Raw genomic sequence first — 71,285 nt, 5'->3', positions numbered from 1 at the left:
ATATAAATGTAGTTAATTAACCATCTGTAAAACTGAGTTTCTCCACAATTAATCCTGCAAAAGCACCACTTTAAATCTTGTGTTTACCATAAATGTGCTCAGAAGTTTCTTGAAAATAAGTAATTAAGCATGAATAAGCATTAAAAATGACTAATCGACTAAAGAAATCTTAGTCGACTAATCGACTAAGAGGTGGCAGCCCTAGCACAGACTAGCACAGACAACCCAGCAGAAAACTGCTGGGTTGAAATAAATGTTCCATCTTGATATTGGGCAAAGTGCAAATTGGCTCTCTGATCAGAGCAGGAGAGGTAGGTACACAATAGTATATCTTGCAAATATAACTATGAAGAAAAACATCTGGAGGCTAACCAAAAGCCATTGTAAAGCTTGCGAAACACAGTTTGGTTTGTACAGCATCCAGAGAACTATTTCCCACAGTTTAAGAAACACCAGTACACTCAGGATTAGGAGTCCAGTTGCCATTATATGACGAGCATCTGTGTGTTTATCCACCTGCTACCCTACAACTCCACTCTCTAATCTTCTTGGTTTCTTCAAGCCACATCTGACTCATGTGTTCTTTGGCTTTTCAGTGGTCCGAACCACAGTGGGCAGCCTCCAGATGACTGACATAAACGCGCATACACGTACACAAACACACACACACTTGATTTCAAGCACAGAGTTAAGAATAGTCCTGTTAATATGGGCTACCTGCCAGAGGCATCTGTGGAGTGGTGAACCTCACTGTGTGTTTGTGTGCGTGTGTGTTAAGATACCTGGGAGAGTACAAGGAGGAGGTTAGTGTGAGAGATGCATTCCTAAACTCATTCCATTTTTTGTGTGTCTTTGTGTGATTGCATGTGTGTATGCAAAACAGCAATCGTCCACTGCAAATTTAAACTTGTATCCATATACAGCAACAAACTGTTCCCATGTCAACAGTCTGTCTGTAAGCATACCTTATACATTACACCAGATGTGGTCTGTTATTACAGGTGATATCTACATATCGTTACAGTATCATTTGTTCTGAATGACAACATGTTGCCATAATTTGAATTGGCAGATAATGGCCACATGTGCAAACAAAACTCAAACTCACCAGTCTCTCCACCTCCTGCTCACGGAGTCTTTCCTCTTTTTGGTGCTGGTGGTAGTCGGTCAATTCCTCCTTCCCACTCAGTGAGCTGATACTCCCCCTTCTTTCCCTGAAACCTCCAGGTGGGGTCACTCCTGCCTTTCCAAATGACTGCCTCCTCTCGCCCAGCCCCATCCCAGGTTCCAGCCCTGCCTTCCCAAATGAAGATCTCCTCTCTCCAAGTCCAAGTCCCAGGGCACCAGCGGCTACCCCTCGCCTCTCCCTCTCCCCCAAAGACAGGCCTTCTCCTGGGGAGACTCCACGGCTAGCCAGCCGTTGCAACTCTGGTGGGCTGGAGCTCGTGGAGCTGATGGAGCCCACAGAGCTAGTGGAGGTCAGGCTAAGTTTTTTGGCCACACGAGGAGAAGAGGAGCCCCCCGTCCTGGATGGGATGGTCACATCAGGTGGGGCGGCTGTGGAAGAGGTAGAGGGAGTAACTGAGGGCAAAATCTTAGGGGAGGAGAGGGAGATTGACACAACACTTTCTCCCTGTTTTTTGGTCTGCATTTGATTCCTGTTGGAGGAAAGCTGGCTGGAGTTACTAGAGTTATAGTTGAGGTCAGGGCTGGCATTCTGGCTGTTGTTGTAATGGTCTTTGCTAAATTTGTAACTGCCAGCAACATCAGATCGCCGTGGCGGCAGCGTTGACAAGGTCAGGACTCCGTTGTTGTTTTGATGGGGAGATTGGGAGGGGCAGAGGCGTGGCAGCGAGCGACTGTGCCCTCCTCCCATCATCCCACTTAGCGAGCCTGCTGAGTATTTCCTGGTTCTATTGCTGGGCGATGGCTCTTGGTTGCCATTGCTACGGCGGCCAAGACGGGGGCTTGATGGCATGCTGGCTGCACCTCCTGTTGATGGAGTGCGAGATGAGGAGGAGGGAGGAGGAAGAGAGAGGAGTAAGCTATTGCTACCATCAACAGAAACGGAAGAGCCTCCGCCATTCCATGTGGACAGTAAAGAAGCTGAGCCCAGGTTTTGTAGCCGCCGGCTATCGCCAATGCCGAACTTGTCTTTGTTGCGACTGACTGAAGAAGAAGGGTCGGATCGTCGTCCAGATTTCAAAGACAATGGCGCACGATCTGAGCCATAGAAACGCCTTGCCTGGTCCTGATAGGCTGATGAGGATGTAGCAGGACTTGTGATAGGTGTGGTGGGAGGAGACTGAGAGATAGAATGGAAAAAAATATTACAATTGGAAATACTACTACTAATATATATATATATACACACCAGTATAAAGCATATAAAATATGACAGAGGTTGATAAAGACATAGATATAGAGAAGAGAATGGTGAGACTTTAGAATATAAGCAGACCTCCAGTCTCCCTAAAGCTTTGGGACAGAGACAAGAGTAATGAATAAATCTTGTGTTGCCGGTTGAACACTGTAGTATATCCCATTCCCAGGATAATGAGTAAACCCTGGTAAGCCATGTTTACCCTATCAAGGCTAAACTTACAGATTCTATAGTCCCTGCTGGAGCAGGACGTAAAAAGCAGAATAATAAATCCTGACGTGGAGCTAAATGATGGCTGACCTGTGTCACGCTGAAGTAGGAGGAGTTTGCATTCCCGTTGGCTCTCAGGCTGTTCTCCAGGGCAATCTTCTTGCGCTGCAGGGTGTCCATCAAGTCCTGGAGCTCGGAGGCAGATCGCATGCCCCTAGAACTGCTGCTGCCGCCCACCACCGCATGGCTATAGTCACTGCTGAACTTTAGGTAGTCTGGAGGTGGGAGAGAGAGGAAATGGAAAATAAATTAAATGGATAATATGGGAAAGTGTAGACACACAAATATAGGTGAACATTCACGGGTAAGAAAAACAAGGAGATACAAATTGGGAAACACAGAGGCATAAGGAGGAAAATTGTGTGTAAAGAGAAAGAAAAACCAGAGAAAAGTAGTATGACTGCGATAAGTAATAGAGAGATTGATTACATTTCTTTATGTTCAGTTTGTGGAAAATTGAGAAAAAAGACCAGTAACAGGAAAAGAAGAAGGGAGAAGAATGATAAAGAGGGAGGGGCACAGAGTCATAAATGGTGGCAGAAGACAGAAAGAGAGAGGGGGGTTTGTATGTACCTGAAGCTGCAGCTATTCATAGACGGGGCCCATGTCAGAACAAACCCAACCCAAACAATCTGCAACTGGCAGTGAATCACCCAGAACAGGAGTCAACTTACACACTGCATTTTAACTCTAACACGACTTCAGTTCCTTGCTTTGAGTATGATTTTGGGAAATGAAAAAGACCACAAAATATCCTGGAATACCCTCAAGAGGGCCCCCCCGCCCTTCCTAAAGCCTTTTATTTAAAGCAGCCTCAGCAGTGAAGGGGTCTCCTCCCAAACCTCAACTGAATCAGTAAGATTTAGCAGGAAGGAAGTCCATACCAAGACAAAAACTATTTTTTACTTGGTAAAAATATTGCTGAGGTCGGCAGGAGTATTTTTGGTTAATAGCACTAGTTCTACTTTTCTGTGCAGAACTCCCAAAAAAAATCTCCCTAAATATTATTCTGTCATCAAAAATGCAGGTGAAAAACACTAGGAAGAGGGTAGGAGAAAGCAAGATCTGAGAAACCTGCCCAGTGTTAATTCATCTGTGGCTTTATGTGGAAAAGGAGCAATTATAATGTTCAAGCTTAGACCACCCAGCGTTTAACTGTCTCTCACACACACACACATACACACACACACACACACACACACACACACACACACACACCCTACAGCCTACAACTCTGGCTCCGCCTGAGAGAAACCCACACATGTACAATATGCCAAAAGCGTACATATAAGTTGAAAATTTAAACATGAGGGATAATATTCAACTGCTATTGCTTAGTTGAGTTAAACTGTTAGAGAAACATAATTCCTAAAAGTGCACATCATAGCTGAATATAAGCCTGGGTAAGAAAATGTCAAACCTTACATGGTCGAGAGAAACGGGGCAGAAAATGAAAGACATCATAAGATCTAGAAACACACACACACACACACACACACACACACACACACACACACACACACACACACACACACACACACACACACACACACACACACACACACACACACACACACACACACACACACACACAGTGTGTTTGTGTCCATACATGGGCAGATTTATACAGGAGGCCTGGCGTGCATCAACACTCTTCTATCGTGACTATTCTCTTCTATGCCCAGCTCGTTTTGCTTCACTTAGGTGCACGTGTCAGAGTGTGAGTTTTGGCAATCTTGAGAACTAAGGCTAAGATTTGGGCTGCCGAATTTGCTAAAAGTGTGTGTGTGTGTGTGTGTGTGTGTGTGTGTGTGACAGAGATGTAAGTCATTTCTACAAAAACATCAGAGAAGCAGTGGACAGAGGAGTGCATTCCTTTTGTCAAGAAGTTTAAAGAGCAAGGACCACTGATTACAGTGTGCACACACACAGACACACAGACACACAGACACACACAGACACACACAGACACACACACACACACACACACACACACACACACACACACACACACACACACACACACACACACACACACACACACACACACACACACACACACACACACACACACACACACACACACACACACACACACACACACCTTGCTCAAAGCCTGATCAATCACTAAGGAGACAGCAGAGTCCAGCTGTTTTAGCAGATGACAATAACATTCCAGTATGCTTTGAATTTAAGTTTAAGCATGTGTGTGACAGTGAGAGTGTATGTTTAGGAAAGACATATGAGAGGGCTGAAATAAATACCTGCCCCCACCCTACCCTTCAGTCTTTCAAACACGCATACTCAAAACTAACATCCCAATCTCACACTCCTGTCTACGTCGGGACTACCTGTGACTTTACCCTTAGACCCCGGTCAGGGCATGGGAGCAAAGATGTCCGTGGGGACAGATGTTACATGAAGAGAACAGGCTGATGAAGAACTACTGGGGGAGATTGAGAACAGGTAAAAAGCAGAAAAAAATAGATGGAAGAGATGACGAAAAAAGGAGGGAGGTGGAAGATGAATTGCTGATGTGGGGGAACAAAGACAGAGAGGAGGATCAAAGAAAAAAGAACAGGTATCAAGTGCAGGTGGTTGGTCAGGGAAGGGGTTTAGCCTCCCTCTGTGTGTGTGTGTGTGTGTGTGTGTGTATATACCTGTGTTATAGGCTAAAGCTGACACAGGGCTCTTTTGTGGAAGCATGCTCTTCATTCTGCTTGCCTCCTCAGGATGGTTGAACCGGAAGAAATAGGACTTACCCAGACACAAGGAATAACCTGAAGAGAAAAAACCCAGACACACAGGGTAAAATTAGAGCTACAACTCATATTTATTGAAACAGAGGTTGAGTACTCTACATTCAGTGAGAGTGTAGTATAAACAAAATAGTGCAGACTTACTCACGGATAAAAAAAGTAATTAAAAACATATCATTCTTAGAATGTTTTAGTATAGCACAAGCATCAGAAATGCAGAATCTTGCAGAGCACAAAAAGAAACTAGACCATGGTGACATATACATTATGTAAACATCATCATACACTACTGTATGCATGAAGAGGCAGTTGTAAGTACAGATTTAAATTGGTATGAGCCCGGAGTATTTATTCACAGCCAGAAACACACTTGCACCCACTTGTGCACAGCCAGCCATTCCAGACCACAGTGTTTGCTCTGGCCATCAATTAGCCTGAGAGGGCCAGGTATTAAACAAGATGTCAGGGTCACAACCTCTGTAATACACACAGACAGCCACAGCTGTCCAAATACCTCAGAAGGGAAGGGAGAGAGACAGCAGTGCTGACACACACACATAGGAGACCTGACACAGGAAAAGTGAAAAAAGAAAGACAGAAAAAAGAAAACAAATGAAAAGACTACACGGATGCAAAAAAAGGGCAGCAGAGAAAATCACAAGAGTGGGTAATAAACAAGAGTTCCCCTCTCATTTGTCTGTCTTCTCTCACTCTCACACACACAATCTCTTTGCTCCATTCATTCAACACCCCCCCTCCCTCCCCCCCATTCAGATAAGCATTACAGTAAATCCCCACAATGTTAGCATGTGTGTGTAAAGGGCTAAAAAAGCACCTCCTTAATAGCTCCATTACAGTTACATCAGATTCCTTGGACCTGAAGTCAGTGAGGCAAGAGGGGGGATAGCGAGAGGGCGAACGAAAAAAGACTGAATGGAAAAATGTCTAAATTGTTTTTCTTTCTTTTCCCTTCTCTCATTCTCATCTCTCTTTAGCTCTGTTCTTTCTCATTCTCAACGTAATGTCCAGTTTCACCAACATCTCCACTAAAGGTGTTCCAAATTTGAGATTATAGTTTAGCTTAAAGAGGTCATGTCTGTCTAGAGACACTGCCTTTAGAGTGCAGATTCTTTGCCTTCAAAGCTGTAATTTCTCAGCACAGGGGGGGACCTGAGTGCACTGTGGTGAGATGGAGCTAACACCACACACATAAAAACAGTGTAAGAAATGTTTAGTCTACACAGCTGGACTGTGAACTTCTCAAATACACACACACACACACACACACACACACACACACACACACACACACACACACACACACACACACACACACACACACACACACACACACACACACACACACACACACACACACACACACACACACACACACACACACACACAGTGTGTGAGCATGATCTAATAATGTGTTTCTCATTGCTAAACATGTAATGTGTGTGTAGGTCTTCAAAATGTTGTGAAAGCTCTGTGCATCTGTGTGTGTGTGTGTGGGAACATGTCTTGTAACAGTGTCTTCCTAATGACTCACATTAACTCTCGGTATTTAGCAGAACATCAAACACACACAGGCATGTACACACGCACAAACTTTGCCAGCAGTCAGCCCTTGTAAAAATCTAATTTCCGATACCCTCAATAGCCTCGCCATGTGCTACCTTTAAAGTGGAGGGTAAAGTGTGTCACCCTGATTTGTTCACAGCCTCTACCCCTCCTGTCTATCTAATTACCTCTCAGTACTTCTTAGCTAACACAAAACCACTAGCTAATCCGCTCCTCCTTCAGCATGAACAAATACTAGCAGTATGAGAAAAAGAAAATAGGATGGAGAAATACAAAGGATTTTAAAATATAAAACCTGATGATTCAACTTGTATACCTCCTCTCACTCTTTCAGATACACACCTGGATTATTAAAATACCTAACCTTTTCCTAACCCTTATTCCTACAATCTATCGGTGATAAAAGTATAAGGGAACACAGAGAGTCTGCCACATCCAATCAAAAATCTTAACTGCTTGCTCGCAAACTAAATTTAAGTCTGCTGTCCTAAATAACTCATGCCCACCCACCTCTAACTACACACGCAAATACATACCATCCACAATAAACATGTTTAATCTCATTCACATGTTTACTTATTTACCAGCAAATTGAGTTTTCCTCCCACGTCAAAGCATGCACCCCCCCCCAACACACACATATGGACAGTCCTAATTTCCAACAAAACTGGAAATTAGTCTGTATACATTTATAGGATAATTTAAAGTTTGTGATCTACAAAGTCAGACCTCAAAGTCTTTGAGGACACAGATGTAGGAGCTGTATCATGTCTGGAGCCAATTTTTTGTTTCCACGGAGATCTGAGTGAACCAAACTACACTCTCACCACAATGTTATGGAAGGGGAAACTCAAATCTGTTTCTCTATTTGGTTAACATTAGTTGAGGAATTGCCAAATTGATACCATTAAGTCAGAATGAAAAATAAACCAATGACAAAGATTCCATGTCGAACACGTGCTAATTGTTTAGGTTTGAAATGCAAAGTAATCACGCACAATTGTCTGTAACCTCTGAATACAGTCAAAAAAAAAAAAAAAAAAACATTTGATTTTTATCAAAATGCATATTATTTGAAAAACCGGTTGCCTTCAAAATGTTGTAATGATCCCTTACATCGACATGGTACTGGACTAAAGCTGAATTTACTCATTCATGAAACGATGCATAAAAACACAAGGTCCCAGTGGGAGTGTAAATTGGCCTCAAAACCACAAATGAATGCTCTATGGGGCACAAGGGTCCAGCGGTAACATCATAAAAAAAACAGACTGGTCTTTCTCAGGGGAGTCGGTGTAGATTAGTTCAGTCACACACACACACACACACACACACACACACACACACACACACACACACCTGAGGACAATCACAGGTATACACTACTACACTACTATAAACAACATCTAATCTATCAGAAAGGAAAACACAAACACCATGCAAACGGATAACAAATGCTTTATTTCTTTTTCATCTAGTTTAGAATGTAAGTAAAAAACTAATTGAAAAAGAAATTGCTTGAGGCAGGCAGAAGAAAGACTTGTGAACACCATTACATCCCGGACAATGAAGCAGGTTTTGTTTTCAGGTGTCAGGTATCCTGACCACTGAGCCTGTCCTCACAGCCATAGGCTAGTTGTCTTCACGTGCACTCACACCAGTCTGTGAACTTGCCAGCTTATTCGTGCACACCAATGTAATTTCCATCAAAAAAGGTGGAGACAATATGCTACACCCAACAGGTTGCAACGGAATGACTCCAAAAGTTGGCTGCAAATAAGACATCAATCAAGACTTTCACCACTTGGTGGCTTTGATTGCACTGAGTAGCAGCACTGATTTGTTGTAATGGAACGCCTCCAAAAGTTGGCTGCAGATCAGAAATTTGACTTCTACCACTCAGTAGCTTGGATCGCATTGAGAAGCCGCACTGATTCACACCTCCACTCCTTAAACAATAAGCCATGTGAAGCTGTACTTTACATTTATGCCATTTAACAAAAAAAAAGCTAAAAGGCTAGGTTAAAAAGGAGCATCAAGTTATGAATAAAAACAAATAGAAATCTGTTCAGTTTAGTGCATTAGCATGTCCATTGATCTATGGGGACAGATGGGATTTAATTAGTATTTGTGATGGCTTCCATTGCAGCTAATAGGAATGAATTTTGATTTTTAAAAGGAAAATCAACAATATCAGCCAATGAACAAATGCTCTTAATAATGGCTGGTAAGGGTGGCCAACTCTGCTCATCATTTAAGTGTCATAACATAAAGCTTCATAATCTAATGTACTGATTGAGGAGAATAACATTACCCAACCTTCTGAGCATGTGAGTCTGGTTTCAAAACAGTGTGTTCATAAGACACATAAGTAAGTGATACTTTTGTGAATGTGAATTAGCCATCCTTAGCATCAGTGAGAGAGAGATAGAGGGAGGGAGAGAGAGAGAGAGAGCTTATCAAACACAATCACCTCATAGATAGATAGATATTATCTCCAAAGAAACTACCGTTACACTAACTTACTGCTGTAACGTTAATGTATTTAGCGTCGTAAGTACAATACACTAATGATTTCATTCAGAAAATAATAGGGTAAGCTATAGGCACAAAATGAAGTAACTCAAAAAGTTAAAGTGCGCCAAAACAGTGATTGGGTAAATGTAACGTGACTTTGTTACTTTTGTTAGAATAATTAACGTAACGTTAGCATAATAAAAGTCCTTTACAAACCTTTTGAGTCCCATTCAGTGAGCACGTATCACGACAAGAACAACTACTTTTACCCTTTTAACGTCTAACAAATTATCATGACAAGACCTCAAAATAACTTCTTCTAGAAATGTAAAACAAAACTTATAAAATGTAAAGCAAAACACTCCTGCCCGGTCCCTGTGTTGTTGTTGTTTGCCTCCCTCCTCAGATACGAGCCGTCTCCTCACCGGTCTTGACTCCGTGTGGAAGAAAGTTTACTGGTTTACCATCCACGAGTCTGAGTCCAGGACTGTACCAACTTTTTGTGAAAAGGGGTAAAAGGCTCATGATTTACGAGAGCAAACGATTTAAAATACTGTCGAGGAATCCAAAATCACTATTCAAAGTGTTGGACGACAAAAGGACAATTAAAAGAAAAGAAAACACGAGTGTAAGTAATTAAAACTATATGTAAACTAACAGCGTAATACTTTATCACCCCTATCTGTATTTGGTAGGTTCAAAGGCTATCAGACAGAGAGGTATTTGGTGGACGCCCCCTCAGTTTTTCTTTGTCTACCTACCTATTTTCTTTCTCTTTTCTTTGAAATACCTTAGACCAGTGTAACCCCAAGTAACTGGGCTATAGAGACTGATTTAAAAACCTTGATAAACTGGTGACTGGCATCTATTATAATTACAAACTAATTAATTTAAGAAGTAATACATTTAACTTCTGAGACAAAGCAACAGTAGAAAAAGGGCAGATAATAGATTTAGGGGTAGGCCTATGCCAGACAGACTGACTGGCTACAGAAAAAAGAGATTGGGAGGAAGTAAAGCAAATAAGAAACACTTTTTTTACTTTGTTCCCCAGCCTGATTCAAAGGTCTCTCCAAGTGTTTCTTGTTTCTTTTTAGATGCTTTGTTAACTCACTTATCTGCAAGCATTTTCAACACAACTTGAACCCATTGACAACTACTCTGTCTTTTATTGGGCAGATTGTGTGTATGTGTGAGAGAGAGAGAGAGAGAGAGAGAGAGAGAGAGAGAGAGAGAGAGTGGTCATTAGAGCAGCTTTGTTTTGTTCAGCAGCTAGATTTGCATTTGCTTTAGACCTGTGTGAATGCTGGGAGCTTGAGTTTTATGCCCAAACTCCATTTAAATATAAACTGAAATACAGGAATAGATCACATTAATAGTTTTGTGCATTAGAAAGAAGAAAGCCTGCATTTATACTGCTTGTCACTGTTGTTATTGCCACATTGCCAATGATTTCCATTGTCATCATTGGAAAGTTGTTATTATGCTGTATGAACCTATTGCTTTTCAACAAGTGACTTCCAGCTGTTCCAGTGAGTTACACGAGTGAAGCTGATGTGATTCCAGGTCAATCTCCAAAGTCCCAAATACAGAACAGATCACTTCCTAAACATAGCTAATCATCTCCAGACTGCTCTAGTGTGCCTGTGTGTGTGTGTCTCTGTGTGTGGTTAGACTAACTCAACCCAGAGCATCTGAGGCCAGTGGATATTCCTGAACGATGTTCTCTCTCTCTCAATAATTTTCCAAACCATGCCCTTTTGACTTTTTTTTAACCCCTTTTATATATCTTTCAGTCTTCTTCTCCAACCCTGCAACTTCACAATGCCCTGGCCTAGTGTGTGTAGATACACCAAGATGATGTCAATATTTGAATCAGCCAGGCACAGCGGGAAGATAAATAGGCCTGTCAATATTTAACTTAAAATGACCAGGCCACACAGGACACAATGGAAAGGAGAAAAGGGTACACAGAAAGGATGGATTCATGGAGAGGGACAAGAAAGGGCAAAAACAGTGAAAAATGGAGAGCTCTGCAACTGAGTAAATCCAGAAAAAATGGGAATTTAGGAGAAGAGCGAGGGCAGACGAGAGATAAACAGATCAAGATACTTACAGACAAAAAACAGACATTTGGGCAGGGGTGGACAGAAAAATAAGAAGAGAAATGCTTTAGAATTTGGGAGGATTCTCTGTCTGTGCGTGTGTGTTTTGCAAGTTTTATGCAGTCTCCTATAACACAATTCTATGTGCAGTATATGCTCTGCAGTTGCTGGAAGCTGTGACTCACTGTAGCAACTAGCTGTTCCAAACCACAGTGAATTAAACCAAACCAGAGGTACACACACATGCACTACATCATTCAAAAAACTTACACAAATATCGTGGGAATGCTCACACACACATACACACACACACATACATAGGTCTATACATTTATGTGAAAAAAACACACACACAAACTATACACCATGTTGTTTCCATGCATAACATCAGCACAATGTTAACTGTGCCCATATGACTCATACACAAACCGAAAGGAATGCAAGTTAACCAAACCACAAACTAATCACTCTCTCTCTTTCACACACACACACACACACACACACACACACACACACACACACACACACACACACTCAACAATACCTATTTTATTGACCAGTAGGTGGCAATATATCAAAGCGTGTACACACTGTGCTGGTTTTGTGCAAGCAAGTCAAACCAATGGACAGTAGTAGGGTATTCTCTGAAAGTAAACTGAGCTATACCATGTGTGTATGAGTGTGTGAGTGTGTGTGTATCTTACCCTGTGTGAGTGGTGTGGGCACAGTGACCTGTACTCCATCCAGACTGCAGAGGTGACCACAGGGGTCCAGGGTCACCACCCCTCCTGTGTTACAGGTAATGATGAGAACATAGGAGTTCAGTAATAGATACCTTCAGTCCAAAGTAAAGCAACTGCAAATTGCTACATCATCATTTACTCAAAAGCACTTTCCCCATTGAAAGATGACTCCTAACTACACTACCAATTTTAATTATAACATACACACAAAGGCATGCTATTTATATCGTCACTACGAGGCTTTTGTCCACATGGTTAGCGTAGTAATTATACAGGATGTATCACAAAGGAACAAAAAAACATCAAGAGTGTAATCCATCACTCTGCTATTCCCTGTCTCTTCAAAGATAATTGTCTTTCATTCACACAATACATTGACAATGTTCTGAAAGATATTCAGCTTAAGAGTTCACTCAAAAAAGTATTGTTTTTTTTAAACAAATTAAAGATTGTGCCAGTGTTATTAGGTCATTGTAATGGATTAATTTGCAAGGTTTGGTTTATTACTCACTGAGATGGTATTACTGTAAGCAGATAATCTCTTTACAAGTTTGACAAAATATTTTTTAAATTTTGTAATCTCACTTTATTGGCAGATTTGTTTTCAGTAGGTGCACTATTAACAAAAGTAACATTTTAAGATTATAAACTACACTAAGCTAATTAAAAGCCTGGTTGGTTAAAGGAGGTGCCATTGGCCCTTGCACACTCAGCAATGTAAAGATGCAAATTCTAGTACATACTTCCAGTCATGAAAATATAAGAGAACTGTGTTAATTCAGAGGCCTGCCAATATTATGAAATCATTTCATAGAAAGTGAACTGACATCAACCTTCATTAATGATGACACAGTGCTCTGCCTCGATGCCAGAACCCTGGATAGTGATATCTTGAGGAATAGGAGCATCTTCTCGGCCTATGCGGGTCACCCCTGGAACATCAAGCAATATGCATAAATCAGGAAAATTAAAACTTTTTTTTTTAATTATAATTAGGCTTGATAGTGTCATTGTGTGGATCTGCTTGTCTCTGTGGAAACCATAGACAACATCTTTACAAGTAAAACAAATGCAAAAATGCATGTCTTTTTGAACCATATGGGTGGTCTGTGATACTGTATTATTAATTTAATTCTTCTTCACTGGACACATTTTGGAGAAAAATAGACCCACAGTTCTCCTAAAGTAGCTTGTTCACATTGTTGGCATTCCTCACTGAAATGGAAGGGCGTACACCAAGCTGGAAAATGTGTGGCAATGTGGTAGAGGTTATGCAAGAAACATAATGTAAAATGTTCCAATGCTGACTTTAGCATCACAATCAGCCTTTGGACTTATTTCTAAAAGGTTTACCTATCATTGTAATGCCATCCACTGTGTAATACTGTAAAACATTTTGTTCCAAAGTGGCACACTTAACGTTAAAGGAGAAACCAACCAGTGTATCTGCATTACCGTGGACCTATTTTATACAGTACACAGTATGTGGATGAATGGCTTACTACAGTTAATAATTTGTCATACTGACCGCAGCTTCATTTGAAAAGTGAATAAATCCATCCACTTTTTTCACTGCACTGTTCTCAAAGCTGAGAGGAGGCAAAACAAAAAAGTGTCTGTCTCTCTGCATTAGGAATATAATGAGAGCTTTGTGATCCGCACAAGACAAGTTAACTCTACAAGTGTATGTGAGAGGCACCAGTGTTATCTAAGGACAAATACTCACTACATTTTAATGCATATAATCTGATGTCACTCAGTTTGTATTAGTATTCCATCTACTGTCTGCAGGCTATGGAATTCTAATCAGTTGTACACGCGTCTCTCACTTTATCATGTAGATCTCCCTATCTTTGCCCCCATCTCTTTTTGCTATCATGTGTTAGGCCAACTAACTGGAATAGCAATTAAGCTATGGCTCCTGTGGCTTGCTGATCTGATGAATGTGTGTGTGTGTGTGTGTGTGTGTGTGTGTGTGTGTGTGTGTGTGTGTGTGTGTGTGTGTGTGTGTGTGTGTGTGTGTGTGTGTGTCTGTGTGTGTGTATGAAAGAGAGTGATTGAGGGAGAAGGAGTGCAAGACACCTGTGGACGGCTGTTGATATATAAACTATAAATTAGACCACCATTTTGTCACCATAACTATCCTGTGTATGTGCATCATGTGTGCCAATATTAGCAATATGCAATTTGTTGAATGAAAAATAGCTTGAACGTATTTGAATACAACAGTGTGGATTTCAGTCTCTCAGTTTAATTTAATGGGTGCTTTCTCTCTGCTGTAGTAGACACTGTCAAGACACCATGTTGTGTGAGTCATCTTTGTTTTATAGCTTCTGGGTTCAGTCTGTTAGTGCACTGTTTTCCTCCATTTTTGTATGGTTAAATGTGGGTTCAGTTTGCGCACTAGGTAATTTTCATCCCCAATGACAATGACAATAAATAACCAGGGATGTGGATGTAGTAATTTGTTTAAATATGTGTTTTCTTCAGTCCAAGGGAGCCATGTGGGAGGAAGTAGTGTTGGCTCCTTGTCTTGACTTTATTGCAAGCCAGCATAGAGTATCACTTTCCCCTACTGTAGCTCCCGCACACACACTTCTCCGGTAACCATGGACATTAAGCGATTAGTGGGCAAAAAGAGGGGAGAAGTGAAGCGGGAAAAGGCAGGGAAACAAAGGGAGAAGGGGAAGGGAGGGAACAGGAAAGGTGTGGACAGCTTGACATGACTTGTGACAAATTAAGTTAATTTAAAAACTCCATGATCCTGGGCATTGGGAAGAGAGGAGAAGATGTATGACCTGGTAATCCTAACTCATGTAATGTGTGCTTCTATGCTCAGTGTGTGTATGTGTGTGTGTGTGTGTGTGTGTGTGTGTGTGTGTGTGTGTGTGTGTGTGTGTGTGTGTGTGTGTGTGTGTGTGTGTGTGTGTGTCTTACCTTCTTTTAGTGGCAGCAAGGTGATTGCTACACTGAGCCTCCCGCTGCCCAGGCTCACCAGATGAGGCGTGGCTGTCTGGACCTTCAGCCCCTTCCCTGTGTCAATTAGGTCCAGAGGTGGAGACTACAAGCATCATTCAGAGTGGAAAGGTCATTTTGACAGTAAATATATGCATCATATTAGTATATAAGGGTTTTGAAATACTGTAATATTTCATAATTTGCTGATAAATGTGTGTGTGTGTGTGTGTGTGTGTGTGTGTGTGTGTGTGTGTGTGTGTGTGTGTGTGTGTGTGTGTGTGTGTGTGTGTATTCTCTCACTTTGGGTTCAACTGGTGACATCTGATCTGACTCAGGTTGGAACATCATCTCAGAGTCCTGCAGTATGGATGAGAGAGAAGTGAAAATCAGCTCAGACTATAAATATAATTATCATTTATCCATGATAGTATTTTGTGTTCTGTTTTGAATCATGTTTTTAGATCCATATATATATATATATATATATATATATATATATATATATATATATATATATATATATATATATATATATATATATATATATATATATATATATATATATATATATATATATATATATATATATATTTCAGTATCTTGTATTTCTTTATATGTACTCAGGTCTCCCTTAAAAATGACATGTTAATCTCAACGGGCGTACCTGAATACATACACACACATCCAGGTACACAAATATCCTGTACATGTAAGCAAACACAATATAGACATACACGAGTAGGGTCAAAAAAGTACACAAAAGTTGCACACATCTGCACCAATGATTATGCCCATACATAGCTAAAGTTGGCTGCTCCCACATGGGAGGAACTCTCTGTGTGAAAGTGTTCCAAGGGGAAAATACCACTAGAGAGAAAACACACACACACACACACACACACACACACACACACACACACACACACACACACACACACACACACACACACACACACACACACACACACACATACATAATCTGGTTTGCAGTGGTAAAAACTGGTAGAAATGTTCCATGAAAGCAGAGTTCCCAGTTTCCAGTTAAATGACCTGTATGCCCAAGGCTTTGGTCTAGAGCAAGATACTATCTTGACATCGTTCAGATGGCCTTAAATTGGTAAAAACATTCATGGTTTCCAAAGGGATGATTCCTAATATTTTGGTAACCCCTGACCTCTCCTGTGGTGCCAACATTTCAATTTGTTCACACAAAATGTGAAAATATAATGGAAAAATGTTGATGAAATGAGTTAATTCATGCTCCCCAGAATATGGGCCTTTTCCATTTTGGAGACTCCGTAGGCTTTCCTCTTGTGCCACCAGTCAAATGCCCACATATGTCATAATCTAAAAGGCAGATAGTGCTTATCACATTCATGTTCTCAAGGAAATAAGCGTGTTAAATTAAGCATTTTTATCAAGTGTTCACCTTAGGACAAACCTCAGAGCAGCAATAGCATCAGTATACTGTTTGTTTCGTTCAACACATTGTGGGGTGTAATACACATTTCAGACTCTAGGGGCCACTAGTGGGGCTTTAGTGTCATGATTATTCTTATATTGTATTAGTTGACAGTGGAGTGGAAAAAAACATTTTAAGGGTGGGAATAAGTAGGAAGCCATGAGAAAATTCTGAAATAGCAGGGCAGGATTAGACTGGCATATAAGGAAGAGAATGATAAACTATAAAGAGGAATGAAAACAGTGCGAGATAAAAGGAAACAAAATCCAAAAATGACTCAAAAATGTGTGTGTTTGAGTAAACACACTCAGATCCAGTGCCAACGACAACCCCTGAAGCACCCTACAATTCAATAAAGGAAAAACAGTCTCACTTCTATTTGCGTGTGATTACACACCCATTCAACGGCACACACACACCCAGATGGATGAGTGAAATGCTTCTCACCAAAGCAGAGATGATTACAGCATATGGGAAACCACCCCAACCACATCTCCTTTTCCAACTTCTGTCACCTCCTTTCCTCTCTTCCTCTTCTCTCTCCATGTTATTCTGTAATAATCCTGATTTAACATACATTATCCACCTCACACAGTTTTCACATTTAGTATCCAGGTTGTTGTCAATGCTTGCGCTCTTCTATTTCTTCAACTGTTTGTCCAACTCTCCAACCTTCTTCCCCCTCTTCTTCCTGTCTTTTTCTTTATTTCTCCTTATGTCCCATCGCACTGCCTTTTTTAATCTCACTCTCCTCTTTTTTCCTTCTTTCCTCCAATCACCAGCAGAGGAAGTACAAATCAAAGTCAGCTTCTTACCATTTCCTCTAATTCAGCCCCAACTTCCTTTCTGAGGTCACTTCCTTTGCTGCTTTGACACCCTCATTGCCTTTAAACCTACAGTCTATGCTTTAAACTCTCTCTCTCTCTCTCTCTCTCTCTCTCTCTCTCTCTCTCTCTCTCTCTCTCTCACACACACACACACACGCACGCACGCACATACGTACGCACGCTATTCTTTGCAAATCAGCCACCCTTGTAACCCCTATGCACACACAACAATCCACATATAAAGTCACGCATCAGTTCTTTTTGTTATCGCATGAAGATGTGAGGCCACACATTCCACTGATGTTTTTAAGTTTTATTACTATTGTAGACAAAACAAACCCACAGTGTATGATGGCAACATCAGCTGGATAAATGCATAGGTGCTACAGAGATGAAAGATGAAAAATGGAGATCAAAAGCTGATTCAAAGTTCAATGGGGACTGTTTTGAGAATAATGACAAGCCAAGTTTTTGCTCACACTTCCTGTTTGTCTTTTCCCACCTCTTTTACTCTTCCATTCTGCCAGAATATTCTTTGCCAGGTGAGCTTAACTGGGCAGGTTAGGACAAGTCTTTGGCCACGCTGTGCTCTAGTTTAAGCAGAGCGGCGAGGTGTGTCAACCCCCATTCTAGATTTTCAGATTTCAGCTCTGGCATTCTGAGGGTTCTTCAGTCTCCACAATCTCTAATCACCAGACCTGATGCTATCAGGGCCTCTGGATTTAGAGAGCTCAAGTATTGAGATTACTGCATGGTCTAGGTATTAGCAGGTTTATAGATAAACTTATAAACACACAAATATACTTGTAAAGACCTTTGCTGATATTTCCCTAGCCTTTAAAGCTGCTCTAATAAATATCTTATAATTGAAATGTGAAATGTGAAAGGGATCACGTGTTGCGACGATTCCTCTTTTATAGTTCTTTTTACTGAATTTTACAATGCACACAGACTCAAAACACACACAAAAACAAAACAACAGAAAACAACATTCCCACCTAACTCGATGAATTGAAATGACTCTAGTTAATAGAGGAACGTGCAACGTAGTATGCAAAAATATCAGTGTACACAATACAAAGACAGAATGCAAGACATTTAGTATTGCAAAGTGAAGTTGAGATACGAAAAGTCAGAAACAGGACTCCCAATGAATGCCAATCTTGCTCTGTTGCTGGATTTAGGCAATGGGTTTTATAAGGTAACTAGAAGGGCCTTCTGAGAGTGCAGACCTTGGCCAAATCATGCCATATTTTTAACATTATTAATCAGTATGAATAGTCCCAGTTGGGAACTTATTTATAAATGCAGCACAAATGCCCTATCTCGCAATGATAACAAAAGTGAAAAATGATTGTGTATCCGCTCTGTGATTCGGATCCAACCCAAAATTGAATGGGTTCTTCCTTGGCCTGTTAACTGTTAACATTAACTTGACAAGGTGTCACAATGCCATTACAGCTACAATGTAGATTGATGGCAGAATATTTTATAATCTATGTGAATAATTAGTATCAGGTTCAGGTAACAAGTAACATATGAGGCAGAGTGAGAGAAAGATAGTCCAGTAGACTAAACTTCGACATTTCATCACAAACTAACTCCTGATATGGAATGGAAGGTATTTTTTTTTCCATTTATGGGAAAATATATTAAATGCACAGCCCTGACCTTCTTTTAATACTAAATATAATCTGAAATATTTTGTACACCTGAACTAACACTTTCAATAATTAAAGACCAGCTAAAACAACTTCATACATTTTTAAAATCACACAGACACAAGTACAAGAAAGAGCATGTACACACAGCACACAGTCTCTCTTTGATCCCATCTGTAGAACAGCTGAGTCTCCCCAACAAACCTTTGCCCTTCATCACAGATAGAGATAGAAATATGGGGTGATGGAAAGAAAAGAGAGAGAGAGAGAGAGAGAGAGAGAGAGAGAAAGTGATGGAAGATAGAGAGAGGACTCATAAACCTAGGACAGACCAAGCATTCTCGGACTGTTTCATCTCATCCTTTTTACTTTCTTCATCCTCTGCTTTCATTCCTCTGTCCAGTCCCTCCTCTGTTTGAATTTCCTCTACATCTGTTTTGTCTTTCTCTCTGTTGCAATTACCCTCTGCATTTTTGTTCTTGTCAGCTTTTTGATGCATGCTGCATTCTCATAACCCCATCTCAGGACATCTCAGTATGTTGTTAATGCCAATGATTTGGAACAGATTTTAGTGCACTAGTTGGGATGGTTAAGTCACTTGTGTGTGTGTGTGTGTGTGTGTGAGTGTGTATGTCTGTGTGTGTGTCTGACAAGTAAACTCATGATCTTGGGTTAAAGGTCCCATGGCAGGACAATTTCACTTTATGAGGTTTTTTTAACATTAATATGAGTTCCCCCAGCCTGCCTATGGTCCCCCTGTGGCTAGAAATGGTGATAGGTGTAAACCGAGCCCTGGGTATCCTGCTCTGCCTTTGAGAAAATGAAAGCTCAGATGGGCCGATCTGGAATCTTCCCTTTATGTCGTCATAAGGGGAAAGGTTACTACCCCTTTCTCTGCTTTGCCCGCGTAGAGGCGCCCAGAGAGCGAAGCATGGCAGTTGGTAAAGGCCACACCCCCATCCTCCACCTTGCCCCCCCCCTCTCCTCCTCAATAGCATTTAAAGCTACAGACACAGAAATGGCACATCCTAAGGAAAGCTCATTGTGGGACTGGCTCTAGTGGCTGTAATTCTGCACCAAGGCTGAATTTTGGGAAAGAGACTTCAGATACAGTATTAGGGGACCACTAAGGCCTATATAAAAGCATCCAAAAAGCAGCATGTCATAGGACCTTTAAAATAAAGATAGATAATGTGGCATTTTCGGTCTGTAACTCACTGAATGTGCAGACAGAATTCTCTTATTTGCAATGCTTGAAATAGTGTTCAAGAAATTGCGGGTATCTTGGAGTTGTGAGCGGAGTTAAGCTATTACTGTAAGATTAGGCTACCAACATTTATAACAATATAAAACAGAAAGCACAGAAGGGTGCAACAGACAAATAATCATTATTATTCTTTTCTACTTTTAATGCAGATTTTCTATGTTAGCCATCTGCTTCTTCTGACCATGTGTCTACTTTATTGAAGTAGCATACATTGGCTTTAGGCTAGAGGGTGTTTCAAGGGAGGCAGCTCCTCAACATGATATATAGGCTGGGGGTAAAAACCTGACCAACCAATGGAGATGATGGTGGGAATAATGATACATCTTGCTACAGTCAAGGTGACTGTTAAGATGGCTGGAGACTTGCTACATAAATAAAAGTTACCTGGTGGAAACAAAATGACTCAATGGGTGTTAAAACAACCAATGATTTCCAAAATGCTGGTTTTGGAAATGTTTTCCATGTTTTGGGGTTTTGCAAACAAAAATTTGTGATGTAGAATGAAATATGTGATTGTAGAGTATACATTAAGTCAATGTATAGTGTCATATGGTGCGATTGTGCATGTCAGCTCCTTAATCAGTAACCCAATTTCCCAAATTGTTAAGAATAACACTTTCTTCTTTCTTCTAATTTGCTCTCAGTCCCATCTCTGTCTATTTACTTTTAAATATCACCTGTATAGTATTTGTTTAAAAATGCTGTCTTCCCACCTGATTTTCTTTCTCATGCCCTTAATGTGTTTTATCTGCTATTTAAGCTTTAACAGCTGTGTCTTTTTACTCCTGTTGCACTCCTCTCTCTGGCTCTATCTCTCTCTTTCTCCATCCCTCTGTCTCTCACTAACATACCCTCCCCTTACATTCCATCATTACCCTCTCCTCCTCCCACCTGACAAAGCCAGCATTGTATCACAGATGCTGTTTAATATGGAGTCCCTCTCTCTGTGTCCCTCTTAAAGAGCAACTCATAGGGCTAAACAGGGTTATCTTCCTCCCTTCTCTTCACTACACTCTATATTTTGTGTGCAATAATGTCTTCAAGGCAACTTTAAGTAGTTTAATACATGCCTTACACATGCATACACACCATAGACGACGACATCGCCACACACACACAACACACGTGCAGTATCGTTTTGGGCATACAATACTGCTCTTCTCTGTCACTGGTCCATACAATAAACTCTTAAATTTACTTCATTGTGTGTGGATGCATGTGTTTGTGTCTATGATTGTGTGTTTCCCTGCATGTGTGTGTGTGTGTTTGTGTGTTTGGTGAAAACTCTGCAAGCTGATTAACACAACTTGACCTTGAACTGCTGCTAAAACACAACAAACATCCACAAGCATTGTTCTCCAACTCAAACTCTCTCACACTCCAATAAGCTTTTTTTCCCCGTATCGTTTACCGAAATGTAAGATCCTCACAGGAAAGAAAGTCCATTGTTATTGCAGCTGACTTAAAATTGGAGGAAATCTAACTTGAATTTCTATTGAGGGTGTGTGTGTGTGTGTCTTTGCAAAGAAAAGCCCAGATTACCTTGACTGCCATATGGAGGGGATCAACTCATGTTTGGATTTCTGAGGGGGCGGATATGACAGAGAGACATGGAGGGACAGTGAGCTGGTAGAGGGACAATATAACCCACATTAGTAACATAGCACAAATGTTGAAATAAACTAACTGCTGGATAGAAAAGAAAAGAAAAGAATTCGGCAGAAAGATGGACCTGGAGATAATAAGAAAAACAAACTGAGCAAGCCGGAGAAACAAAAGAAAAGGAAATGGATAAAAGCAAACACTCAAGAATCCAAGATAAAGAAAAAAGATTAATGGACCAAAAAAAAAGTTTCCCCAAGTTGCACCACTGGCCTCCAAACAAAATGTGATCCTATACTGCACTTTTCACAATCCAAGCATAAAAACACATACACAGTACATACTTGTGGAGGAACTCTTAACAACACAGCGTAGAAATATAATTAGCTTCAGCACACAAAAGTATTGGTATGTTGAGTCCTTGTGACAGAACGGTTGTATCCTTCTGGTTTCCACATCATGACCAGAGCCAACTTGACAGGTATAATGGTTTTAACATTAGCTAATGACACCACATATGGATATTTGAACTTGTAGCAAGTTTGAATTAGTCTCTCTGATGTAATACTCTCTTCACTATTTTAAAGAACACACAGATGTGTTGCTATCTGGGTAACGTGCTGTGGTTAGACCCACCAAAGACAAATCCAAAGCCTAACAATTACACTAGGATCCAGAGCCATAATATGAAGCGTGCAACTTGTTTCCACATAACTGACAAGACCAACTCCGCATGACAAGTGTAACATTGTATACCACACTGGGAAATGGAAGGTATTAAGATGTCAGATCAATTTAGTTACGCAGGGCCCGGTTAATACCACCCCTTAACACACTCACATACCACAGACATGCCTCATCTTCCTCAATCTGACATTTGAAAGAGGTGGTAAGTCTTGGTCTGCGTCCTTAAATGTGTTGGTTAATTTCCAAGTTAGGTCACATGATTGGCTGCATTAGAGGGGAAGTGACATGCAGTCCTTCAATGAACTCATGGAAGCAAGAACAAGTCATCTGAGTTGTGGAAAGATTTAGGTGTACCAGCTTGTGCCATGATCGGAACCACTTATATCAAAGATATTCTCAAGGTTTGTTTGTGTCAAATGTGGGACTATGCTCCTATTCACACACTAACATACATGATCCTATATCTACCATTCATAATCAGCCAAAACACTGCTCTGATTTCTCTTCTTATAGACCTCATATCACTGCATTTTTATAGTGGCCAATGGTATGATAAATATATTTAAATAATAAAATAGCCAATGGGCTAATTACAAAAAATATAATATTCCAATTTGAACGTCTAGGTCATCAAGTATGTGCATATTTTTTTATGTTTATCTTCAGTGGAATCACATAACACGCCTATATTTCCATGTTAATCAGTAGCCCAGAAACAAACAAAACTTCCCCTGTATGTTGTTTGCTGAGAACAAAATCTGGAATTAAAGTCGGATTTAAGATTTACACAGCTCACTTCAGAAACAAACACTGTAACAACTCCCTGAGCTGTGGATTAAACACCAGGGGCCATGAAAGAGTTTACATCAGGCTAAACTTCCTAATTTAGAAACACACATTTGGATCATAAAAAAACCCAAGTCAATTCTGTAGTTTTCCCCCCCACATAAAAAAAACACGCTTACCATTATTGAAGCGGGACAGGCCACTTGTGTCATTGTGCAGAAAAGGACGCAATTACGCAACTGCTCCAAGATCCCGAAAATATTCTGTCACTGCTGCCTTTGCTGTGATCACAGTCTCTTTCTTGACAGCGAAAACATTCCCTGTGCAGCATGAGCAACCTGTGGATTGCCTAGGAGATACTTTAAATCATCTGTCACATTCACACACACCGGCACATACAAACGCACACACGCTCCAAACGTACACAAACGTAAAAAGCCGGCGGCCTTCAGCCAACTGCGACGTTTGGAGGAATGCAGCAACAGCTGGAAGTGGAGCTGGAGAGAGAACAAGGGGAGGGAGTCTCTCTCTCTCTCTCTCTCTCTCAAACACACTGACACACACAGAGCATAATGTGCAGGTGCTAACAGACCACCTACACTTGACCTCTCATTCTCACTGGCTCAAAGAGAGAAGCCTTTAGGCTGACCCAGAGAAGGAGAAAAGGGGAGGAGCATTCTTTCAGACCTACTTGGCAGCAATGATAAGAAACCACGATAAGAAGCATGTTTAGCTAATGATATTACAACAGGAATGCAGGCTAGTCTTCATTCACATGACACAATGCAGTAGAAATACTGCAGACTGGTGCTAAAATAAACTGGCACAAATCATATCATGCAGCAGGCACTTGGATCCAGTGACTAATGATGAAGGTTAAGAAACCTTCCCTTGTGAGAAAAAAAACCTATAACTCAAATGTACGAATGAGATGTATATTAACACAGTATGGGTTAATGGGAACATTAACAATCTACACATAAAACACAAAAATAACAAAAACAAAAATGCATGAATTATACTTGCTCTCCAATTACCAGTAAAAACATCCTTAGCCTTAACTAAGTATTGATGGTGGAGCTGATGTATTTTTTGCTACAGAATTATATTCCATAACATACCTCAGGGGCAGACCCAATGTGAACGCCCCCCTGATAAGGACACAAACAGTCAAGTTTATTGGCAGATTTAACAAAGTTGTGTAGGGAAAAAATTTCATTTGTACAATTATCTTCATTTTCACCAAAATATCTGTGTTTCCACAATGAAAACACATAATGTTGAAATGTGCATTATGCTTAAAAATCTGGTCTAAGAAACTCTTTGTGTAAGTTATGTGCACCATCTGAAAAATCTCAGCTACATGTACAGTCATGCATCGGTGTGACACAAGGAGTAGAAGCCAGCCATTCTGTATCAGAGGTAGGTAATGCTATTTGGCAGACGTTCATGCATTCTCCACAACTCATACCAGTGGTCACATAAAACAACAACACACATTATGCACAACTATAATACAACCTTGGTTGTGCAGAATTTACTTCAGGCTGTATGCACACAACACGGACCACAACTGGAGCATAATGCATGGTGTGTTCTTATGGCTGGAAAATGACAAATGTAGTCTTGGAAGTGGTCCTCTGGTCTGGTCAGGACTGAGGCCAAAGTAGGTGACACACACACACACACACACACACACACACACACACACACACACACACACACGCACACACACACACACACACACACACACACACACAGACATGCCTAGCCATGGCAGCAGGATTATCTTATCTCTCAGGCACCGCAAGGATGTCTTTGTGGATTAAACAGGAAGAGAGTTTGTGCACCCAGCCCTACTCCACTTTCTCCACTGCTATTCAGCTCTCCATGACTCTGTCAGTATGTGTAGAGATGTACTGGCCAATGGAGTCAATAAAGGTTTTGAACACACATAATCACATTAGGGCTGCCACCTCTTATTCGATTAGTCGACTAATCGGTCGTTTTGGTCTTAGTCAACTAAGATTTCTTTAGTCGATTAGTCATTTTTTATGCTTATTCATGCTTAATTACTCATTTCCAAGAAACTTATGAGCACATTTATGGTAAACACAAGATTTAAAGTGGTGCTTTTGCAGGATTAATTGTGGAGAAACTCAGTTTTACAGATGGTTAATTAACTACATTTATATTGTGCTTTTCTAGTCTTAACCACCTCTCAAAGCGCACAGCTCTGTCAATTAAATCAACTAATCGATTAGTCGACAAAATCGTATGTGTTAGTCGACTAAGAATTTCTTTAGTCGAGGACAGCCCTAAATCACATATCCCTAAAAGTGTAAATCTTCAACTTACATAAACCTCACAAACCCAACTGGCTGTACTCTGTTATCACGAGGATGAAGGAGGAAGAAAAATAATGGGGAGATCACATGCAATATAGGCCAGACCTGATAGTGAAATAGGTTTCTTGGAAAAAATGAATGCTGTCCATTATGATACATTAGTTTTTGTCACCAGAATGTGCTTCCATATGGCAAGATGTCATGTGAGCTTTTTGCTGATTTTAGGTCTTGAGTCAACATTAACAGATGCATCTTTCAAGGCCAAAAGCCCTAAAAATAAACAGCTAAATCTTATCAGGATAATGATCCCTGAAAATGGTTCCTATGAACATGCTTTTTTGTCAAGTGTTTCCAGAAGCTATAAAGCTATTATGCCTCCATGGTTGATTTGCTGGCATGAGAGCTGCAAAGCTTTCCCAATGACATCATGGGTATGAGAGGGCCGCCGCCGAACGTTTGACAGCATTCCCGAGAAAATTCCACAACTCCAATGTGTTCCCAGGAGGCTGAGCAGGAGCTCTGGAGCTTTTTGGAGAGGGAGACCCTCAGCGAGAGGCACAGTTTCATTTGGACAAATCCTGCATCTTACATTTTAACAGTTTTTAACAGCCATAACTTGTTTTTCCAGTCTACAGTACAAAACAAGCCTGTGAAACAGTATGTGAACCACTTAAAACCAACACTCTGACAGCTCATTCAATCTCAGGTAAATCCATCATTGATGTAGGGCTTTGAGGATTTGTGTGGGTAAAACTGTTGTGCTTTTAATAACAGATAATTGGATGACATTGACACTGTTTGTGGCTTAAGGGTAAACGAGGTGCATTTCTATCTGTTTGCGGTGGTCTGGTGCTGCGCCTCTACATGTTTTCTTTCTTAAATCACCCTACAGTCTGTCAGAGGTAGGATAGTCATAGGATACAGTGCCATCTGTTTTTACAGCTGTTTCAATACCGTAGTCATCACGGTCCAAAAGAGAACACTTACAAATCTGGGTGTTGCAAATATGGATGTTATTGACCCTGGTCACCGACATCACTTAACACCAGGCATATAGCATTGGTTAAATGAGCTAAACTCGGTTTACTCACCAGTGTATTTGAAGAGTAGTGTTTTTAGGCTGGCGTTTTAAAAATAGTGACAAATCTTTATTTAACACAAACGCAATATGCAACAAAAGCATGAGAGTGTCGATATTACCGCCATTGAAATGCCCCCCAGAAATATTCTTAAAGACTGGAGACTGACCATGTATTTGGGTGTGATGAAGCCAAGTTAAGACTGTTTGCTTTCACTTGTGGTGTGGATCTGGAGTAGGGGTGGGGGAAAAAATCGATACAGCATAGTATCGCGATATTTTCCGTGGCAATACTGTATCGATACACAGACGCCAAGTATCGATCTATTATTATACGTGTTGGTCAGTTTGTCTGCTTGACAATCCCAATTTAGCGGCAATACAATTAAAGTGGGATGAACAGAGAAATCTTTTTTAGATGTTGACAAAGTTTTCTTTTGGGGACATAATTTGAAATTGGGAAAAATTTGAAGTTGGAAAAAAAAGGTAATAAATTGCAATATATCGCAGAATATCGCAAAAATGTTTAAAATTGCAATAATATCGTATTGTGACATAAGTAATACCCCTAATCTGGAGGGCACTGAAGTGTTGAATTTAGGGAGAGAGAAATGACATGACAGGATTGTGGTGACCAACAGGACCAAAAATAGTTTTTGGAAGATGTGTGTCAATGTTTGCACCAAACGACTGTTTGCAGAACAACAGAATCTTGGTTGGCAAACACATGCACACGAGCACTAATGCACTATCACTTTGAACTTTATTAACACCTGGATGATCTTGAGTTGTCGTCCTCTACTCCTTTGAAACCTGGGAATCCAGTGGGATACAGAGGAGAAAGAGAGAGAGAGAGGGGGGGGGGGACCAAAGAGGACCAACAATCCAAACAACAAAGGAATGCTCTCCATCAGTTGGAGCTGCTGCTCTCCGCTCTCCCACTTGCCTGCTGTGGTATGTGTAATTGCTCCACAATTTAAGTGCCTGCAGCATGTGACCGTGTGTGTTGGTGTGTGTGAGCCCTGCGGCGCTTGCTGACCACACTCAACCATGTCAACAATGTGGCCTGGACAGGACAGACAATTTCACACAAGAGAGTCAGGCAGTGACAAAAAAGAAGGGGAGAGTTGATATGAAAAGAAAACATTTGACTTTCCTGTTAGATGCTGCTGCTGCTGCTCAAGGAAAAACAAAAAACAGCTGTTCAGATATCTCTCTCCGCGTTCTCCATTTTTCTATGATTCCAGCTGAACTTTTTCTTACTTTCTTCTCTGCTTTGTAAATCACGTTGCGTCTTCTTCTGCAGTCTCTCTCTCCTCCTCTCATTCCCTACTCTAACCACAGGAATGCAGGACGACTGTCACTGCAGTACTGCCCATGTCATGCATAGTAATCACTGGGCCCACAGAGCGCACACACGCGTGCACGCACACACACACAAATTTAATATACTACAATATGTTGGTCAGACATTTTTCCCCCTTGCTATTTCCATATGTAGCATACAAGGTCAGTTTTATGGAGTCCGATGCAGACCTAACATATGCTGTAAAAGCTCTTCTGTGCATTTACCTAGTGAAAAAAGAAAAAAAGAAGTGAAAAAAATACTGAGAAAAAATACTATAATCATAAACATTTGTAGCTTTGTATATGCATTGGTTGATGTATTTTATGAGCATTGTGGCACAAGTTTCACACATATATGGCTTTCCCTCTGCAATTCCCCCCTAAAGGTGCTAAACTTTACAGCCCAGCGATATGTACTTAGACAGAGTTAGCAAAGTGTCATGGCAGTTTTTAACATACAAACAAAAATACTCACTAAAATGCAGCCTGTATTTTCCCCAGTACGTCCATTATTGGAAAAAACACAAAGTGCATAGTTAAAAACCCAACTTTAGATCACTGGCCAAGTGAATTATTAATGCCATCGCAACAAATTCCACTGCCATCATGTCAAACATTTTCGTTGGCAATTATTTAACATAATGCTGTAAATTATTACAGTAAAAGTATCATTAAATATTTGTCGCGATTGCTTTTCATTCCAATACCTTATGTTCCGATGCAGACAATACCTTAAACACCTAAATACAGTATTTCAAAAAAGCAAAACAATTATGCAATATAGGATCTTGGCTTTCACCTTAATAAAAAAAAATTTGTGACGTGAACAGAAAAAAAAGGACAACTATAGTAATTCTGTTAACACCAAACACAAAGTGAATTTTTGGTGTGGCGTGATTACATAGCCTACAAACTGAGTGCAAAGATGCGATTAAATGCAAAGATGCGATTAAACGCAAAGATGCGATTAAATGCAAATTTGCGCTGGGTGATTCAGTGACGCAAATTACGGTTTATGCCCAATACGCGACCAAATCGTATAAACTTACATCTGCTCTGCCCCACCGGTTACTTGTGATGTTATGAACCAAGACATGACAGCGTTTGGTTTTCCGATGTATCCGGGACTTCAACAACAGGTGGGCTGCAAAGCAGCAATAGTGGTTATTTTGGCCATGGCTGATGTTGGAGAGAAATGGTTGACAGCAACATTGTTGGTATCTCTATATGGAGCTCTTCCTTCTCTTTGGCACGTTTTGCACGAATAATTGGAATACACACAAATAATCCCAAGGTCAAACTCGCGCCAGTAACGCAAGGCGTAAATTCGCTTTGCATTTGGTGTGAACACAGCATAATATTTGAGATGTTGAAACCATGTTGAAATCCTTGATTCATATAATCATTGTCCAGGTCACAGGTAGCTGTGAGTCTGTTTCTGCATGGTGACCTGTGCTGCATGGCCATAAGACACTACAATGTGGTATATTGCCAGCTTTTCCAGCAAAAGGGAATATAGCTATTTGAATCCAGAAATGAAGCCAAAGCGGTGGTATGACAAGTTTGGTCGACCTTTTGATGGTGGTAAAACTCCAGCTTCCTCCCCTCTTTTGGACGTGTGCATGATATTGGGGCTGAGAGAGCCAGCTGCAATAAAAACTGTGACATTCAAAATGGTTCAAAAGGTTGAAAGGTTTGATGTTATTCAAGCGCAATTAACTGGGCTCTTACAGTATCCCTTTACTGCTTTACTAGTCCTTAAGCAAGACAATGCAACAGTCAGCTAAAGAAATAGCTAATTTCTTGCTAATGATAAACCGTCCTTGTTGAAGTCACTAACGCAATAAAATACAATATTATTAAAACTAACTTCATAGGGACTCTGGCGTTATGTAAGAACTATTATCCAACAATGGTGGAAGAATCTGCCCTCCGACTTGCACCACACCGCGGGTCAGCACACATTTGGCCTGTTGTGCAAACGTGTGTCATCTTTGTTTGCGGTCCTGTTCAGACAACAGCAGGTTGTTGAGTTTGATGACAATGTTGGCAAAGTCAGTGAGCTCCACAAAGTCAGAAGTGATGATGTTGACCCCGTCCTTCCCCGGCCTCTGAGCCTCAACCCAGGACATGATGGTCGGCAGGTTTCTAGAGCCGCAAAAGAAGAACGTTTGTATTAGAAGGCAAACAACTGACCCCCTTTTCTGTCACTTGAATTTCAATTCAAACTGATTCCTTGACACAAGCCAAGTTTCTGTCTCTGTTAGGTTTGTAGTTATGGCTATAACCTTGCCAAACGCTAATCTGTGGTTCCTTGGCTGAATCTCTGTCTGTCCACCAAATTTCATGAAACGCTGTTGATAAGGTTTTAGGATACAGTGTCATGACGAGGGAGAAAAATGAACCTGATGGAAATGAAGACAAGGGAGTGATGTTTGTGTCTGTCTGCCAGTAAAAGCTCTGCATTCAAACACTTTCTGTTTTGGTTCTTGGCACACACACACACACACACACACACACACACACACACACACACGCCATGACTCTGTAGCTGTATGACTTCCAACACCCTGAAATTCTCCCGTGTTTGAGCCACCAGCAGAACAAAACCAGGAAGTCCAAATGTTTATCTAGCGGTGATAAACAATCCCATTTCCTCGGAAGTGCAAAATTAGGCCACCTCCTGTCTCGACAGAGAGTCCGTTCAGGAGTTTCATACCCCAGCATCAGAGGCTGTTTCTCTCACTTTTAAGGGTATGGTGGGTATGTACTCTCTAAGTCTGGATTTCCGCTGTCATTTCCACTTAAAGCTTAGGCTCAACGACCTGGATGACTAAAGTTTGAGCAAATAATTTAGTCCTTGCTTAGGAAATAAGATCTCTTATCTGAGAGATGACATGTGTTTGTGTTTGATCCCCTATAGTTTGGAAATGGATAAAGAGGATTATAGCTTATCCTTAGTGAAATAAATCAGTGAAGGGACAGAATATTCTAACAGAGAAGCCAAACTTAAAGATGCAGACTTTTTACAGAGGTAGTCAATTTGTTTTAAGTAGATGAAATGTCCACTCTGGTTTTGCTTCTACGCTATATCCTCCATTGTAGGGTGTGGTGAGTAATAGATAAACTCTCAGCCAGTCGCATCACTGGTCTTATAGTTCCGAAATATCGGTGCCAATCACAGTCAAGTATTACAAAAATAGCTCAGCTAATGGAAAGACGCTTCTTCAGGAAATCATATTGTTGTCTGGATGGTGCATCGCAGTACAATGTGAACACACAGCACCACAAATCTGCAGCCAAAGGCAGATGCTGTTGGTTTTTATTTCATTAATTTGTCCAATGAAAAATGAAATAAAAAATAAATAATAACAAATGTTGATGAAGCTGTTTTTTTATATGACCGTATCTATGTTGGTCTTAATTCTACTGTATCTCACCTCAAAAATAGGTTAACATCAAATTGTTAAATGTGACACAACAGTGTTTGAGCTGTGTAAAAGTAAAAGTGGAGGTAAAAAAGTAACAAAAGGAAGAAATGACATACAGTCATCTGTATCTATTTACATACTGACCCTTGTGTTGTCTCCTGTCGACCATGCAACTTGTTATCCTCCCGGATCAAAAATTAACACTTTTTTTGGCGCTTAAAAAAAAATGTTTTTGTGGCTTTTTTTCACCACTAACACCAAGTTATTACCACTAGTTTTAACACTCTTCTTTTTGTGGAAATAATGGCCAATACATTTTTATTTATATGAAATTATATCTAACTTTTGAGTTAAAGAGCTGAAATTATGAATCATTTTGACTGACAAACTGTTTTAAAACCATTTCAATTGTTTTTTTTCAAATGCTATAAAATTGAATAAAACACTCAACATTCATGAAAGTAGTGAACTGATCATTTATTTTACCTGCGAAGAGCGTTGTATGGAGCCATCCATGCCATTTTTGGGAAATTAGGTTGAAAGAAACCCAAATGTCTCATATAAAAAACTTTGAAAATGGGTCAAATTTGACCCGAGGACAACAGGAGGGTTAAGCATAATTCTGTTGTTACTTTAGTATTTAGTTTGCTCTGGTTGATACAGTATGTGCAAAGATGACAATCCTCTTTGTTGTAGATGTTTGTAGCATTTGCTGTACTGCCCTCTAGTGGCCACAGACTTAAGAACTAAAATGGAGTTGAGCATAAGAGAAGGGGACAAGGTTCAAAGATGCATGAGCACATACACGCTCAAACACTTGGGCTGGACACCTAACTCTTAGACACGTGTTTGAAAGCAAGTTACATGTACAAATGTATGTACTGAAACTACCAGTCAGGTTTGCATAATGCATATCCACACATCTACAATACTCCACCACACCTCCCTCAGTCACAACGTTCTAAAAACACCCGAACTTAGTCACTGACCTCTCCACCAGGTAGTTGCGCAGCCCCCAGATCAGGCCCTTGGCCACGGTGTTAACCCTGGGTGTGAGGATGGCCTGAGACACGTGGAAGGAGCCCTCCTTGGCTCTGTCCCTCAGTGTAGTTTCCAGGAACTAGACAGGAGAATGTCAAACAAACAAATCTAATCTAATTACCTTGATGTGAGAGATTTGGGGACGTAGCCAGTGTAATTGATGTCTAAACTATGGATTTCTTTAGAAAATTCTGTAATCTGTACGTCTTTTCCACTTAAAAATGTATGAATGGGGCCTTCATGCTGGTGAGTACTTATCAATGCTGTTTTCTGACCTGTGTGAGCTTTTTGGGTTCGGTGGTGTTTGCCCAGGGAGCAGGGATCTTGTTGCCAGGCCACATGGCAGGGATGTCCTGAGCTGATGGATGATGGTAGAACACAATCACCTGAGGAGAAAAGCAAATGAAAGACATTGAGTAGATGCGTTTAAAACACTGCACAGACGGGGTACAACAGAAACACTCAGATAGTCTCATGTTCAGTGGCGTGAGGTAGTAATGACGGGCCTCAGTGCACGCTAGTTACTGGCGCTTTTATGTTTGAAAGGCATGACTGCTCAGCTTGGCTTGCAGATGTGCTCAGCTTGGCAGTCTTGACCGATTTTGCGCCTAAACTAGCTACCATATATCGTCTTGTTACGTGATCAAAAAAAGACTTGACATTAGACAACATCAACATACACATTGCCCAAGCAATCATCATTGCATATCTGTATATGACAAACATACCAAAGAAAATATAAAATTATGAATTCAGTTGAATAGTGTTTTAGATTGCTACTGACTATTTTACCCAAAATAATGAAAACCATGACTCTCTCTACAGAGAGAGAAGGGGAATGACACGCAGCAAAAGGCCGCAGGTCGGAACCAAACCTGCGACCGCTGCCTCGAGGACTGAGCCTCTGTATATGGGCGCAGGCTCTACCAGGTTAGCCACCCAGGCACCGGGAATTTATTTTAACTTTCTTGCATCTACACATAATTTACAACAATATCCCACTAACGTAGGTGTGACAGTTGTGTTTAAAATCATAAAAACAGACATGACTCCAATCTTTACCAAAGGGATTTAACAGTGAAATAATGACAGCTGGTTAATGTGGCTCGGGAAAGGGAAGTTTGGGGTCCCCTGCTGGTGCTGCTGCCCCTGTGCCCCGACCCCGGATAAGCGGACGAAGACGGATGGATGGATGGATGGATGGATGGATAATGACAGAACTAGTCGGGTGTTGTGATAGCAATCCTTGTTTAAATAAACACATTTAGGCAACCCTTGTCTTTCGGTAGGTTAATTCAATCATCTGCAGATGGACTCCCAGCAACACATGTTCATCAAGTGCACGCATGCTCGAATGAGTGAGGATAGCTGTGAGAGCCTGTTGATTATCCAGCATTTGGGTCATGCATTATCATATCACAGATACACGTTGTCCATGCTCTAAATAGTACAGAGAACAGGGATGCTTTGTACGTTACACATATTCAGCGTCATGCATGAGTCACTTTGAGTCCAGAGGTTAGCATATGGTCAATACATCGATGTGTCTTGGACTTTTTCAAAGACACTTATAACAAGATAGGTAATTGTGCAAATCTCTGCTCCACTACCGCCTCTCTCTCTCTCTCTCTCTCTCTCTCTCTCTCTCTCTCTCTCTCTCTCTCTCCTTTGCCAACTAAGCCAGTCACAGATTAGGGTCATATGAGCAGGAGTTAAACGGATAGTTTCTGAATGAGACATGCACATTAAACCATTGCAGACATATAATGAATCGCACCTAAAACAGGAAGCCCACACAGATGCGTGTGTATGTGAAGCTGCTCATTTCCACATGTAGGTATGTGCAGATACTTAAAAAAAACAGGGTAAGGAAAGAGGAAAATCAAGACAGTGTGAGACAAGGACATTAAATTAATATAATAAAAGGAAAGCCCAAAAAAGACAAAGAGAAATGAAAAGAGAGTGTGAAGTACAATGAAAGAAGGAGGGCGGGTTGGATGAAACAAGTGTTGATGGCATGACGCTCACCACTAATTCCTGTCAAGGGGAGCCATAGGTGGCAGGGATTACCTGACCACAGGGGTTAAGTCCAATAAACACACACATCCAAAAACAACACACCCATGCCGCTTTGACTTGTTAATGTACACGAGCTTTAAATGATCCGAGATCCCTTTCATTGATGCATTCTGATCTCACCTGGTATTTCTTCTGCCAGAGGTAGTCCAGAGTGATGCCCTCCACTGCACAGTTGTTGCAAAGCTTGCTGCCAAACACTTCCTGGAGCATGCTGATGAGGTACACATGATGCTCTAGATCCATTGCATAGTAGTGGTTAAAGTCTAGAAACACTATCTACATCAAACAAACGTAAAAATCAATCAGTTAGTAGGCAAACTCTAGCCGTCTTTGGCAGTGACGGACTGGCCGTCTGGAATTTGGGCAAATGCCAGAAGGGCCTCTACTGATAATTTGTTTTTGGTTATTCTGATAAGTTATTTTATGCATGCACCCACAAATATTCAAGATTGTACAGCGGCCAGGTGTGTGGAAAGATTCAATCGGAAGGCAGAGTTACTAATTTTCAAGCTAGGTTATTGACAACAATGGTGCTGTTGTGTTGCAAATGCCAGGGCCGTTTTTTGATCCTAGTCCGTCACTGGTCTTTGGTCATGCGTATGTATCTGTGCAAAGTATTAAAAGTGCTTCTCACCTCTTTCCTGTGTCTGCTTAAGAAGGAGTTGATTTCTAACAAGCCATCGCTCACCTGAGGGGGAGAACAGAGTGAAAGGTTAGAGGTAATTTGCTGCAACCTTTAATCCCTGTTCAAGGCCATCGCCATCCCACTACTAATACCATCAGCTGGAAACTAGAACACATCACTAGCAGAAAACATTCACTATTTGTGCTGTTATAGAAGACAAAATAAAGGACAAATCACTGATCATTCCAGGATTGGAGACATCTGATCTAGAAAGAAAACATTGACGGATAATACTGGACTGTGACAGATTACTTAAAACATATTTAATCACAATACGAAGAAACAGGGAGGTAGGCGCAGTAGCCCTATGATGAAGCATTTAAATAAGTCAGTAAATATGTACTCCACTGCTCACCTTGTGGCCAAACAGGCCATGGATAAAGTAAATCTCATTTCCAGACTCGCCTGGTTTGGAGGAGACCCGGAGATCAAAGTAGCGTATTCCTGCATCCAGCTGCTCTTTAAATGTCAGATTCTAGGAATACAGACATTATATTACACAAAACATCTGTTACGCTGTAAAATGCCCAAAATCTGCCAAAGATAGATCATTTCATGTTATCGGCAAGCCGCTTGGCTCCACAGATGGTTAGGTTTGTAGGCTGAACTCAGTACCTGGGTCATGGACCACTTCACCATGACTTTCTTGGCTAAGACGCTGAACATGGTGGCGAGGTACTTCACATATGCCTTCTGGTCGGGTCCAACAGGAGCATGCACATCCACCCAGAAGGTAAAAGAATCATGAGATCCTGGAAGAGAGATGATAATGATGATGATGATGATGATGAGAAATGGAAATCGAAAAGCAAAAATGAACAAATCACATTCCTCTCAGACTTGTAGCTTTGTTGTTATCTTTGCAAAGTGTACAGTGGTATAAATACAGGTGTGATGGACAGATGAGTAGACGCAGAGGAGAAACCAAACATCTTTACGCACGACAGGCCCACCTGGCACGGCGAGGTGTTTGAGGGGCATGGCGCTGAGCTTGGAGGGGAGCGAACCCATCCAGTCGGCATTGACATTGCCGATCCCTTCAGGCCGGGTCTTCATGTCAGAAACAGCCTGTCAACCAACCCCCTCCTTCAGGAAACCGCTCTTCGGTGCAGATGCAATCCCGGTGACGGATTCCTGTGCGCGCCCAACAGGTAAAAACTACCATGGACCATCTTGCAATGCCACAGTTAATCTACATGCACACCACAGGTTCAAAACGCCCTCCGACTCGCACCAGGTCGAGTATGGCATGGCGTCCCGGTGCGTTGTTTTCCAACCGGCGAACCGGGCATCCGTTGACAAGACCCAGCGGGTGACTAACGACAGGGGTAATCCTCTTAGTGCGCAATTCCACTTGCTATCCCCTCTTCTCCTGCCTGCTTATTGGCTTTACCTGCTTCATGTGTGTGTAAAGACCACCCCCCTGGACACACGTAGCCTACAAGCGACAGATGAGAAAGGTATCTTATTGTAGGCTTAAGTGGTTTATAGTCAGCAACCTATGACGCGCAGGCTGCAGGGATGAATGCACATGAAGCAAATCATCTTTGACCGCCGAGGTGATGGGCATGACATCTTACTTTGTTTCTTCTACATCAGGGCTGACATAAAAACATGTGTGTGTGTGTGTGTGTGTGTGTGTGTGTGTGTGTGTGTGTGTGTGTGTGTGTGTGTGTGTGTGTGTGTGTGTGTGTGTGTTCAGGTGTTGATGCTTAGTATAGTCTATAGATATTTTATTCTATTCATGGGTTTATTAGGCTACTTTTAATAGTCCTGTTGGAAATGGTATAGGCCTATAGACTTGGTCTGATTATTAGGCTACTGATCTACATAAAAAAACATAGGCCAATTTAAATAGTCAATTGACATTTTTGAAGTTGTGTCTTCACAACTCTATATGGGCCGATATGAAGAAAAAAGAACAGCCCGACAGCTCCATCTATTGGTACAACACTTGCATTGCCACTATATGCAGAGCCAGAGAGGTGTAAACACTCATTGGGTAGTAAAGAGCTCACACTCAAACATTTGGGTTGCGAATGCACTGGAAAACTAGGGACACAGACATGTCTCAGTTTAAGCAGCTAGGATATGGTTTTGGAACAAATGTATCTTTGTCATTTGGGGGTATGAAGCTTGCTGCGTAAATATATGGGTTTATAATAAAAAACGTCTCACCTGTAGCACGGTTTTCGCTTTGAGTAGTTCAAATGTAACTCTGTTAGGGATTGGACGATGTTTTTTTTAAATAATTTAGGGACTGCGCAAAACTACTACATGGAATACTGACATTTTCAACTATTGAAGCATGGGTGTAGCCTATTAAAAGAAGCGTGAAGGCATGTTGATATCATGGATGATTACGAGGGGTTGGGTTGATATGTTGTCATTGTTGTTACATTTCCGCAGTCCCACAAATCAATGCGCCCGCACGCCCCACTCGTCACCTGGCAACGGGCAACAAGCTTTGCGTTTGTGTGTACGTTTCCATGGGGAGCAGTCACGCGCGCGCGCGCGCGCACACACACACACACACACACACACACACACACACACACACACACACACACACACACACACCCTATCGGAGCAGGGTATGGGCCATGGTCTAGGCTACTCCGTGGGTTTTATCTAAGGAAACGTCGTGCTATCAGCAGGCCCAGACAACGGTCAAGGAAAGGAGCTACGCCCCCTAAATGGTGAGTTTAAAACTATAAGAGAACGAATTTAAAAAAAAAAAAAAAAGCGAAACAGAGGAATAGGTCTGAACAAAGATGTTTGAAGAGCTGAACTGGCATCCTGACATCAACAAATGTTTCTCTAGTTTTGATCTTGTTTCTGAAAAGCTACACTGTCTATTTGACAGAGGTTTAGATAACGTTAGTTCATCCAAACTGTTAAATTTCTTAGAGTTAGGTTAAGGTTAATACGTTAACGTCTATAACTGCTGCGTGTTACGTTGAATGTAGTTAACGTTATGAAAAGATATTCACTAAGCGTTATACATTTATTTTACCCAGTAATTACATTTACAGGTTATGATGTAACATAGGCTACTCTGTTTCTTTTTCTACTAGTCAGGTTGGTGTCCACGATATAATTGACCTTGAATAGCTTCCCTAACGTCACGTGGCCTGGATAGGCTACATCCTAATTCCCTTTAATTCCCTCCACAACATATGTGCCATATGTGAGAGCTGAATGCAGGCCAGCAGTCCTCGACTTGACTCGTCCTAGTGCTTATCGTTTCAGGTTGAGTGGGACATCAAGCAGGGTTTTGTTTAGAGGAATCATTTCTACTTTGCAGTGGGAAAAGGGACAAATGGAGAAGTCAATATACAGCATGCAAAAATTATGACAAATCTTTAAACATTTACATGTTGTTAATTGCACCGAGGATTTATTTGTTTAACGATTACCAGGAGTCATAGTACTAAATCCAGTTAGGACATTCTCTTTGGATGGGAGTTCCCGGCCCCATTCAATGAAATAAACACTAATCTTATTTTGTTTAGCTGGCCTTGGCTTACCTGCAACTGTATTTCCTTTAACTTAAATACAGCAGGTCAGTGAGGAGACAGGTTCTAACACACTTTACTTTAAGTTTCCTGAAAAGAGCTGACAAATGGAATTCAAATCATTGTGTGTATGCACTGGTCTGCAACCAATATATCCATTAACCTTTGTTTAGCTAAAAAATACCGGGGTCTCCTTTACATTTCATTACCCGTATTATGTCAGGCTATGCATGTTGTTTTTCAGTCCAGTCTTACAGTTACACACACAGGTTGACTGCTGTTTAACCAGCACCACCTGTCGTGATTGCCTTGTTGTTCCAGAGAAACGTTATGTGAGTTGATGAAGAAAGGAACCGTTTTCTTGCAGCTCTTTGGTCAAAACTCCACTTTTATATACACCTAACTATATAACTTTAATAAAGAAAGAAAAAAAGAGGCTCTATGGATTAGTGCAGGATGTTAAGTTCAGGAATACATACATGGGTCTTCTATTTGAGAAACTAAACACCTACCAGACAACCCAGCATGGATCCTCAATGCTCAATGATGAACACAGCTTAAAAGGCTTCAAGGGAGGCTACTCAATTAACCTTATTGTCTCTAAGGTATTAGACAGTAGGCCAATGTGAGAATACACAGTATGGGCTTTTGATACAATTGCATTGAAACAAGGGACATGTTAATGGAATCATGGTGCAACCTAAAACAAAAAAGTGGACAGCTATGCATTTTCTAGATAAATAAAGTATATTAGTGTCACTAGAGTCTGACAACAACAACCAAGTCTGTTTTTCGGTCATCAAAGGATGAATATCCAACATAACAGTGTGATCACTGAGGCCTGTGGCGTCAATCCAATCCTCTTGCCAGGCAGGGGCTTGGGAAAGGTAGTGGATGCCGGTAAGCATGATAGTGATGTAACATCCTATTTACATCCCCGTTGGCCTAATCTGCCTAGGGCTGGCTTTGTCATCTCCCCTGGGTGGCCATGTTGGAGCCTCCTACTAGTGAGACACACACCTAATCCTCCTCACTGAAGGAAAAACAAGAATGTTCCTCGCTTTTCTTTGTCCTCAGATCTCATAAAATATTTCCAGGAGTGGGTGAAGCTTCTACCTGCGATTTTTATGTATGTGTAGTTGATTGGTGTGTATCTGCTGCAGCTGATTTTTATGTCTTTACTGTCACTGAAGGATCGCAAAGGCACGGTGTGGACTTTTGGCTGATCTACTGTATATCCCTGGGATCCAACCTTTCTAACAACGGATCAGTTACTGCAAGATGAGTTTGGAACTTCAAGAATCGGTGAGCATTGTGACATTTTGGCCAAGTGAAACTCCTTCCTCCTGGTAAAGGAACAATTGAACTCTTCTGGAGAAGAGACATTTGATCAATGCGTCTGCACTGTGTTTCCTCAACTTGTTTTTACGCAGCAGGAAAGTTAACAAGCTGATGAAACCGTCTTGAGAGATGATGAATCGCTACACCACCCTGAGGCAGCTGGGGGATGGCACCTACGGCAGCGTGCTGATGGGGAGAAGCAACGAGTCAGGAGAATTGGTGGCTATCAAGAGGTCAGGATGTTGAGCATTTATGAAATTGAAATATTGTCTCTCTTTGTTAGAGCATAACTATATATCAATATTGAGAGAGAGTTTGGTTGGTTATTTTGATACTGTGATATAGTTTAAATGTGTCTTCTTCTGCCTTTATTTATCCCGCGAGGGTAAATTCACAATTTTCACTCTGTTAGTTGCACACATTAAACACAGGCCTGAAATGTCAGAGTAAGGGGGCTGCTCCATTGAGGAGCGTCCCGAGCAGTTGGGGGTTCGGTGCCTTGCTCAAGGGCACCTTGGTAGTGCCCAGGAGGTAACCTGGCACCTCTCCAGCTACCAATCCACGCTCCATATTTTTGGTGCGGTCCGTACGGGGACTTGAACCGGCGCCCCTCCGGTTCCCAACCCAACTCCCCACGGACTGACCTACAACCACCCTCCCCTTTAGTTTTAAAGGCTTCTTTACACAATAGTGAAGTTATACAATTCAGTGAACATCATATCATAAGAAATTCTAAGTCAAGTTTAGGACTACTGGTTTCCTGCTATCACCAGGCCAAACAAACTAGCTGACATGCCTTTGTTTCAGCAGCATGGCAGCAGGATTCAATAATAGATGAGAAACCGCGGAGATGCGTCCACTGTTTGATCATTTGGTTACCATGCAAGACAATACATGTGGTGACGGTGAAAGGGAGTGAAAGTAGAGGGAGTGTGTCAGGTTGCTGATATTGTGGAAGTGACGATCGAAAACTGGCAGGTGCCCAAAGAGGAGAAGAAGATACGTACATAATTCGTAATGTTGATCAGAGAAGATAAGCTATCATAAAGGTGTCCCGTATACCTGCTGCTGTGTGGTTTTAATGTACGTAGCAACACGTACTGCGATAAAACCGACAACTTATTACATTAATAAATACATTCATTCAAGTCGAGAAAATAACACACTGTTAAAGCCGATACAGGTTAGAATATCAATTTAGTTTACAGTTTATGGCTTTTGCTAGTTTTGTTCTTGAAATGAAATGAGCTGTAATTAGAGACACTGTCAAAACGCTGAATTATTGATTGAGACAAACAAAGGGAATTTGTAAAGGTAGTGACTCTACTGTATGTTGGGCCTAATTTGTATGGCCTTCTTTAGTCCATGTATATCTGATCTGTACTCTAAACTAACTACGGGTTTTGCCTTTCTTTCCCAGGATGAAGAGGAAGTTTTATTCATGGGAAGAATGTATGAACCTAAGAGAGGTGAAGGTAAGAATGGTGATACTTTGGGCCAGTTATGAGCCAGCAGTACTTCCAGAGATGGAAATATATTTAATTTTTTCATGGGAAGATAATGCTAAGTGATTTTAACAATAATGCACAACACTCCTTGAATGGTGTTGCCAGTTCCAGTTGCCTGAAAGGCTTTCTTTGTGTACCTCTGCATCTATAAAAATGCAAATCAACTATGTAACTCATGTTTTAAAATGTCACACACTGGAACATTCTGCAGTCTCTTCATTGTGCACCTTACAATGTACCTTTTACCGACTGAAGGTTCAACTTCTAGTAGCTGCCTTACCTGACAGTATTCCTTCTCTCTGGCATTACCTGATTCACAATCGCAAACGATTAATGCCTTTGTAGAGCAAATCTGTGTGATTAAATAAGTGTCTTTATCCTTACCTTTTTTCCATGATTTGTCACACACCAGTCACTAAAGAAGCTCAACCATGCGAACGTGGTGAAACTGAAGGAGGTAATCAGAGAGAACGACCACCTCTACTTTGTCTTTGAGTATATGAAGGAGAACCTCTACCAGCTTATGAAGGACAGGTAAGATGAGAAATACCACACCTTACAATGCAAATGTATGTACGAGGTGTATAACACAGTGGTCTAGTTTGACATCATTGCCCTAACACAGAGTTTGCCAAATGCCAGCATCCCCCTCTGCATCACAAGCCTAACAGGGCCAATTTGCCAAGAAAAAGGTTTAGACGCTTATTAACATGGATGCGATGCAAGTTAAAGGATCTCATGGGATCCAATGGTTTCCAGTGGAACATTTTATATTTTTGTCAATACAACGTGCTCTCAAAGGTTCGCACTTAGTCGTGCATTAGGGCTCTGTAAAAGCTGTCACCAGACAAACACCTTCCCTAGGGAAAGCCCTGATGCTTTTGCTAGTTTAGAAACCCCAGGTGTACACTGGACGTACACACACCTGTACGCCTGTGAAAGGCAAAAAGCAGACAAGGAAGTCAAGGAAGCGCCTGATGTTTTTAGAGGTTAAATGCATATTTCCATGTGTGCTTTGTGTTTTAGCATATTTGACCTGTGTGTGTGTGTGTGTGTGTGTGTGTGTGTGTGTGTGTGTGTGTGTGTGTGTGTGTGTGTGTGTGTGTGTGTGTGTGTGTATACAAAGACACATTTTATAGAATGTTTTATGCTTACATCAGCAGGCTCATTCTATCAATTTTATGTTTACAGAAACAAATTGTTCCCTGAATCAGTGATAAGAAACATAAGCTTTCAGATTTTACAAGGCCTGTCATTTATTCACAAACATGGTAGGTGTACTGTGTTCACTTCATGCCTTGCAAGTGCATGAGAGTGGTTGCATACTGCAAGATTCATTGAACAGCTACACTGCGTCAAAATAATGAGAAAACTATAAAGCAATGAAATATGAAAAAAATGTCACAAGTCCTTAATTTGATTAATTTATCAGAATCTTGTAGTTTGTGAACCTTTCATAACTGCCTCATCTAACTTTGTCTTTAGTCTCATTAGGTCTGCATTTCTTTAATTAATGGATGTGTGCAAGTTTTACAAATCTTACAGAGACTCATTCATACAAAACATTCCCAGCCAGCCTGTATTCGCCTTACAGGACATGCTTCCACACATCCAGAATGCATGTGCTTTTCAGGATTTCTCTTTTAACTGCTTTTCTTTCATTTCTCTTTTACCCATTTTTTCCTTCCTGTTCTATCTCTTTGGTCTGCTGTTAGAGAGAACAAGATGTTCTCAGAGAATGAAATTAGGAACATCTTGTTTCAAGTGATATCTGGGTTGGCTTTTGTACATAAGCATGGTAAGAGGCTTTACTCTATCATCCTTTACCTGTTCAAAAGTAGCGTGACGTTTCAGTAGTTGGTTTGGGTGTATATTGTGCAATGTTTTGCATTTTAGTGTGACCCTCAGATAGAACACCACAAAGTGTGTACAGTGTATGTACAGTGTATGTAAAGTGCATGTGATATACTTGTTTCATTCTGTATGCCTACTAGTGTTTATGCTTGGATCCATTTAAGAGACCTTGGCCATGATATATATCTTATAATAGCATCAAACATTTCAGCTCCATTGGGTATACCGGTTTCATCAGCATCACTTTCATTTCACAAAGTCACCGTCTATGGTTTTGCCCCTGTCTCTTCATGCTTATAGAATTTAGATCATGTAACGTTACATCTGTATCTACAAATTGCCTTCATATGCAAATACTTTTTATTGGTAGAATATATTTTTAAAGGAAAAATAATGCCAACTGGAGTACTTTTTTCTCTCCAAAATATAACAAAGAATGTTAATACTATAATTGTCTTTCATGTGGCAACTAAAGTACTGTCCAAGCAAGATTAGGTCATTAAAACAGCTTGGTTACGGTTAGAGAAACCGTGTGGCCGTGGTTAAATAAAAAAAAAAAAAGTCCTTCAAACATAGGCCACCGCTGTCGAAGACAAATATACACCTATTCCTAGGCTCCTCAGTTTTCCCTTTCTTGTGCTATCTGAATTATGCAGTGAATGTAAAATACTAATATAAAATAGTTGCATATGATTGTAATAACGTCCTTTGGCCATTTAGACTTTGCTCTATACACAGTGGCTCAGCTTGACATTAACCTCTCTACAGGTTTCTTTCATCGAGACATGAAGCCAGAGAATCTGCTGTGCATGGGTCCAGAACTGGTCAAAATAGCAGATTTTGGACTGGCTAGAGAGATCCGCTCCAAACCTCCCTACACAGACTATGTATCAACCAGATGGTGAGAGTACTGTCTAGGCATCAATAGCCATCTAAAACACAGAGGAGAGCCTATGCATCAATTACAGTATGCTATACCGCTTCTGAGTTTAGCCCTGTAAAATTCACAGTGTGAGCATCATGCTCTGTTTTTATGTTAGACTACAAGATTACAAGACTACAAGATTACAGAGACTGCTAGTTAAATACCGGTATTACAACTGCCGACATGTGGCGTTAGTGCTCATTTTGTATCATACTTTTATTGAATGAAATATTAAGCTTCGCTCCTACGAAATAGGTGTTTTTTTTTTAAACATTACACACAAAGCTAACTGGCTATAGTTAACCTGTACGTATGCTAGCGGGATTAGCTAACGTTGCGTAGCCAGTCAGCAACTTCGGCAATCGGCTGTTCACTGACAGTAAAAACTGACAGTAAAAACACCTCTTCCTCATCCCAGTCAATCAATATTCTCTCTGTCCAGGTACCGCGCACCCGAGGTCCTGCTCAGGTCGTCTACTTACAGCTCTCCTATCGACCTGTGGGCTGTGGGCTGCATCATGGCTGAACTCTACACTCTCAGACCTCTTTTCCCTGGGAACAGTGAGGTGGATGAGATCTTTAAGATCTGCCAAGTCCTAGGCACCGTCAAAAAGGTGAGAAGAAACTGAATGCAGAGAGGTGGAAATGATTGACCTTTATTCAGGGTTTTAACTGTGTGAAATGAATTGATGTCCCCAATGATATGACTATGCGTTTTTAGATAAAATAAACATAAATAGTACGTAAGTAGGCCAGGGGCAAAGTGTTCCTCCCTCTGTGGTTCAAAGCAGCTTAAAGCCCATGTTGCAAGTTTAATTTTCCAACGAATTTGTGGTAATTGCTTGTTGGTAATAAACATTTAAACTGTTATTCATGTATTTGATGTTGTTAGGTATCACAAAACAGAATATAACACGAAAAAGTAGGTACTATTTTACAGCGGTTTGTCTTTCCCCCACAATGCATTGCATGGCGTCACATTGGGGAGACGACAGGCGAAAGCCCCGTCTCGGTTCACTGTCCCGGTCACGGTTTCTGCCACTGATCTGGCAAAATATGGCTTTTGGTCTTGACCGAGTCAATGTGTCTTTATTATGTGTATAATAATATTGGGGTGAAGTGAAAGGCAACTTGGACGGTGATGCTGTTCGGCTTTTCACAAGTTTAAACAGCTAGCTAACGCTAAGCCGACGTTTCCTAACGTTAGCGCAACAGCGTTAGCTTAGACTGCTAGTTAAATACCGGTATTACAACTGCCGACATGTGGCGTTAGTGCTCATTTTGTATCATACTTTTATTGAATGAAATATTAAGCTTCGCTCCTACAAAATGGGTGTTTTTTTTAAACCTTACACACAAAGCTAACTGGCTATAGTTAGCCTGTACGTGTGCTAGCGGGATTAGCTAACGTTGCGTAGCCAGTCAGCAACTTCGGCAATCGGCAGTAGTTTCGGCGAGCTAACCGCGACAGTATGTTGCCCACAATCAACCTCTGCTGCTAAAAGCAGTCAATCTGCAGTGATGTTTTGAAATGGAGACACATGGATGTGTTAGCTGTCGAGGTTAGCTCGCCGAAGCTGCTTGCTGGCTATCCAACGTTAGCTAATGTCCGCTAGCATACGTACAGGCTAACTATAGCCAGTTAGCTTTGTGTGTAGCTAACTAACGAACTAACAAAAAACATATCGTTATGGTACAAAAGGAGCACTAACGCCACAAATCTTATGTTGACAACGTGGACGCAGATGTAGGAAACTCAGAAGGCAGTTGTAATATTTACCTAGCCGGCTAGGCTAACGCTGTTGTGCTAACGTTAGCGAAACATCGGCGTAGCGTTAGCTAGCTGTCTAAACTTGTGAAAAGCTGAACAGCATCCCCGTCCAAGTTATAAATAAACACCAGTCAAATATGTTGTTACTGGAGCTAGTAGGCTAGCATCAAAACGTGAGATATCTAATCATGATATCAATCATATCTATGTGTTTACAACCATCGGGGGATTTCACAGGTGGGACTGGCAAGTTAGCACATAGCTAGCATGATGCCTTGTAATTTTTAGATCTAGATAAGTTTAGCTTTACTTATCTGAACTAAAGACATGATCACTGTCACTAGATATTAATAAAACATTGACTTTCACTTGTGCTGTTCGCTGACAGTAAAAACACCTCTTCCTCATCCCAGTCACTCACCATAGTTCTAGTACCAGGCTGATACACGTCTCCCCAACGTGACGTCATCACCGAGTTGCATACCAAAAACCTGACAAAAACTGGCCTTTAACACTATTTGGAGACATTTTTAACAATGATATACATATTCAGTGCTATATGTACCTATTAATCAACAGTGGTGGTTAACCTGCAACATGGGCTTTAAGTGTGCTCCATGCTGAACACTTCATTGCAAAGGCTTTCTCCAAATCCATTACTATTCCCTATGATTGCTAATCAATGTTTGAGCCCATTTTTGGTATGACCTGGCCAGGAACTTAGTCTTTTACCTCAACCACAAGGGCTGCCGTTTCTATATGTTTGTATAGACATGCAAATGATACATTTGACGTTTAAAATCAACTTTAGCAAAGTGGCGTGGATTGTAAAAAAGAACATTTCCAGTGGTGAGATATTTTAAATATAAACATTAGCAAAAGACAATCTCACAACTCAATCTGTAAACACTTGATAAATAAATATAATAATTAATAACCATCTGATTGTTTCTCTTCGTAGACGGATTGGTCAGAGGGCTACCAACTGGCTTCTGCTATGAACTTTCGCTTCCCCCAATGTGTGCCGACCCACCTGAAGACCCTCATCCCTAATGCCAGCAATGAGGCTATCGCCCTGATGAGGGACATGCTGCAGTGGGACCCCAAAAAAAGACCCACTGCTGTACAGGTAGGCAAACCCGAGCCTTAAGGTTGAGTCTAAAGGTCTGGATGTACAGTCAGAAGTCAAGGCTTTATTTGCCGCATCTGTTCAATGTAAATGGGAGTGTATTAAGTATGGATCTGCAAAAAAAAAAAAAAAAAAAAATATATATATATATATATATAAGTATATATATAAGTATAATCTGGACTCCAAGGACCTTTTGGGACATCATTTCTTATTAAACCTAAAAAACATACCTCCATACCCCAGAGAAGCAATTTCCATTACAGTGCAGCATTCACCACTGCATGCAGATTATCTGTTGTCCCAATACTGAGATTGTATTAGCATCCTAATCCCAGTAATTTTAAGTAGTGCTAAAGCCACTATTCATTCCCTCCACCTTTGCCAGTGTGCCCTGCATCAGATATACATATCATGTACATCACATGGTCATTACATAGTCAGACATAATTCCCAGCCCACTGAGACAGTTGGATTGCTCTGTGGGCCTCGAAGAGGAAACACCTTTTCAGAGGGAGTGACGGTGCTTTTCTATTCTGTGCTTACAAAGCTCCCAGGTGTAGGAGGCACATCTAGTTTTAGCCTATTCTAAGGAAATAATTCAAGTTCATTTTAAATTCATTTAATTAAATTTAAAAAATCATTTAAAAAAATGTAATTACATTTTTAAAAAAGAAATCCGAATGGGATATAGTATACACTGCATGTCCATCATTCTAACATGCTTCTGTGTCAAATGATTATACTTATTTGGTTTATTCTAAGTTCATGGGAAGTTACACAATGTTCTGATTGTGCTAGAAAACAATGCTTGCAGAATAACAAAGATCTCCCTGTCTAGGCCCTGCGTTACCCGTACTTCCAGGTAGGCCAGATCTTAGGGCCTCGTCCTCAGAGCCAGGAGGTCAAGAAGGTCCAGGCCAGGCCGCTGGCCCAGAACCAGGTCTCGGAGTCCAAGGCTGATCCCCAGCAGTCTTCCTCTGAGTCCAAAGCCTCCACATCCTCCTCCAGGAACCAACAGCAGCAACATCATCATCAGCCTCTTCAGCCGATCCCCCTTCCCCAAACTGAGAGTAAACCAGCCGGCCTCTGCCAGGCAGTGAGTGTCAAATCACAACCTTTATTGTATTTCATGCTATTCAATAGAATGAAAGAATGAAAGCACCTAAGATTATGCAGATGCAGAGACTATCTCAGGAAGTGTCGCAATACTAAAACATGAAGGGGAACTTCTGGCCCCTGACTTTGCATGTTAGACGCCTCTTACAAGGAGTAAGATGTGTAGCACAGTTAAAGCAGCTCCGAGCTGGAGCTAAGTTAGTTTGCCAGATTTGACCAATTTAAATGTGACAAGTTGCGTGGACGCCTGTTGTATTGTCTGCTTCTGCAGAAAGCAGCATCGCTGGGCAGCGAGAACAGCAATGGTGGTGGTGTCGGGATGGGGGTACTGAAGAGTGGCCGTCGTCGCTGGGGCCAGACGGTGGCCAAGACCTCGGACAGCTGGGAGGAATCCGACCCCTCGGAAACCGCCGCCTCCAACTCCAAGAAACCCAGCCTGGGGAACGCAGAGGAGCAGAGGAGCCCTAAGGAACACCGCCCACAGTAAGTGCTGTGATGGCCTACTGGATTGGCAATTTGACAAAAATGTAAGCTTTGACAATGGAGCAGTGCATTGCAGAATACTAAAAATGTGTGTTAAATGTAGCTCTCTCATGCATCTTGCATTATTTAAGATGGTAGTAGGTTTTAGTAGCATTTTATCATTGTCATATAGTTAATAAAATGACACCTACTGTATATATGCAATTTTTTTTTGCCCAATCTGTCTAAATGATTACATAAATGTGTGAATACAGCAACTTATAGGTGTAGCAGGACTCACGTTCAAAATGTTTTGGGCACAGACCTTTACTGTCAGTGACTGGTTTCTGTTTTCAGGCCCAAGGAGCAGAAACCTCTGTATTCCTTCAGCACAGTCACTAAGCTACCCAACAATGTTAAGATTGGTCAAATGGACTCCAATCTCCCAGGATCTGCTGCGCGACAGCACTATCTGAGCCAGTCACGATACTTGCCAGGTAAGACTGCACGACTAACAGCCAATCAGGTCATCTTAATGATTGGAAAGAAGTCACCAAAACGTAGTGTTATTCAAGCAATCTTTCCATTCTCTTTATGATTTTGCATCACCTCTTAAACTCCCACAGGAATGTATTTATATGCTTTGTTTTATCTGTGTCAGGTCAGATTTATTGTCCAGCATGACTGCTGGTAGATCTAGTTCATTTTTTAAAAATAGCCTCTGTAACTAATGCTGTGCCCTGACACTAACTCAAAACTCAAATCATTGATTTCAGTAACGCAAATGAAAATAAATTATGGTCATTAAAACAAGCATTGTCCTCATATCAAGTAAAAACAATCAGGCATAACTGCATTCCACTGGAGCCACCTGAGCAGCCAGTTTCACAAAAATACAACATTATCACATCATTTATGTTGCTTTAAGGGTTGATCGGCAAGAATCAGACTCCTGGAGAGAAGGAGCTGAGTGGTATGACGCTGCGGGACCTGTGGGAGAACTCCTCAAACACTGTAAATAAACCGCTTGCTCCTATTGGAGGAGGATTATCTGTCATCAGAGCCAACGCAGGTGAGGACTGATCTGTAATGTCGAGGTGGGAAGAGGTTTGATGGAGTGTGCAGGGAGCAGGGCTCAGGTTTCCAGATTCCACTAACATGTTGAAGAAATCATATCTGACAAAACAAACTATCAACAGCTTGTAGAGCTCCTGTAATGTAGAAAAGGAATTGAATGACTTGTGGTCCAGGATATTTATGTTTTTGTTTTTCTTCTGATTAATGGAGAAATTCAACTAGCATCAAAAAACAATTTGTCAGAGCACATACGGCCCTTTCAACCCAAATATCCTGTTGCATTTGCAAGTTTTTGTGTCTTGATTTTTCAGTGAATATTTCACTCTTTTTCTATGTTTATGTAACAAACATGTTTTAAATAACACATTGGAGCTAATGTGGATGTACAATATGTAACTTTACAGAACATATGCAGACTTGCAATGTCCAACAACAACAACAACAAAACATTGTACTCTTCCAGCAAAAATTACAATCTTTTTGAGAATCTATAACTGAGCTAACACACGATGTCCGGCAACAAAATTAGACAGTAACCCTACTTCTTTTGCATTTCGAAATGCAGTGGAAACCTGGCGACTGTCAGTGTCACCTACTGTTACATAATATGACACTATCCTCTTTGTGCCATGAAGGCACTACATGCTAATGACGCAGCTAATGTCTCCTGATCAGTAGTTATGGAGCCATTGACAAAGCAGTGTTAGGAGTGAGCCTAAGTGTCTGTGACTTTCGAGAAGGGAGACCTCTATAAATCATTTGTCATGTAGACTGACACACAATATGGGTCCCCACTGTGCTCTCTTCTTCTCTCTCTTTCTTTCACCTCGTCTCTCCCTCTCCGTTGCTTATTCATGAGATTAAGACCGTCAGTGTAAGATCAAGTGTTTCTTAAATGGCCTCCAACTGCACCCCCTCCTCATTTGTTCCAGGCAGCGCTCACACACACACACACACAGTTTGTTTTGGTACAACTATTACTCATAAGTGTCATTTTTCATTCAAACTAAGAACAAGCACTTTTCTTTTTTGTGTGTCTCTTTCTGCTACCTTTAGCTTAGATGCAACTGCATCAGCGCTAACATGTACATGCTAGTTTTCTCTCAGTTATCTCATCCATTTCTATTTTTCTTCTTTTTCTCTCTGATTCCACGCATATCTCCTCCGACTCTACTTTTTGGTGTGGGACTAGAAGAGAATGCTTCTAAATCTGAGGATAGCCCACCAGAGAAAACGGTTGTTAAAGAGAGAATACTGGAGAAACTTGATCTCTCCAAAGGTATTGCGTTGAGATGACTTCACGTGAACTGTTTTGTTGTATTTGACAGTTTTCAGCAATGGTGTACATTTACTTATAATTGACTATGCTAAAGCTATTTCTTATACAAACATTGTAGCTGTAGTGTGTTGGCTGATGCAACAAGCTTCAGGTATTCAGCCAGCAACTTATTAACATGTGAAAGAAGCCAGCTGCCAAAGGCTCTGCAGGAGACAAGGGTACAAATACACAGTTTAACCAGAGAACTAAGAACTCCAGTTGCTAAATAGATGTTAAATGGCACTACAACATCTTCATAAGGGAACAATGAGGCTTTTTCACTAATGACACTGATAAGCATCTGTGGCTGCTGGCGAAGCAGATCGATGGAGTTGCTGGAAAAAGCTGAATGACTTCAATCACTCAGCCGCCTTATTTGTTTGGGTCCTCAGTAGCTGTTGCATATGCAGCAGCTAATCATTTGTATCAGTAAGACCATGTGTGAGAACATCTATTAGGTGTGTGTTACTGAAGGTTCTTCATTTGTATGTTTTTTGTGTTTTAAATGGTGCACGTTATTTCAGCTTATATGATGCTGACTAGAAGCTAATGGTGTCTGGGTACCTAGAGGGTGTAACACATGGAAAAATAAAGACCCATTTTCTGGCTTTCTCCTCTTTTAGGGAACTTTGTAAGCACCAAATACAACCTCTCTGGCGGTTATATCCCATCATTCCAAAAGAAAGAGGTGGGCTCAGTTGGACAGAGAATCCAGCTTGCCCCTTTGGCTGGCCAGCACACAAGTAAGATTTTGTTCCATCTATCAAAGTCTAACAAAATAATTCTTTTAGATCAGATAAACTCCCTCCCCAAGTCCACGCTTATCTGGCTCAAAAGGTTGCACATCAAGTCTTTAAGTAAATACTGTTTCCGTTTTCTGTAATAACTGCTTTCTTGTGGCCATGCCAAATTATTTTTAGTCCTCTACTCCTTTTCTCTATTCTCTCTACAGTTTCTTGCTTGCAATGTTTCCATCCAAACTCTCTCACTGGGACTGTTTCTCCCCTTTTTTTTTCTTCACTCTTTCAGTCAATCTTTCTTCTTCTCCTGATAATAAAATAGAGAAATCGAAATCTGCGAAGCCCAAGCCCATATCCAACTCATCTTTGAGTGAGAGTAATGAAGGTATTACCATTTTCTAATAGTTGCTAGTACGGTTTTACTTGAGTCCTTGTGTTGATATTTTTTAGAGAACAAACGTTCCTGTATAGTTTGATTTTGCTTACCAGAGTTGTGAAATCCTGTTTACTTTTAGCTGATGTCAGTGTATCTTGCATTACATATAAAAAGATACCTGGCTATATAGCTACTGTATGTATTGGTGATGAGACAAACTGACTTACATGTTCCTCCAGATTACGAGGGCTGGAAGAGGAGGGCAGACAGGACTCAGATGAAGGGGAGCAGCTACTCAGCCCTGGGGAAAACCTCTGGGAGTCTCCTGAGCAGAGCTCCGCCCGTGCAGCCTGTCCACGGCAGGGTGGACTGGACATCCAAATATGGTGGAAATCGGTAGTTCAGAAAGAGGGTCATACAGCTTCTACTGCTTGTTGCACTGTGTAGCCTACATCTTTGGCTAAGGAAGTTGACCCTACGCTGTAAACACACTCAAACCTGAAAGGAATTATATCTTCAATATGGAGGTATCTGGTAGAGGACAAAAAGTAGTTACAAAAGATTTACTGTACATCCCACATTCTTTGAGGAGACATTTTCAATGCCACACTGGGATCATTAATTGGTTTCCAGAGACGTAGGATCTAACTGTAAAAGTGCACAGAGTCTCTATGTTTTGGAGATGACGGCTGCCATGATGCTGAACCAAGACTAATACAGTCTGCAAGACAATCCCACTGTTCCTGAAGGATCCAGTGTGAGCCAATTCTACGGTTAGTGTTGGAGTATTTTGAGAAGGATTTCATTGTACCTTAGCTTTTCATTTTTATAATCCAGTTTATTATTATTTTCAAGTATTGTTTTACTACTGACGCCAAGCATAAATGGTCATTTATTAACGGCTCCTGCAATGCTATGTTCCCTCGGCTTTTAGTCTCACAAAGAAAAAATCTTCAGTGTAACCGCTACAGAAATGATTACTTCAACTTATTCTGTGTACCGTAAGACAACTGCACACCTCTTTGTATTATGCAATGAATTAAGTGAACATTTTGTAAACATTTTATACAAATAAATCTATAAAAAGTTCATAATGCATTCATTCAAAAATGACAAGACAATTATTCGTATTATATAAACAAGGTATTATATTTGATCCTCAAATCTACACTTTTACAAAATGACATTCATATTCAACAGTAAATGACAAATGCTAACAGACTGCTGCTGAAACAGAAGATGGGGTACATATCAGAAACTCCATCAGGACTCCTGGGGTTTCTGGAGCAATGCCATACCAAGCTTCCCCACCATCAGAAGACTGGAACAAGAAAAAGACAAAGAAAATATAACATCCCTGTTCTTGACTTTTAGCTCAGACAAGTAGAGATTTTGAGTTGCTTCAGAGTAAGAGTGATCATCTGGGATCAACAGTAAAGGTCTATTGAATGATCCCATCACGGATACATTTATCAAGTACATTCCCTCACCAGCACTCCTCCTTACTTCCAGGGCTGCATCATGTGAGGAAAATATCTAATTGCGATTATTTTGACTGATATTGCGATATGATGCACAATATGATCATTTTGGTGATTTTTGCGAGGATCTGTACCAAAAGATTAGTTTTCGTTAGTCTGTAGGATACAATTTCTAGGCCAGGACTACTCTGCAGCACCACAATACTTAATTCAGAATGGTTTGACACATATTTTGCCTTTAACAAATATTGCGCCCCCGTGTGATTTGGATATTGCACTAGTCCATATTGCAATTTCTAGGGCTGTTTTCGATTGAAGAAATTCTTAGTCGACTAACACTCATTCAATTGTATCGACTAATCGATTAGTTGATTTAAATCGACAGGTCTGTAAATCTGAGTTTCTCCGCAAAGAGTCATGCAAAAGGATGCATATATTGAATAAGATAATGCCTCCTTTGCATATTTAAACAACATTTCAGAAAACGTGTAATACAACAAATAATTGCCTTAATGAAAGTAATTAAAGTAGGTTTCACGGTGATATCTATTAGGTAAAATGTCAACCCTTAATTCTTGCGTTTACCAGAGTTTCTTGGAAATAAGTCATTCAGCATGAAAAAAAAGCATCAAACATGACTTATCGACTAAAGAGATCTAAGTTGACTAAGACCAAAATGACCGATTAGTCGACTGATCGACGATCAGAGCAGCCCTAGCAATTTCGATTAAATTGCGATTAAGTTACTAGTTACTTCACCTTGAATTATGCATGTAAAATTAGTTAAGTCGTATAAATGGTATAAGATGGATACCTTGCTCCAGCTATCAAGCCAGCTGGCATGAACTTCCTCGAACTGTAGAACCTCTTTCCCATGACCCCAGTCAAAGCTCCTGATGTAGCTGAAAGACAGCACGTGGTGGAAAAGGTCAGTAGATAATAGAAAATGTAAAGCATCATGACCACAGAGACACATCACTGTTCTTATTCAGAAACTCTTTACCTAGATTATCAACCATGCAACACATATACACCAAATACAGTATATTCTTAGTATACCAACCGAGTGACACCCAAACATTATTGGCGTCATTGGAGATCTGGTAGGCGCCAAAACCTGCGAGGCCGCCGAAGAGAGCACCAGCAGCAAGGGACGGGACACTGCCTGAAGTAAACAACACACACAGCAGGTCAACACCTGCAGCGGGTGTCCATAGGACTGAAGAGCATGCATAGACTGGTGTGTTATAGATGACACATTGTAGTTGTATATAGACCATGGCAATAATTGAATGAACATGAAGGCAATTTGTTAACAATTGAGATGCAGTAACGTATAAAAAGAATGTCAAGAGAAAACAACAACCAGAAAAGAAACACCATTATATAATCGATAAACCTTTTAAAGAGTTTAGGGCCCTTAAAAAAAGCGTATCCTTCTACATTTTCCATAGCTAATAACTTCCATAATCATACATAATCCAACACATACCTGCTTTCACATAACCGATGACTCCCCCGGATGCAATAAGGGCTGCGTATCCATATCCTAGCCAATCCACAGACATGTTGGACACCTGCAAAGGACCGCAGCGTGTGAGCGAGTAAACAAACTTGTAACAACAGACCTTTTTCACGGCAGACACGTTGACATGTTATAGTAGGGAAAGCTAGTGTATTCCACTTAGGAGAGGCCCTGGTATTGGGCATGCTGACTCACTGAAATGGCTTACTGGGACACTTGATGGAATTGAGCCATCGTTAAGGTTATCAATTTCTGCTGTGCTATTCCTACTATAAGCCAAAATGTTTGCTGTGAAAAAGGTCCATTCAATTCACACCATGACTTCCCGCTGCGAACCTAATATTACTTACTGGTGCAAAAATACCTAAAAGGACTGTCTGAGTGCTGCAACGGAGAGCTGTTACAGAAAACTAGCTGAGGTAACAGAAGGCATAGAAACATGGTAGCATCCAAGAAGGTTTTCCCGCTGTCACACAGCATCGCTTGTCTGTTTTAGATCAGAAAACGTTACATTGTGGCCCCACTAAACATTGTGTGTGTGTGTGTGTGTGTGTGTGTGTGTGTGTGTGTGTGTGTGTGTGTGTGTGTGTGTGTGTGTGTGTGTGTGTGTGTGTGTGTGTGTGTGTGTGTGTGTGTGTGTGTGTGTGTGTGTGTGTGTGTGTGTGTGTGGCTTATTAGATAAGGCTAGCTCCTGGACAGTTTAGCACACGCACCAGCAGCACAAACTAGCATACCTGTTTTTACACCCATACACCACATGCTTCGCTTACACGAAAGTTTACAGAATATGTTGCCTACGCCATTGTTTGCATGCTAATTAGAGCTTTAAACCTCTAAGAATGTAAAATGTGAAAACTTAAAAGACAGATCGATAGCTAACGTTACATACAACCTTGCTCTTTCAGTTCGTCCTCTGTCACAACCAACGGCAGCATGTACTCCACCGAGCACAAATTATGGGTACACATAACAAGCGGCAGGGTGCCTGATGGGAAATGTAGGCCATATTGCTTGGGAGGCAGGTGCTGCGTTCACAAGAGGCGGAATTTCTACGAATAATAATACTTAATAATAAATTAATAAATAGGCTTATAGGGGGTGAGTTTTTTTCTGACACAGATTGTTCATATTCCTCAAGATCAAAATCGTTTTTTTTTCTCAAAACTTTGCATGACTTTCACCATACTACGTGTGGACCTAGTCGATAAAGTATGACATTCAAAAAAGATAAAGAATAAAACAATTGCACATTTCGCCAAATGTAGAGAGCATAGCATATTCTGTTTGTTCTAAACATAACTTCCACCTCCTATTATAAATGCTATGCGTGTTATTGGCCTAATAAATGATGCTACACTAGCTGCTGCAGAAACCTGTTCAATGTAATGCAAAATAAATGTAACAAGAGTGTCTTCCTGTGTTTTCATGGTCAGAGGTCGTGATTACATCATAGCACTTCAGCTTTTTAATAAATCCCTATTGTGCTTAAGTGCAGCAGTAATTTCAATCACGCCTCTGTTAAAATTTCCAGAATGAGCAGTTATTTTTATATTATCGTGTATGTGTATTTTTAAGATAGCCTACATTTCATTAGTCTACTTATGTTTATTAAACGTAGTATATTGTAGGCTACATAATACATTTCAACGTCTTATGTTTGTCAATGCACACAGACAATAAAAAAGCAATTTGAAACATGAATTCCCATTTTTACCATGTGTGCGATTAATGATTCATTAACATGTTTGATATAATTGAAGCATATAATTTGACTCTTCCACATATAAGACTGATTATGTGCCAGTGAGCAAAGCTTTCCAATCTGTTTCCACATTGATGCATTAGATAACGAATCGTTATTTTAAAGTAATTTGCTCTAAGGGACTGTTGGGACTTTTGTTGTTTACCCTACATAAAAAAAATATGATTTCACTGTAGGAGAGGAAGGAACGGTGGGAACACTGAACCCTGAATAATTATTAAAAAGTCGTCCTTATCATCTGCTAACTCCAGAGTCATGACATAGCAGTGCAATTCACTGAGCCCCAGCACCACATCAAGGACCCTTACAGTTCCTCAGACACCAGAGTGGGAACTGGTTTTATTTTTACGACCACAAGATGGCACCCCAGGATTAAATTAAGTTGTGTTTTACAGTAAAACATACCCCAACATTCCCAAGATTCTTTTTTTTCAAATATATTTTGCTTTACATTCAGAGACAAATGTCTGCACAGAGGCAGGTCAAAACACACAATATCACATTTCACTGCATTGGAATGTGTGTTTTCAATATAGGCTATAAGAGCCTTGTTGGGTGATTACCGTGAAAATGGGCAGGTTTAGTCTTGGAAGTGTTAAAGTTGAATGAAACAAGACAGGTGGATAAACGTCTAAAAAGAGGGCTTAACCAAACCCTATGAATGTCGTCGATTTAAGTTTTGGCCAAGTAATAAACAAACCTGACATATGCCAGAATTTTGACCCGTGGCCATATTTTATATTTCACTAATTTGCACATGTTCCTTTTGACCACCTGTTTTTTTTTGGACATTGGTTTGGCAGTTTCACTTACTGAAATGCTCACTGCGCATACTCATTTGGTTTCAATTACCTGCAATATTGTCTTAAATCCACGGGCGGCGCGTCCTCGCTCTTCTCCCGAAGCAAGGTGGCGCTAGAGTACAATTTATCTTCCTTTGGGGAGCAGCGTTTCACACATTGGGCGTGCAACCTTCCCCACTCACACATGTCATGATCTCACGGAGCTACATGGGGCTTTCTGTACCTTGAGTGCTGGTGACGGGACTGTCTTCAGCAGTCAGACCCGTTCAGCTGGAGCGAGTGGTGCAGATCAAGCGTGGACAATCTTTTCTAAAATAATTTTCCAACTTCTCCATAACTTGGGGGCGACGGAAATAAGTCCCATCGCCGATCAATAATAATAATAATACACACAACATTTTTTTGTCAGTGAGAAAGGACGCGTAATTTACGCACGGAGATCTGTTTGTGGCTCAGCAGTTTTTAATTTTTTTTGAATTAGACATGGACCAGTACACACACACACACACACACACACACACACACACACACACACACACACACACACAATGAATACAGAAAATAATAATAATAATAATAATAATAATAATAATAAAATCCCTGTAATTTCTCTAAATATGAATGGCTGTACAAAGTGCCTGGGGTGCCTTTGTTAAACCCAGCTCGCAGTTATAGCTGAACGTTGCCGGAGGCCCGGTGCGATGGTGGAAGTGGTTGAAACCAAGCCCTAGACAAACAGGCAGGATATTCAAAAGGGACCCCGCTCCTGTCTGAGAGAAACACACTATTTCTCAGACAGCTCTGCTTTAAAACTTACTCCTCCCTCAGTGCGCAGAGCCCCAAACAATATTTCTCATCCCCCCCATCACCTCCCTCTCTTTTGTCCAGTCCTGGTGCTGAGGTCTACATAACAGCAGGTATTGTGTGTGCAGTTAAAATGTGTTCGACTTTGAAGTCAAACATGAAGGCTTGTTTTAAATATTAACACCGTAAAAATCTATAGATCCTATGTGGAATTACGCAATAGCAACACACACACACACACACACACACACACACACACACACACACACACAATATATGTATATATATATATATATATATACAAGGATTTATTGGAGGAAAAGCAAAATGGAGTGCAGTTTTCCCAATCAAACTTTGTCCAATATTCTCAGTGCACGCATTAAATATGTTGAATGTACAGTAAGTGTTTGATGTAGTGAGAGAACCATTCAGCCGTCTGCCAGCGACGTGCACCGCGTCCTGTTTGCTGTCTGCACGTGTGTAGGTGTCCGTCAGAAACTTGAAAGAGGACAAAAAATGGTTTTGGACTAAAGCTTTGACCCTTACTGTATGTGAGCGCACGTGTTGCTCTCCTCTGTGGATGTGTGTGTTGGTGTTTGTGCGCGTGTAAGACAGAGAGAGGCAGAGCTCATTCGCCATTGGCCCGAGGGGTCTACATAAGTATGTATTAGAAATAAACAGTGGATAAATAAATAATGACCCGCACAATAGCAGGGTCGCTTTCTGTGTAGAAGCGATGATGTTGGCAGTTAACTTTCAAGTTTTTAACTTGACACACTTTCATTTGCAGTGAGAATTCATGGACAAAACAGTGATGGAAAAAAAAATATTTTTATGTAAATTGAAGACGAACATATTACCCATATACTTGTATAGTTTTGTTTTGCTTCATGCTCAATTTTCTGGCAGTTTTAGCATATTCTCTTATAAGTCATTTTTATAAGGCTATTATTATTTATTTATTTATTTTACCATCAATTAAGGGAGGGTAAAACCACATTACATTTTGTCTGCTTTTAATGTGCACAAAAGACTTTTCTCACTTTTTACAAACGACATTAATTTTGAATGTAAATTCAGCTGATGTAAAGAAACTGTCACGCTATGAACTATGGATTGTATATGGTAAAAGCTTGAACTGACAGTTTACTGCAAGTATAAATAATGTTGGATTTAAAAAAAATATATATATATATATATTAATAGCAATGGCTGTGATTCTTACTGGTATCTCAGAGTTTCCTCAAATAAGTAAAATCAATATGTTTTTAAATTCGTTCGTTTTGATCATTATTGTTTAAAGTAAACTCATTGAACAGTAGACAGTTTAGGCCTATCCAATAGGCTATGTCACTTTTTTTCCCAGGTAGTTTATCCTTTTCTCGTCCACACCCGGAGCAGTGCGCATGCGTCACTAGGTGGCCCCGCACCGTTTTTTATGGCCAGGTGAGGCGAAAAAAAAGGTAAAAACAAAGTAAAGGTTTACTTTGGGACCGAAGGCTCAATGAGATAGACACGGCACCGGATCGAACCAAAAACCACCAAAGGCAGCAGAAGACAGAGAATGTCAATAATGGGCAGAATGGGGGACTGGCAGGTATGTGCTGCTTACTTTAAGACAAAGACACGGCTGTGAAAATCCATGAAAACTGTCAAAGTGTCGACTTGTTGTAGGATGAGGCTGCACAGGCACCGTGAAATCTTTTGTAAAGAGAGGTAGTACAGTACTCTTGTGTAGTTTGGAGGCGTCATAAGATCCTACATACATACATACATCATTTATTTTGGAACCTCTGTTTTGCTGTGATGTAGCCTTACATGTCAATTTATCCACCTGGTCGGTTTGCTTTATAAAAACCTAAGGATGTTGATCGCATGTTGTTGTAGGACTGCGTTCCAAATACACTCTTCTATGTTTTATCATAAATTAAAACTATGTGGAAACAGACATGAGATGTGGTTTTGTCAAAAGTGGAGTAGTGACGAAACGCAGTCCATGTTCCAACATGTGTCGTCGCGTCTTTGAAGTCAGATCTAACTTCTCATGTATAGGCTGTATATTTACATCTGTTCCAAATTGGGATAACATGGTTTAAACGCTTAAGTTACTATGCATCCCGTAATGGACTTTCTTTAGAGTTTCGCCTTGCCTGGGCTTCACTGAAACCCTTTAGTGAGGTGTGGAGGATTTTTGGAGACGACCTGCTGAAACAAACCACTTAAAACGCGTTAAACCCGATCGCCACGACATCGCAACCAGGCCAGATCTCCAGAAAGACACTCGCATCAATAGCTGTCATTGTCAGCCGTCGCTCCATCCTCATTAATAACAACTGCTTGCGAAAAGGTACTCCACCAAAAATGGTAATCCGTGTTTGAAACGAGAGGGGCCAACGCCTTTAAAGAGCTGGCGACCTGTCTGCTGACCCACGACCTGCTGAGGTGAAGGCTCGGCCGGCGACAGGGCAGAGCCAGGCTCCCCCATAGCCGCTCATTCAAATGAAACAAGGCCATGTTGTTGTGGTAATTATTAACATTCCCCCAAAGCCAGGTAGTCAACGGACCTGTGGAGCCGCCTTGAATGGCTCACCTTTTTTTTTTTTTTTTTTTATTTAACATAACATTGAAAGAAAAAGCCTCTCAAAGTCTCCACTCTCAATGGGATTGAAATAACAGTTTCGGAGTTAAACAATCCAGACTGGCAACAAAGTGTGTGACACGGTTGCATTTGCATAGGCATGCTGTTTTCGCATCAAGTCCTAGAAAAGTAATCATAAAGACTCTATGCGTTGTACACGACTGAGCCGCAAACAAATATTTCACAGCAAAGACATTTCGCTTCTCTTTAATCACACCAGTGTAGGCTTTTTGTCGTTAGAAAAGCATTTCTGAAGTCTAACGAAAGACGTGTACAATTAAACTAGAAACCTTCCCAGGTGCATGCAAGTGCACATGCATGACTATACCCTCCTCCCCCCCTCCCTCAACAAACACACACACACACACACACACACACACACACACACACACACACACACACACATACACCTCACTGAACAGTAGAAATATGAAGCATGTGTAGCGTCTTGCTGCTTTAGTTTTTACCTGTACGCTGTCCATTGGTGTTGTGTGAGCAGATGGGGGGAATCAAACGGCTGTTGGTATGCTAATGAGGCCCTGTGCCAGTGTTATTACAGAGCTGCTCCAGCCCTTCACTTCCACCATTAGAGGGAGACCTCAGAGCGCAAGACAGACAGCAGCAGCCCACAGCTTCAATAAAAGTAGTTTTTCTGAGCGGGGAGCACAATTCACTGAGTGAAAACAAGGCTCAGGCGATACCTATACTCAATATCCACCTCAACAATCCATGAGAATGCTTTGGAAATTAACTGATAACATTAAATATGAAGATTGCGAGGTAAGGGGATTCTCTTTGATTTTTTATTTTTTTTTTAATTTATTTTTGTAATTTAATTTAACTTTTTGAAATGTACTAAGATGATGAATTTAGATTTAGGGGTGTGTTGTATTATTTAGAGCCAGCTATGCCATTCTTTTGACAGCTGTTAGTGAATACATTTAATTCAACAGCAGGATGAATAGATCCATGTCCATCTCTATTCATTTCATAACTTCTTCTTTTTTGTGTATTTGTGTAGAGTAAAATTAGAGGATACTAATAATAATGATAATGATTATAATAAAAATAACAATTATCATAACAGTGATAGTTATAGTAAGAATGATAACAATACCAATATTGAGAATAATAATAACAATAATATTAATGAGAACAATAATTTTGCATTATGGCAATAACAGCTGCTTTTTATATTTTAGTTGCACACCAGTGGATTTAAAAATCACAACAGTGGTTTTTTCTTTATATTCACATTAAAAAAAAAAATATATATATATATAAATATATTCAAATATTTAATGACACGTGTAAACTTTTAAAAGTAAAATAAACTTACCATACATTTAATAAAAAATAAATAGTTGGACTAAATGGCATTATGTAAGCGCTACCTGCTTTATTCACTGCTTACATGACATGGACATGTACCCTTCAGCTTTAATTTATCTACAATTTGAGCCGTTAGATTTTGCGTGAGTGCCTGAATGTGTGGAGTGCATACACTGAGTGCTTGTTGTTATGGGCATAGACAAAGTTTGGCAGTAATATCAGGGGACTTTGTTAGGAGTGGAGAAGCCAGTTGAACGTGTTTTCAACCGCGTGAGGCGATAGGGACGGCCGGGGCCAGGGAAACAAAAGCTGGGCTGAGCTCCGCGCTCGTGTTGTGGTGATTATTTTTATTTTACAGGCAATGTTTTCCCGCTGGTTTGGATGCGAAAAAAAAATCCGGTCGCAGACCGGTGTTTCGTAGGCTAATTTTAAAATGTGCGATTAAGCAGGAAGGGGGAGTGGAGCTCTTTTAGCCGCGCGTAAAAGTTGGCTGGAGCGCCGCATCCGAGCGGCCCTGTCTTAGACTTTGGGGATTTATTGTTTCTCCGCTTTTCCGGGTCAAAGTTAAAAGTTAGCCGGTGTGACTTTGGGTTTGGAGTCGAGGAGGAACCGGTGGATTAATTCGGCGGAGAAAGAGGAGAGAAAGGAGACCCATGGAGGGCAGCTCGCAGTCGGAGTCTGAGGTGGAAAACAAAGGGACGAGCGGTACAAATGAACCGCTCGGAATGCCCATAACGTCGTCTGCTGGATTTTCGCCCAAGTCAGAGGTGCACGTTGTTTCCTTCCATGGCTTCTTCTTCCCCTGTCTGTGGTACACCTCCCTTCATTCCTATGTCTTTCTTTCACTTTTGCGCTTTGGCCCTGGGACCCTTTTAAAATGCCCCCCCCCCCCCCTCCTCCTCCTCCTCCTCCCTCTCTCTGATTCGTCAGACGAGAGTGAATGTCCCTCTTTTTGTCTCTCTCTCTCTCCACTCCCTCCACAGTCTCTCACTCCCTCTTTCTCTCTCACTCCCTCTCTCTCTCTCCCCATCTCTGATTAGATATACTGATTCCTCCTTTCAATGGACGTCATTTAAGCGCAGACTCCTGCCTTGAGTTGCGTCCTCCGCTTCACGCCCGATTTCCGACCATTTTTTCCTTATTATTAAGTATTCCTGTAATATTAATAGTCATGAATGCGTTCTATTAGGAGTCCAAGAGGGAGACGAAGAAGCGGCTCTTTTGCTAATATGAGCTCAAGCGAGGGGACGGCAGCACTGTGATAGAAGCCAGGGGAGCAGGGAGAAAAGAGGCTTTACCAAGAGAAACTTTTCAACCCAAATCCGCCAGCACCGCCGAATATCTGCATTTTTAGACCCACATGAAGGGCAGCGGGGATCTAACCATTTATTTCTGATGGATTATCGTCCTGCTTCTGTGGCACATATCTGATCGCCGGGGCCATCGTGATCTTTCAGGACAGAAGAGGCTTTTCGGGGGGCTACAGTTGTTTTTTTTTGGTTTGCTTTTTGATTCCATTTGCTCGCCCCCCCCCCCTCCAAAACACTCGAAGTGTTTTTGAACTGATTATTCTTTTCTTGAGTGGCACCAAAAATCCTTTGAAATGTTAGTGCACAGTTTTTCCGCGATGGTAAGTTGCCTCACCGTGTCAGATACTTCGAATTTGTTTGCACACCCGATTTTGTTCTAATATTTCTTTTCTCTGAAGAGTGTTTTATGAAGCTTGCATGCCTAAAGGACACCTTGTAGAAGTCCTAAATAATGAAAGGCTCGGTTATTGATTTGAGTGCATTTCCACCTCCGGAATTTCGACGTTTTATTTGATTATTGACTTTTGAGCGTTTATTATCATGCTATTTTATTTCGAAACTTAAGTTGTCGGTGTGTAACGTTGCTGTCTTTATTGGTTGAAATCGGTCAAAACAGATTATTCCGATTAAATACAGATTCCACACTTGGTCTAATTCCTGTCATGCTCTCAGGCCATATTTGATAATGCCCCGGCAGAAGCCCGCAGAGCATTCTGCAGTTAAAACAAAGAGTGGAAATGCGATCATTCATGGTTGTGTCTTTCTAAAAAAAAAAAAAAAAAAAAAAATGTATTTAGGCTAAAAACACACTTTTCTTTCTGTCCTCCCCTGCCAGGACCGTCACGACGGCACCAGCAATGGGACAGCCAGGCTACCTCAGCTGGGCGGCGTGGGCCAGAGTCCCTACACGAGCGCTCCTCCGCTCTCCCACACACCCAACTCGGACTTCCAGCCCCCGTACTTCCCCCCGCCCTACCAGCCCATCTACCCGCAGTCTCAGGACCCTTACTCGCACGTCAACGACCCGTACTCCCTCAACTCCCTGCACGCCCAGCCGCAGCCGCAGCACCCGGGCTGGCCCGGCCAGAGGCAGAGTCAGGAGAGCGGCCTGCTGCACCAGCACCGCAGCCTGCCCCACCAGCTGTGTCGGGAGTACCGCCGGGAAGTGCTGCTACCGTCCGGCCACGGCATCGATACGGGACTGTCGGACTCTATCCCTATCCATGGAATACCTCACTCTTTAGACGACGTTCAGGTGAGGCAGCAGTTACCTGGCTCTCTCTTTTTGTGGGTTTAAAAAAAAAAAAAATGGAAAGGGTAATATGTGTCATTATTAATGTTAGGCACAGTTAATTGCACTATAGGTTATATTTTGAATTAACATTATCATTAAAAATAATAACGTAATTGTGTTTTTTTTTTTTTATTTGAATATTTGTATTATTACCATTTGTTCAAGCACCCTGCCTTTAAAAAATAACGTCCTTTTAATTTTTAATATTATTAGGGTATTAGTAAAACTGTTTTTGTTATTACTATTGCTTAATAAATGTTATGAGGATGACACACATTACATTATTTAGTAGCCATGTTTTACTGCCTGAAAAAATAGCATTTTTACCCCAGTGTTGTCAAGACCATTTCGAATAAAACAGCACAGCTTTGCACCGTTATTTCCATTTATAAAATATATTTTTCAAAACATTAAATATACAAAAAGCGTGTTGCAAAATTCGATGTGGTTTTGTTCACTAGTATCACTTAAATCGGATTAAATGAGTGATTGATTCAAAAGCAAAAACGGTGCGCCCGTGTTTCTACACGGATTCCTTCATGTCCTCTGACTTTATTTGATTTCTCCGTTTAAAAAACAGAAGAAGCTCGCCGTTTTCTGCGAACAGCAACACTGTAATGCACACTAAAAGGAGAATTGAGTTTGGTGGATAATGCTTGGGTAATAGCTAAAGATGCATGATAAATGACCGCTAAAATTGTCAGTAGCCCTCATTCTTATTTAGAGCATTCTTCCCCAGTTTTTAATCAGAAACAAACACCAATAATCCTCTAATTAGTTCATAGGCCTTTAATAGGCTGCGCTGCCGTAATTACTATCCAATCTAGATTAGAAGTTTCCTTGTGAGTAGATCCAATATGAGGGCGGAATTAGGTCAGGATTATGGGGCGACACAGCTTCGTTATTTAAGTCTGAGTTTGTGATCTAACGTAATGGGTCTATCCGTGCAACCCGCCGAAAAACACCCATGGACAATAATAACAGGTATGGGCCTCGAGAGCCTCCATGTTGGCTGATTGTGGCCGCTAATTGTGTCAGGCTTTGTTCGCGCACAGCATCCTGAGTTACATTCACTTACACAGAACGAGAGCTGACATTTTTTTTGCCTTTGTGCTAACATTGGTTGTCTTTTTTTTTTTTTTTTTTTTTTTCATTTCTTTCATAGTCTGTTGACGATCAAGGAATTCACATTCCCGACCAGACTGTAATTAAAAAAGGTAAGCAATTTCCTCCAAGATATCATGCATGTATGTTTCTGCAAGCTACGCGCAAGCACACACACACACACACACACACGCACGCACGCACGCACGCACGCACACACACACACACACACACACACACACACACACACACACACACACACACACACACACACACACACACACACCGGTCACCATTCTGCTCGAGAGAACTCGATGCAATGCGGTAATGCCTGACTGATCCTAATACGCAGTAGCCTATTTTTCATTACATGGTTTCCAAGTACATCAAACTGGCTGCACCTTTTTTCTCGCTGATGGAATTTACTGTCAGCGTTTCAGAGCAGCGGGGAGATGAGTAGAGCTAGTGGGCTTTGTAGGCCCGTGGTATTGATGGTCAAAGATACAGGCCTATAGACGATCCTGGCACTTCAGTGGTGAAAGCCAATAGCTGCAATCACACTGCATGGTCACATTTAAAATGGAAGTTGGTAGCGCTGGATAGAGCACAGGCCTAGTGCGCAGGGTGATACTCATGTCATTTAGGGAGGGAATCAAAACTCGGCTTGGCAAAAAAAAGAAAAAAAGAAGCCCTGACTGATTAGGCGAAGGTTGTTGGATTATTACTTATTTATTTTGCTGTCAAAAATCAGGATGATTTGTATTGTTAATGATACGACACGAGGAGGCCCTTTTCATGGTCTGGTTCAAAAGCGTTTTGTCAGGTGAAATTAGAGCTCACTAGATTATATATGGGGCGATTTTTCTTTCTTTTTCTGTCTTTTTTTTCCCATTCTCTCTATTTTGAGTCCGTCTATCTGCGCATCAACATGATAATTGGCTTCTTATATTAGTAATCTCAAGAGTTCGTTTGACTCCTATTGTCTCTATTAGGCTCCCCTGAGCCATTAATGTCACAAGTGATCTATCCAAAGGCGCACAGTCCCCTTTGTCTCCGGTTACTGCGAACCAAAACGGTGTAAAGCCCAGTAGTGCTGAGCCCCCCCCACCACCACTCCCCCATCCCCGGTTTGAAATCACACACGGGCGATTTTGCAGGATACCGAGGATATGTCAAAATAGGTAGACTTTACCAAATCGCTCGGTTGGTGTGGTTGCTTTGTGCAGAGTCGATCCATGGTGCAAAAAAATAGGCTGTATGAGCGTTCGGATACTGGAGAGTCTCGCTGTCTGCTGCTGAGATCTCTACATAGGCTGCGTGTTGACCGTTTTTTTTTAGATAAAGAACACCATTATGGATATATTATAAATTATGTACATGTGTAGTTGGGAATATTCCTAATAGTCCCGATGTTACTGATTCCACAATGCACAAACAAACATTATTATTAGTATTATTGTTGCTAATATGATTACTATTATTGCCATGCAGGCCTCTATTAGTCGCTTTTCACTGCATATCCTTGTTGCTGAAAGTGGTGCTAAACTCTAAATCCAGGGCCTAAATCCCCCCCCACCCCTTCTCATTTAGTTAAGGCTCTGCATTGCATGAAATTCACTGAGCACGGTCTCTCTCTCTGTCTCCCCCTCCCTCCTCCCTCCTTCTCTCCATCCCACCATCCCTCTCTTTCTCTCCCCCCTCTCTCTCTCTCCATTGCTAGGTCCAGTGTCTTTATCCAAGAACAACAACATCTCCTCCATCCCCGTAAATAAGGACGGTCTTTTCGGAGGGGTGGTAAACCCCAACGAAGTGTTCTGCTCGGTTCCGGGTCGCCTGTCCCTGCTCAGCTCCACATCAAAGTACAAGGTCACAGTGGCGGAGGTGCAGAGACGCCTCTCGCCGCCCGAGTGCCTGAACGCCTCTCTGCTGGGCGGGGTGCTGAGGAGGTGAGTTACACTGAAAGGCTGCAAAAAGCTCCACACTCTCTGTACCTGCGTGTGCGCGTGTCTGTGTGCGTGTGGATGAACTCTCTCACTTTACTCAGAGCAACTCTGTCTCTCTCTCTCTCTCTCTCTCTCTCTCTCTCTCTCTCTCTCTCTCTTTTCTCTCTCTCTCTCCTCTGTACCAAGAATAATTAAAATCGACCAACCATGACACCTAGCTCCTGCATTTAAAGCAGGAGGGGTCTGTTAAATTCCATATTAACTTCCCTAGCGCACTGGATCTCTCTCTCTCTCTCTCTCTCTCTCTCTCTAAATTAATGTAGGCCTAGTCTGTTTCAAACCCAGCTCTATAGGCCCAGTGAAGGCATTACACATGAAAACATTGGTCTCCAGTGAACTGTCTACTGAAGTGCTGTAGACACGCAGCCAGTAATAGTACTGCCTATTAAGTAGGGCTTTATTTATTCATTTTGTACAGTATTTGTCTGCTGGTGAAAAGGCTGGGCTCTTTCAGTATTATTTATAGCTTGTATGAGGGATGTAATGGAGGGTAAAGCCAGCCAAATTCACTCCATTCACCTTTTAATTAGTGAAAAAGAGCTAAACCACATTTACTGGCTGACATAGGATGTAAATATCAGAGTATGCACCACAGGAGGTATCATCAAAATCCCAAGTGATGGGACTTTTTTTTCTTTCTTGTAAGTCTAAAACACAATATGTCCCTAAATTCACTCCATTATTGCATATTTTATATATTTAAATGTCTCCTCTGTTCTGTCACAGGGCCAAGTCTAAGAACGGAGGAAGATCCTTAAGGGAGAAGCTGGATAAAATCGGCTTGAATCTACCTGCGGGCAGACGCAAGGCAGCCAACGTCACCTTGCTGACGTCACTAGTCGAAGGTAAGCCGGGTGCCGTAAATCACGTCCCCACTGTTGTTGCTCCCGCGATATCAGGTGCTTGCAAACTGGGATTTTTTTTTCTCTGTCTCTCTCTGTCTTTCTCTCTCTCTGTGTTGGAAATCAGCATATGCGCTCATCCGTGTAATGTGGACCGACTTTGCCTCGCAAGTAATAAAGCATGAAGGGTGTGTGTGTGTGTGTGTGTGTGTGTGTGTGTGTGTGTGTGTGTGTGTGTGTGTGTGTGTGTGTGTGTGGGGAGAGAGAGAGAGATAGAATGGTGCTGGTAATTTTAGTGGCTTTGCAGCGTTGGCCTTCGCTTTCAGGAGCACACTTGCAGGTCCACGGCTGGCCTAGTTTATACACTGGATGAATTTGTGTTGAAGTCCAGTTAATTATTGAGTGCTGCTTGTTTATTGGGCACCGCTGAGCTGCTTCACCTCATGGATGAGAAGTCGATTGATTTATTAACCCTGCATTGTTTCAAACATTAATACAGCCATGGCTATGGCAGCGCAGGGCTGAATTTTAATGGCGACTTAATTCTTTCGTTAATAGCTTCCCAATGCTTTAGGTTTCAGTGGAGATTTTTGTTGCATGCAAATGGCATGGCGCTGACCTATTGGGAGCTATATGTTTTGGGTCTATTAAAGAATAAATTAGTCAATTATGGCGCGCTGAAAAGATGCCTTTTAGGCGATTGGATAAATCAAATTTGCTTGCAGAGTTGAACCTGATTTTTCAGTGCAGTGGTATTTGGTGTGTGTGGGTTTCCAAAGGTGAAAGCCTGCGATGGTTCATTGGTCCCTGTTAATCATTATTGCGGAAGAGGGCCGAATGCAATGTTTAATGTGCTTCGTAGAAATGTGCTGCTGCTGTATTGTAATGAGCCTGGAGAAATGTATGATTCTGGGTAATAAGGGGGTGGTGGCACGTCGGGGGTGGATGGCAGAGAGAGTGGGAGAAGGCAGCCGGTTATTTAGTGAAGGGACACTGCGTTTGCTGAAGTGCTGTCATTGTTTATGATCCGCTCCATTTTATGGAAACGAGTTTACTGGACTTGAGCTTTGATGCTAATTGGCGCATGCGTTCTTCCGGACTGGAGGCTTATGGGCAGGAAGCCCTGCAGTAAAAACGCAACTGCTTCAGGAAATTAAAACCAAAGACTTGGGGGGAAAGTCAACCAACTTAAGAAGCGAGCTCAGACTCGGACGCAATGAAACCTGTAATTCTCATATTCTATAAAACAAAGTGAGATTTAGGTATAGCCCTTTAAAATTGCTTCCCCATACCTCTGTGATCTGCAGGACTTTCAGTAATGTGCAAGCATTGGTAATCAATGACATGGTGTTAAGCATGACGCTCCATCTATATTTCATATCCACTTATTGTTTGCCCTCCATATGTAACCGTTCTCACGGTATGAAGGAGACACGTGACGTGTGTTGGCAGCTCGCAGGGTTCTTTTATTATTATTATTATTGTTATTTCTATGTTGTTTTCATCATTAGTGTTGCTGAGAAGGCACAGGTGCTATACCATGCTGTCTAGACGCTTTGTTCAGATCAGATTCATCATGTGTTAGTCCAAGCAGGGAGTGTGAACTGTTCTGAATTTGATGTAACCATA

At 41.2% G+C, this 71,285-nt stretch overlaps 5 protein-coding genes across 13 annotated transcripts in view; 2 read left to right on the top strand and 3 right to left on the bottom strand.

Annotated features, from left to right (window-relative positions):
* The window catches only part of phldb2b (pleckstrin homology-like domain, family B, member 2b), a 47,068-nt gene extending 22,869 nt beyond the window's left edge, over positions 1 to 24,199 (bottom strand). For 3 of the 4 annotated variants that reach the window (XM_028569396.1, XM_028569398.1, XM_028569397.1), the window contains exons 1-8: positions 23,791 to 24,199; positions 15,620 to 15,676; positions 15,299 to 15,422; positions 13,195 to 13,293; positions 12,323 to 12,406; positions 5,314 to 5,433; positions 2,684 to 2,868; positions 1,109 to 2,305 (exon numbers count right to left, since the gene is read on the bottom strand). In XM_028569396.1, coding sequence (XP_028425197.1) covers positions 1,109 to 2,305; positions 2,684 to 2,868; positions 5,314 to 5,433; positions 12,323 to 12,406; positions 13,195 to 13,293; positions 15,299 to 15,422; positions 15,620 to 15,676; positions 23,791 to 23,823 — 1,899 coding nt within the window. In that variant the 5' untranslated portion in view covers positions 23,824 to 24,199. Of the gene's footprint in view, positions 1 to 1,108; positions 2,306 to 2,683; positions 2,869 to 5,313; positions 5,434 to 9,729; positions 9,943 to 12,322; positions 12,407 to 13,194; positions 13,294 to 15,298; positions 15,423 to 15,619; positions 15,677 to 23,790 lie in introns of those variants that run through there. The other variant, XM_028569399.1, reaches the window with a different exon arrangement.
* Positions 24,200 to 28,690: 4,491 nt separating this feature from the next.
* Positions 28,691 to 37,982, bottom strand: plcxd2 (phosphatidylinositol-specific phospholipase C, X domain containing 2). 2 transcript variants are annotated; one of them, XM_028569659.1, is made up of 8 exons: positions 37,799 to 37,982; positions 36,236 to 36,372; positions 35,976 to 36,095; positions 35,570 to 35,623; positions 35,056 to 35,211; positions 33,132 to 33,242; positions 32,805 to 32,935; positions 28,691 to 30,532 (listed from the first exon to the last, which is right to left on the bottom strand). In XM_028569659.1, the coding sequence occupies exons 2-8, from the start codon at positions 36,284 to 36,286 to the stop codon at positions 30,373 to 30,375; spliced, it is 783 nt and encodes a 260-aa protein (XP_028425460.1). In that variant the 5' UTR covers positions 36,287 to 36,372; positions 37,799 to 37,982; the 3' UTR covers positions 28,691 to 30,372. The 2 variants fall into 2 exon arrangements, with proteins under 2 accessions (XP_028425460.1, XP_028425459.1); XM_028569658.1 differs by lacking the exon at positions 37,799 to 37,982 and adding an exon at positions 36,574 to 36,715.
* A 213-nt stretch (positions 37,983 to 38,195) lies between these two features.
* mak (male germ cell-associated kinase) lies at positions 38,196 to 53,847 on the top strand. Of its 4 annotated transcripts, none has more exons than XM_028569487.1 (16): positions 38,196 to 38,319; positions 40,332 to 40,443; positions 40,575 to 40,712; positions 41,900 to 41,954; positions 42,400 to 42,521; positions 43,179 to 43,258; positions 44,610 to 44,742; positions 45,209 to 45,380; positions 47,499 to 47,666; positions 48,508 to 48,765; positions 49,057 to 49,268; positions 49,605 to 49,744; positions 50,176 to 50,319; positions 51,517 to 51,603; positions 52,266 to 52,385; positions 52,998 to 53,847. In XM_028569487.1, exons 3-16 carry the CDS (start codon positions 40,609 to 40,611, stop codon positions 53,156 to 53,158), a joined length of 1,956 nt encoding a protein of 651 aa, XP_028425288.1. In that variant the 5' UTR covers positions 38,196 to 38,319; positions 40,332 to 40,443; positions 40,575 to 40,608; the 3' UTR covers positions 53,159 to 53,847. The 4 variants fall into 4 exon arrangements, with proteins under 4 accessions (XP_028425288.1, XP_028425287.1, XP_028425289.1 ...); XM_028569486.1 differs by having other exon boundaries at positions 40,572 to 40,712; XM_028569488.1 differs by lacking the exon at positions 51,517 to 51,603 and having other exon boundaries at positions 40,572 to 40,712.
* A 39-nt stretch (positions 53,848 to 53,886) lies between these two features.
* On the bottom strand, positions 53,887 to 56,761 carry tmem14ca (transmembrane protein 14Ca). 2 transcript variants are annotated; one of them, XM_028569227.1, is made up of 5 exons: positions 56,657 to 56,761; positions 55,732 to 55,816; positions 55,303 to 55,404; positions 55,054 to 55,141; positions 53,887 to 54,079 (listed from the first exon to the last, which is right to left on the bottom strand). In XM_028569227.1, exons 2-5 carry the CDS (start codon positions 55,805 to 55,807, stop codon positions 54,022 to 54,024), a joined length of 324 nt encoding a protein of 107 aa, XP_028425028.1. In that variant the 5' UTR covers positions 55,808 to 55,816; positions 56,657 to 56,761; the 3' UTR covers positions 53,887 to 54,021. The 2 variants fall into 2 exon arrangements, with proteins under 2 accessions (XP_028425028.1, XP_028425029.1); XM_028569228.1 differs by having other exon boundaries at positions 56,654 to 56,756.
* A 6,995-nt stretch (positions 56,762 to 63,756) lies between these two features.
* The window catches only part of tfap2a (transcription factor AP-2 alpha), a 9,724-nt gene continuing 2,195 nt past the window's right edge, over positions 63,757 to 71,285 (top strand). The window contains exons 1-5 of the mRNA XM_028569970.1: positions 63,757 to 63,870; positions 65,249 to 65,668; positions 66,873 to 66,924; positions 68,532 to 68,757; positions 69,541 to 69,659. Of these exons, the coding sequence (XP_028425771.1) occupies positions 63,757 to 63,870; positions 65,249 to 65,668; positions 66,873 to 66,924; positions 68,532 to 68,757; positions 69,541 to 69,659 (931 nt within the window). The remainder of the gene's footprint in view (positions 63,871 to 65,248; positions 65,669 to 66,872; positions 66,925 to 68,531; positions 68,758 to 69,540; positions 69,660 to 71,285) is intronic.

The sequence above is a fragment of the Perca flavescens genome, chromosome 22, assembly GCF_004354835.1.
Source record: "Perca flavescens isolate YP-PL-M2 chromosome 22, PFLA_1.0, whole genome shotgun sequence".
Taxonomy (NCBI): domain Eukaryota; kingdom Metazoa; phylum Chordata; class Actinopteri; order Perciformes; family Percidae; genus Perca; species Perca flavescens.
This window is presented reverse-complemented; position numbering and strand designations above follow the sequence as displayed.

Coding starts and splice junctions, on each gene's coding strand:
- plcxd2 (XM_028569658.1), bottom strand. CDS start 36,676: ATGAAGACCCGGCCTGAAGGGATCGGCAATGTCAATGCCGACTGGATG. Junction 33,243..35,055: donor TCTGGCAGAAGAAATACCAG/GTGAGATCAGAA, acceptor TTTTCTCCTCAG/GTGATTGTGTTCTACCATCA. Junction 32,936..33,131: donor AACCCAAAAAGCTCACACAG/GTCAGAAAACAG, acceptor TCTCCTGTCTAG/TTCCTGGAAACTACACTGAG.
- mak (XM_028569487.1), top strand. CDS start 40,609: ATGATGAATCGCTACACCACCCTGAGGCAGCTGGGGGATGGCACCTAC. Junction 50,320..51,516: donor TGTCATCAGAGCCAACGCAG/GTGAGGACTGAT, acceptor GTGTGGGACTAG/AAGAGAATGCTTCTAAATCT. Junction 51,604..52,265: donor GAAACTTGATCTCTCCAAAG/GTATTGCGTTGA, acceptor CTCCTCTTTTAG/GGAACTTTGTAAGCACCAAA.
- tmem14ca (XM_028569227.1), bottom strand. CDS start 55,807: ATGTCTGTGGATTGGCTAGGATATGGATACGCAGCCCTTATTGCATCC. Junction 55,405..55,731: donor CATCGGTTATGTGAAAGCAG/GTATGTGTTGGA, acceptor TGTTTACTTCAG/GCAGTGTCCCGTCCCTTGCT. Junction 55,142..55,302: donor TAATGTTTGGGTGTCACTCG/GTTGGTATACTA, acceptor GCTGTCTTTCAG/CTACATCAGGAGCTTTGACT.